The sequence below is a fragment of the Tenrec ecaudatus genome, chromosome X (assembly GCF_050624435.1).
Source record: "Tenrec ecaudatus isolate mTenEca1 chromosome X, mTenEca1.hap1, whole genome shotgun sequence".
Classification (NCBI taxonomy): Eukaryota; Metazoa; Chordata; class Mammalia; order Afrosoricida; family Tenrecidae; genus Tenrec; species Tenrec ecaudatus.
The window spans coordinates 993,801-1,062,873 of NC_134548.1; the positions used below are offsets into that span (position 1 = coordinate 993,801).

General features: G+C 58.0%; 3 protein-coding genes and 2 long non-coding RNA genes across 10 annotated transcripts in view; 1 reads left to right on the forward strand and 4 right to left on the reverse strand.

Moving 5' to 3' along the window:
• Window positions 1-16,770: 16,770 nt before the first annotated feature.
• Window positions 16,771-28,133, reverse strand: LOC142433057 (uncharacterized). Of its 2 annotated transcripts, XR_012781075.1 has the most exons (6): window positions 27,521-28,133; window positions 23,434-23,678; window positions 22,297-22,420; window positions 21,270-21,420; window positions 17,954-20,880; window positions 16,771-17,587 (listed from the first exon to the last, which is right to left on the reverse strand). XR_012781075.1 is itself a non-coding variant. In XM_075538175.1 (5 exons), exons 2-5 carry the CDS (start codon window positions 23,434-23,436, stop codon window positions 19,044-19,046), a joined length of 2,115 nt encoding a protein of 704 aa, XP_075394290.1. In that variant the 5' UTR covers window positions 23,437-23,678; window positions 27,521-28,133; the 3' UTR covers window positions 16,771-19,043. The 2 variants fall into 2 exon arrangements, 1 of the variants encoding a protein (XP_075394290.1); XM_075538175.1 differs by having other exon boundaries at window positions 16,771-20,880.
• Window positions 27,535-36,329, forward strand: LOC142433059 (uncharacterized). Of its 4 annotated transcripts, none has more exons than XR_012781079.1 (4): window positions 27,535-29,209; window positions 29,663-29,773; window positions 30,078-31,619; window positions 32,410-36,329. It is a non-coding gene; the product is annotated as an uncharacterized LOC142433059 (long non-coding RNA). The 4 variants fall into 4 exon arrangements; XR_012781077.1 differs by having other exon boundaries at window positions 27,535-28,169; window positions 28,606-29,209; window positions 30,078-36,325; XR_012781076.1 differs by having other exon boundaries at window positions 30,078-36,326.
• On the reverse strand, window positions 29,509-30,803 carry LOC142433060 (uncharacterized). Its single transcript, XR_012781080.1, has 3 exons — window positions 30,604-30,803; window positions 30,149-30,340; window positions 29,509-29,751 (listed from the first exon to the last, which is right to left on the reverse strand). It is a non-coding gene; the product is annotated as an uncharacterized LOC142433060 (long non-coding RNA).
• LOC142433058 (zinc finger protein 324B-like) lies at window positions 35,519-47,855 on the reverse strand. Of its 2 annotated transcripts, none has more exons than XM_075538177.1 (5): window positions 47,486-47,855; window positions 47,027-47,253; window positions 44,097-44,223; window positions 41,349-41,475; window positions 35,519-40,364 (listed from the first exon to the last, which is right to left on the reverse strand). In XM_075538177.1, exons 2-5 carry the CDS (start codon window positions 47,030-47,032, stop codon window positions 39,491-39,493), a joined length of 1,134 nt encoding a protein of 377 aa, XP_075394292.1. In that variant the 5' UTR covers window positions 47,033-47,253; window positions 47,486-47,855; the 3' UTR covers window positions 35,519-39,490. The 2 variants fall into 2 exon arrangements, with proteins under 2 accessions (XP_075394292.1, XP_075394291.1); XM_075538176.1 differs by having other exon boundaries at window positions 41,349-41,547.
• A 5,313-nt stretch (window positions 47,856-53,168) lies between these two features.
• Window positions 53,169-69,073, reverse strand: part of LOC142434226 (arylsulfatase D-like) — a 17,554-nt gene continuing 1,649 nt past the window's right edge. The window contains exons 3-10 of the mRNA XM_075538928.1: window positions 66,654-66,775; window positions 63,362-63,484; window positions 59,997-60,420; window positions 56,304-56,440; window positions 55,134-55,268; window positions 54,545-54,707; window positions 54,044-54,165; window positions 53,169-53,759 (exon numbers count right to left, since the gene is read on the reverse strand). Coding sequence (XP_075395043.1) covers window positions 53,377-53,759; window positions 54,044-54,165; window positions 54,545-54,707; window positions 55,134-55,268; window positions 56,304-56,440; window positions 59,997-60,420; window positions 63,362-63,484; window positions 66,654-66,775 — 1,609 coding nt within the window. The 3' untranslated portion in view covers window positions 53,169-53,376. The remainder of the gene's footprint in view (window positions 53,760-54,043; window positions 54,166-54,544; window positions 54,708-55,133; window positions 55,269-56,303; window positions 56,441-59,996; window positions 60,421-63,361; window positions 63,485-66,653; window positions 66,776-69,073) is intronic.

Consider the following 69,073-nt stretch of genomic DNA (forward strand, 5'->3'; position numbering starts at 1 on the left):
TGAATGTTCTGTGTGTAAAGGGCACTGGCATTCCTTCTGCCTGCTCCTAGAACAGACAATGGGTCTGGATATCAGAAGCCTGGCAAACGTCACAGCACGACGTCAGGCCTGGATGCCTGTCCTGAGACGTCTTTCCCGGATGTACAGCCTGAGGTAACAGCGAGGACACGCTGGGACGAAAGTGTCGCCTGAGATAAATTAGAAATATGTCTGAGACCCCAGGATGAGCTTCGTCAGTAATTAGGACGGGGCTTGCGTATCTGTGTAGCTGCCGCCTCCTCCCCTTTGCAAAGAAGGAATGATCCCCGGGACCAGGGGTCTGCACACTTTCTCTACCAATGTGCGCTATATCACTGTACTGTATTGAATGAAAACCATGTTGTGTGTTATGTTATGTAATTAAACCTATGAAAAGGGAGTGTGCTGTACAGCACAAAGGTGTTGAAGTTATGGTCATTCTGCAGATTACTCTAGGTGTGATGTTAATGCATCTGATACACGAAATATATAGTGTTAGAAAACAGCATAAATATTTGATTACATAAGAGATGTGTTCTTCGGAAATTTGACTCAAATGAAAATCTCAAGTGTGTGTGTGTGTGTGTGTGTGTGTGTGTGATGTTTGAGCCAAGCTTCTCTCTGCCCTTTACAAGTCACATGGGTGAGGCTCTCTCCCTCCTCTTCCTCCTCCTCCTCTCTGTGAGGATCTGGCTGCTGAGTTCATGGCCGTCCCGGAGGTGAGCTTGCCTCCAGAAAATGTACCTGACTCCCTTATTTTATCTTCTCTTCCATCGCTCCTATTCTCTAGGCTTTACTGTGATCTTTATACACGATCGCCGTGTAATTGCTCCTACAAACCCAGGTGCTGGAGGCTGGTTGCTCTGACACCCTGAGGACTGGGTGCATCTCCTCTTGAAACAGCCTCCTGCCTGGGGACTGGACTAAGCAGAAGTGAAGGACATTTGGTAGAGAATCTGTGCTTCCGTGAGCTCATTCAAGGTCCTGGTCAAAGTGCTGAAGGTGCTGGTGACCTTGAAGTCTCCATGGGAAGCTGTGTGACCTTGGAGTGGGGGTGACTTCATCTAGTGGAGCCTCGGGCTCCTCTTTACCACTGGCTTGTTTTGAGGAATAAATGGGACAAAGACTGGAGATGTGCTGAAAGATGGCATGTGTTGAAATAGATAAGCTCATGCCACCCCATCCAAGCAGCACTGCAGGAAAGCACTGCCTCCTCCAGGCGTCCCCCCACCCCCACCCCCGCCCTCTGACCCCCCTCTGCTGGGCTGGAGTCTTCCGTTTGAGCATCACAATGGAATGCAGGTCTGTAAGTGCCCTTAGGGGGCTGCTTGCTTAAACTGCTCTCTTCTTATCAGGAGAAGCAGCAAGTCTTTCTCTGGGGACAGGCCTGTTTCTTTCCCCTCAAGGGGGTGGGGTGGGGGGGTGCGGCATGGGGGGGATGGGGTCAGTGGGGGGGGGGTGGCAAGCTGAAGAAGAAATCCAGGAATCAGATAATAAAACAAGGCGCCTGCAACTTTACCGAAATGTACTTTTGTTTTACTTCTGTCAATACTGCTTCCTTAGTGATATGTGAATTTTAAGTTGCTATTTCTTCTGCTCTCTGTATTCCGCCCTCCCTGAATAATACAGAAAGGCTTGGCCGGAGAAGATGGAGACTGCAGTGCAGTAGACAGTTCCTTTGACCGTCTCTCTGCAGATGGGCTAGCCCGATAAAAATTAAAACTTCACATAATTAGAAATAAATAAACAAACAAGTCTCTTCACATAATTAAAAACAAACAAACAAACTAATCTCCTGGGCAGAGCTTGCTCTTCCCCCGTGGACGACACACAACCTGGCGTGGAAAGCAGGACTGTCATCCGTCTGCAGGACAGAACGCCGCAGACCTGTGCTAACTTTCCCTTTGCTGAAGGACACACGCTTCGCGTGAACAGAGCTCAGACGCCCCCGGGCACCGTGCCTGCAGCCACCACGCTTCAGAAGACCCAGGATACAGACCCCCAGAGCTCAGGATGATCCCCATCCCCTGAGGACGTGAAGCGTGTTGGCCGCTCCCTCCACCACCCGCAGCCTCAGGTGGCTCTGACAGGAAGCAGAAGCTCTCAGTACATCCTTCATAGTGTGAGAGATTGTATCCATGTTTTCTGGGTGCTGTCTTCCCCTCCTCTTCTTGTTGATCTTTGAGCTGTGATCCCCCTGATTCTGCTGCCCGAAGAGCAGGGACACTCCCCCGCGTGCCCTTATCTTGCGGAGACTGACCGGTCCAGGGACAGACTCCTGATACAGAAGAGCTGAGAAAGGTCACACTGAAACCAAACTACAGACTCACGCATTTCTAAAGATGGGGAGCTAGTTCTTAGGAGCAAAGAAATTTTATTTCTTGAAGGGAAAAATAAACGTTCTTTATGGAGTAGAAAGCCTCCCCTTTGTCTCCGGGAGCAGCTGGTGGTTTCTAACTGCTGATCCTGGAGTTAGCTGCCCACAGTGGGCTCTAAGTAGTAACTGTAAGACTTGCTTCCCTTGTGTTTCTTTGTCTGGCTGAAGCTGCTTTTATTCCCACTATGGAGAAAACTGTTAGCTTTCCAACAAGGGCTGGAGAGGGTGGAGAGATTGGACCCTCGGGTACTGCTGGTGGGGCTGTGAAGCAGGACTTGTAGAAAGTGGCATGGGGCATCGTCAGACCACTGGGTACTGAAATACCTCATGACCCAGCCACTGCTCTCTGGGGTCCAGACCCTAGAGAAATAAGGACCAGAGCCAAGCAGATATGAGCGCACCTGTTTTTGCATCACAATTCCCGATACTGAGCAGATGGAGGCAAACTAAGCAGGGCCCATCAGTGGAAGAAGGGGAGGCTTTGGAGCATGCACGCCACAGAAGGAGTACACACTGTTGGACGCAATTAGAAGCTAGCAAGGGACCTCATGATGCGGCTGGATTTGGAGGACCTTGGACCAAGTCACATTAGTCAACCACAAAAGGACAAGTAGCATATGAAGTCTCCGTGTCGGGTCGGGGAGGGTCAAGGGAAACCGTATTCCCAAACAGACTTGGTGGATACCAGGGCTCGGAGAACAGGGGAAGCTTCATTAGGAAGTGAGAACACAGGTTCCCTGACGTGTTTAGTCCACTACCTCCTTTACAGGGAACAAATAAACAAACTCAGCACCGCCAGTCAATGAAAGACTTGCAATCGGCTTTTTCGGCCTCCCTGGGTCGTGTCACCCCCACCGCCCCGCCAAGGAGCATCCCCCACCTTGGGACGTGGGCTAGAGGGCAGACAGATGTGGTTCACTCCAGTGAAGCAGGAGATAATATACTGTAAGGGGCAGATGGGGGGATGCGAGGGAAACAGGGCAAGCCATTTGGAGGTCTGATGCGCTGTTTTTGTTGAATGGAAAAATGACGATGTGGAATGTAAATAGACAATTCATTAAAATGTTCTTTAAATAATAATATAACCGAGCAAGTCTCGGCAATTATACTCCATGCAATTCACAAATTAGGGGCATCTTAATAACATCATTAGGGAAGTGGAGTAAACACTATTTATCTTGGTAACTTTGCTTTATGATAAAATCATAGTAACAAAATTTTTTTTTCTGCACCTAGTGTTCGCCAATGAGCGCAGGAATCAAAAGGTGCAAACAGCTCGGCAGAGAATGAAGCAGGTACAGGCTCTCTGGGTCTCTCGGGCAACTTCATGGACATTCCACGCAATGGGAATTCTTCTCCCTGGCTGCCTCTCCTCCCAGCTCTGGGGGCTGCAGCTGCTTTCGGGAAGGAAACAAGCGTGGTGGGAAAGCCTTAGTTTTTCAGCCGGCTTACCGGGACCCGTAGTTTTCCAGGAAACAAGGCAGAAAGGTGCCTGTCTTTGTGTGTGTGTGGGCAATAAGGGAAATATGCACACACACAAAGTACAGAACTAGCCTTTCTCGGATCAGATACGATGCAATCACAGCTCAAATCCCAAACAAATTCTTTGTTTACCAACGACACGTTGGAGAAAGGGCTCATTACCAAATATATACACCTCTGCAGCAGCTCGGTAAGAAGGTAGCAGGACCTCGCTGAACATGGCCCCATGAGGGACAACGCTGGCCTGGTCTGACTCCGCGACACCGAGGCAAAACACGAAAGGCGTGCGGCAGAGCAACGGGGGGAGCAGAGCAGGGAGCTCCCCGGGGAGGACAAAGGATGGACTCTGGGGCCAGAGCGCGGCACCCATGAGACTTGACTGGAGGACACGTCTACAGGTCAAAAATCAGACCTTGAGTTATTAACAGGCTTTTCTTTCTTTCTTAAATGTTTTTTATTTATTGATTATTTTCTGGGTCATTGGTTTTCTTTGTTGTCATCCTTGTGTTCTCTTTTGTTGCTTTGTTTGGCTACGCCTTGATTTTGGTGCATATTATTATCTCTGCATGTCTGTCTAGATAAGATAGGCTGGATGAACAGTCTGGATGAGAAAACAACAGGACAGATGGCTCCAGGGAGACACAGAAGGGGAGGGCGGGTAAGGAGGTGTTGCTGACCAACTCAGGGACAGGGGAGCAACAAGTGATCCAAAATCAGTGGCAAGGAGTGTGTGAGAGGCCTGGCAGGGCGTGATCAAGGACAATGTAACCGAGAGAAATTACTGAAACCCAAATGAAGGTTGAGCATGATAGTGGGACAAGAAGAAAGTCAAAGGAAATAGAGGAAAGAACTAGATGACAAAGGGTATTTATAGAGGTCAAAATAAAGGCATGTACATATGTAAATATGTTTATATTGAGTGTGGGAAAACAGATCTATGTGCATATATTTAGAGGTTTAGTATTAAGGCAGCAGATGGATATTGGGCCTCCAGTCAAGCACTTACTCAATGCAAGAACATGTTGTTCTATTAAATTGGCATTCCAGGATTCACACCTTCCCGACACGATTGCTGAAGACACACAGGTGCATAAGCAAATGGGGTGAAGAAAGCTGATGGTGCCCGGCTATCAAAAGAGATAGTGTCTGGGGTCTTAAAGGCTTGAAGGTGAACTAGCGGCCATCTAGCTCAGAGGCAACAAAGCCCACCTGGAAGAACACAGCAGCCTGTGTGATCACGTGGTGTTGAAGGGATCAGGTATCAGGCATCAAGGAACAAAAAATCACATCATTGTAAATGAGGGGGAGTGCAGAGTGGGGACCCACAGCCCATCTTTAGGCAACTGGACATCCCCTGTGGCAGTCACCTAATTTGGTGTCAATTTAAGGATTAAGAGTGTAGGGGTGGAGTCTAGGCTGTCCATCTGCAGATAGCCAATGAGACTTCTGTGTGGACATGGCCTTCTCCTGACAATTCTGGGAAATCTGGGACTTCCTCCTTGGAGGCAGAAGACACTTCTCTCTCTGCTACGTCCTAGGAGACATTACAGAAGACAAGCCACATGGACGCAGCCAGACCTCTGAAGCCGGAGAAGCCACAGAGAGACCCCTGCCAGCGCTGAGATGCTTACAACGCCAGTGGACCCAAAGACTTTCTACCCACGGGCTTGTGATTGTCCTGCATTTGGCGTCATTGCATGTGTTTTGTGAGTCTGAAGAGGACTTTATAGATTGATAATGAGCATACGGGCTAATATTGGACTTATGGACTTGATCTGGACTGGGCTGGGATGTTTTCTCAATGTTCATTTGTTCTTGTATATAAACCTCTCCCTTATACATATATGTGTGTTTATGAATTTGTTTCTCTAGTCCACCCAGACTAGCACACCCCCTTACAAGAGGGTCACAGGGAGGAGACAAGCCAGTCAGGGTGCAATGTAGCAACGATGAAACATACAACTTTCCTCTAGTTCTTAATTGCTTCCTTCCCCCCTCCCCCACTATCTTAATACCAATTCTACCTTATAAATCTGGCTAGACCAGAGGATGTACACTGGTACAGATAGGAACTGGAAACACAGGGAATCCAGGGCTGATGATCCCTTCAGGACCAGTGGTGAGAGCGGTGATACCGGGAGGGTGGAGGGAAGGTGGGGTAGAAAAGGGGGAACCGATTACAAGGATCTGCATATAACCTTCTCTCTGGGAGCTGGACAATAGAAAGTGGGTGAAGGGAGACGTTGGACAGTGTAAGATGTGACAAAATAATAATAATCTATAAGTTATCAAGTGTTCATGAGAGAGGGGGAATAAATGGGACAAAGACTGGAGATGTGCTGAAAGATGGCATGTGTTGAAATAGATAAGCTCATGCCACCCCATCCAAGCAGCACTGCAGGAAAGCACTGCCTCCTCCAGGCGTCCCCCCACCCCCACCCCCGCCCTCTGACCCCCCTCTGCTGGGCTGGAGTCTTCCGTTTGAGCATCACAATGGAATGCAGGTCTGTAAGTGCCCTTAGGGGGCTGCTTGCTTAAACTGCTCTCTTCTTATCAGGAGAAGCAGCAAGTCTTTCTCTGGGGACAGGCCTGTTTCTTTCCCCTCAAGGGGGTGGGGTGGGGGGTGCAGCATGGGGGGCACGGGTTGGGGGGGGAGGGGGGGGAAGCTGAAGAAGAAATCCAGGAATCGGATCATAAAACAAGGCGCCTGCAACTTCACCGAAATGTACTTTTGTTTTACTTCTGTCAATACTGCTTCCTTAGTGATATGTGAATTTTACGTTGCTTTTTCTCCTGCTCTCTGTATTCCGCCCTCCCTGAATAACACAGTAAGGCTTGGCCGGAGAAGGCGGAGACTGCAGTGCAGTAGACAGTTCCTTTGACAGTCCCTCTGCAGATGGGCTAGCCGATAAAAATTAAAACTTCACATAATCAGAAACAAACAAACAAACTAATCTCCTGGGCGGAGCTTGCTCTTCCCCCGTGGACGACACACAACCTGGCGTGGAAAGCAGGACTGTCATCCGTCTGCAGGACAGAACGCCGCAGACCTGTGCTAACTTTCCCTTTGCTGAAGGACACATGCTTCTTGTGAACAGAGCTCAGACGCCCCCGGGCACCGTGTCTGCAGCCACCGCGCTTCAGAAGACCCAGGATACAGACCCCCAGAGCTCAGGCTGATCCCCATCCCCTGAGGAGGATGCGAAGCGTGTTGGCCTCTCCCTCCACCCCCTCAGCCTCAGGTGGCTCTGACAGGAAGCAGAAGCTCTCAGTACATCCTTCATAGTGTGAGAGATTGTATCCATGTTTTCTGGGTGCTGTCGTCCCCTCCGCTTCCTGTTGATCATGGAGCTGTGATCCCCCTGATCTTGCTGCCCGAGGAGCAGGGACACCCCCGCGTGCCCTTATCTTCCAGGGGTGATGGCTACAAGGGCCTTGCTTGCAGACCACGTCCCACGTGGCACTCCTGAAATATAAAGAAAATAAAACATTCCTCCCCTGTGGGAAGACGCCGGCCACACTCACCCCGCGGTGTGGTCCTGGGGGCTCCCTGGAGAATTTATTTGTGTCCTTAGTCTGCAGCCAGGACCAGGGGTGGCATCGCAGCAATCCGTGGGGCTGGATCAGCAGGGTCCAAAGTTGGGAAGCACCGGCTCTTCCACGGGAGAGAGATGGACCTTCTGCTTCCGAAAAGAGCTACCTTCGTGGAAACTCAGGGTTTTTAGCCTTCCCTTCAAGGGTCATTACGAGTCAGTATTAAGTCAAAGACAATAAAGTTGGTTCAGACTGAACTCACAGACATCCTAGGCCAATCAGGGAGCCCCAAGAACAGCCTGACCTCGCATGGAGCCCCTCAATGCTGAGAGGCGCACAGTGAGAAAGGATTGGACAAGCTCCCCTCTGAGTCTGGACCCCGTGTGGTTATCTGCCGCCTCCTGGCAATGGATTTTGTCTCCCCCCAAACCCCCACCCCCCAAACCAGGTGCTCTCGGTGGCTTGGCTTATTTGGGGATTCAGCTGGTGAAGCCCAAAGACTTGTTCAGGGCAGGTGGTTGGCGATGCGAGCAAAATCCGGCCGTCACCCACGTGCCGTTCAGAATGGATCTCTTTGAAGCGGCCGCTGCCAACGGATGGGAGAGCCGGCCTCTCCAATGGACCCCTTGGGGCCACTGGGCATGAAACCTTCACCTGGCCTCGTCCCCTGCTGGTTTTGCTCCAAGACCCCCTCATGGGGTGCTGGCTGGCACTCGGCTTGCCTATGACCACAGCTCCACCTTTGCCCCTGGTGTGCTTGGCCATCTGCTCCCAGTGGCCTCTACGTCCCTCTCCTGAAGCCGAATCCCTACTGGCCTTGACCGGAACACCTGCAGACACTGCTGCAGACGAGGCAGCGCCCTTTGCGGGCGACCAGTCATCCCCTGAACCTCCCCAAATGCTCCTACGTCCCCAGGAAAGACTGGTTACAGCCCGTGAGGTGCACTCACGCCTGGGGTTTGCTTGATGGGTGCGGGTCTGAAAAAGCAACAACAGCAAAACAAACAAATAAGTCTCGCTTGAAAAAACAAACAAACCAAGATCCGATTCGCTATTTGCAAAATGTGGTGAAAGAATGTGGATGGCGCCCAGCTAGGAGAAAGCATCGTGTCCGGGGTCTGAGATGAGTCGCAAAACAGGCTGCCATGCAGGGGATGTCAGCCAAGGTCAAAGGGAGGATGCACACAGCAGGTGTGCCCCCCCGAGGGTAAGTCTCTCCATTCCAACCTGGACAAGGCAATGGGACCAGAGCATGGATCCGGCACCCTCAGGTTGGCAGAAGCCCCAAAGCTCATCGGCAAGGAGCGCCGAGCAGAGGGAGCCTCCGGCAAATCCCGTCTGAGGATGGACCACAGGTTGGAGACAGAGGCCTTGCCGCCGGACAGCACCGTAGATCAGCGTCGGACATACAGGCGTGACTGCACTGGGTTGGGATGCTTTCTTAACGGGCACTTGCCTTTCGTATAAACCTCTCTCTCGCACACACACGCGTTTCTGTGCATTGGTTTCTCTAGTCTACCCAGACGGGCGCAACCCAGAAAGCCCCGCTCGAGTTTTCTGATAGAGACAAGCAGAGGCCTTGGGAATATTCCCGGGAACGGTTGCTAGGCGTGTGGGACTCCGGTGTAAGGACTGAATGGGGCCCGAGTTCCTTGATATGGGGCCCTAAGCACAGTGTCTCAGCAAGACCAGTTCAGAGGGGACCTGATGATGGGGTTGGTTCACGGAAGCATGGACAGCCAGACGGCCTGGATTAGACCAGCTTGAAGGACCTGACCTGCCTTGGTGCACTGGACAGGAAGGCATCCAGAAGCTTAGAGAAATTGGTATGTTAGAATGGATCAAGATATTCCCATAGATCCGAAAAGGGGGAGTCCTGAGGACATACCCTTTACCACAACCATAAGGAACAAGTTTGTGAAGTGGCCCCAGCATCTCTTAAGACTCCTGTAATTGCTATTCTCTGTGCACCAGGATTAACAGTGGGCACTGCCCTAAGCGAACTCCGACGTTTGCCTACAATGGGGCTGATTGGTTCCCGTGATGGTAGAGGGCAGGTGACAGCACTGAATCAACAGAGACAGGGTGGGCGTGGTTATAATAGACAACAAGTTTTCAATAATAATCAAAGCAACCTGTCTCGTGTGGAATTATGGCATTGGCTACTTAGCCACGGTGTCCCTAGGAATGAAATAGATGGGAAGCCTACTAAATATTTACGTGATCTGTACAGGCGAAAGAATGGTAGATCAGGTGAACAACAAAATAGACGGTCACGATCGCTCAATCAATTCCCAGACCTGAGCCAGTTTACAGACCCACAACCCCTTGAATGAAGGGGAGGCCGGGTCCCTTGTAAGGAGGACCCTGCGACATCACTGAAGGTCTACACTGTTAGTCTGTCTTCTCGCCTTCCCCAGAGGGACCTGCTGCCTTTCACAAGAGCGACTGTTCACTGGGCGAAATGAAATGATCCAACTTTTGGCTGTGAACTAACACTAATTGCAGGAGACCCAGCCCTGTGGGCAGGGAGCTGGGTCTGGGCAGCTGATCGGAGACGGATTAGGATGGGGTAGCGGCACGGACCAGGGAAAGCTGGACAGGAGGCAGAGCCCACTGCAGACACGGCTCAGCGATCAACCTGCGATACGGAGATGGCGCAGCCCCACCTGCTGCGCAGCGCTTGCCGATGGAGGTGGAGGATGGCAGTCTTTCGGGCGGATTACAGCCCCATCTCAGGAAAGTAAATCCTCGCAGCCGGGCCAGTCGGCAACCTCACGATACCAGGAGGAGAGGGGGAACTTGCCAGATTTTTGTCCCGCTTGGATCCACAATGCGTTTCCATGGAGGCAGGTGTGCAGAGGTCCCAGGGGAGCATCTGCTGCGCAAGGCCTCCCTCTGCATCGTGCTGAGCCGCAAGGGTGTAACGTCCTATCCAGGACCGAGGCGTTTTCAATGGTCTCGAATGCACCAGGCAGCAGGCACTGAGCAAGTGAGGCTGTTAGTTTATTGTGCAGCCTGGCCGAGAAGCAAGTGGGATTAACTGAAGGGCGGAGAGATAAATGGCTGGGCGAGCCTCGCCTTGCACGTCTCTCGCTCTTTGATTATCGGATCAGTGGGCGGCTGCCTGGCTTGTTCTGTGCCTCAGTTTGCAAGCTGCACTGCCCGAGGGACACCCAACCCGTGGACTGTGCCGCTGTAATTTGAGGCTCCTTCAAGACCTGTAAAGTCCACACCATTGGGACTTACATCTCTTGAGCTGGGGACTGTCGGACCCCCCTGTCATCTGGCTGATTGTTGGTGACCTGCCTTGCTGTTTGCCGCCTGTGCCCGGAGAGTCTGAATCTCTCTACAGAGGACTGACCTGTGCCCTCAAGACTTGAAGGACGGCCAGTGTCTCACGGGAGTGAGTTGCACTGAGCCCTTGGTACTGCTTTATAATTTAATTAACTGCCTATTTCTCATGTTATCTATCTATCTATCTATCTACATATCTATCTATCTATCTATCATCTATCTATCTATCTATCTATCCATCATCTATCTACATATCTATCTATCTATCATCTATCTATCTATCTATCTATCCATCATCTATCTACATATCTATCTATCATCTATCTATACATATCAATCAATCTATCTATCTACCTATGTATCTATCTATCTATTTATCCATCATCTATCTATCTATCTGTCTATCTACATATCTATCTATCTATCTATCTATCCATCCATCTATCTATCTATCTATCTATCTATCTATCTATCCATCTATCTACATATCTATATACCTATCCATCTATCTATCTATCTATCTATCCGTCTGTCTATCTATCTATCTATCTATCTATCTATCTATCTATCTATCTATCTATCTATCTATCTACATATCTATCTATCTACATATCTGTCTACATATCTGTCTATCTATCTGTCTATCCATCTATCTATCTATCTACATATCTATCTACATATCTATCCATCCATCCATCCGTCCGTCCGTCCGTCCGTCCGTCCGTCCGTCCGTCCGTCCGTCCATCCATCCATCCATCCATCCATCCATCTATCTATCTATCTATCTATCTATCTATCTATCTATCTATCTATCCATCCACATATCTATCTATCTTAGCATTCTGGTCCTGTTTCTCTAGAGAACCGCGTCTAACACAACAAGGAAGAATGAAGAAGAATCGATGCATTTGAAGAACGGTTCTGGCCAAGAATCTTGAGAGAGCCACGGACTTCTAAGAGAACCCACAGATCATGTGGAAGACGTCCACCCGGAATGGTCCTTAGCCAGACGTGGCGACAGCACACGCCATGTCCCTTGCCCATGTGATCAGGAGAGACCCATTCTCGGGGACGACCATCGTGCTTGGTAGAGTCGAGGGCCGGCAAGACACGAGGACAGCTCTCGGCAAGGTGGCTGGACACCGGGGCGGCAACCTTGGCGTGGATCTAAGGGCCATGGTGGGAAGGAAACGGGGTGAGCAGAAGTGTTGTGAGGCTGCCACGGTCTCCGTCTTGCTCGAGGCCACAACGAGCCCTCAGTCAGGAAGCCGAATGGCGTCGTACACGGTGCTGTGTTTGCGCTTTAAAGTAATGAAGCGCAAGGGGGTCACTTGGAAGAACGAGGCGCGCCTGCCCCCGACGGCGGGGTCTCACTCACCTCGCGTGAACGTGAGCGTTGGACGCGGAACCAGGAGGCTGAAGGAGAATCGACGTGATGGCGAGGATCCTCGTCGCAAACACAAGGAATCCCCATTAGACGCGAGGACGGCGACACTTCATTCCGCATCCTTTGCACACGTTGTCAGGAGAGACCCCGTTCTGGAACATGCATCGTCCGTGGTCAAGGGCCTGCAAACATATCCAGAGTCGAGCACGGTTCCTCCTGACCGCCGGCACCATGTGCTTCCCTCGCTGCACTTTGCTACCCACGCAGCGCGTTAGTTCGTGGCTGTTTTTTTTTAAGGAAAGATGCACACTTTTTATTTTCTTATTTTAAAGAATCGCATCCATCAAGGTGGCCAGGAACACATGCGATCTCTGTGTTTTCTGTAACCCTAAAACTGCCCTAAAATCTAAAGTCTGCTTTATGAGTCGAGTGGACAGTGGGCCAGGACTAACTCACACGCAAACACACAGAACGATCCAAACAACAGCTGTTTGCTCGTTCCGTTGCAAGAACCATACAGGTGAGAGCGCCTGGCCACTTCCTGCTCCTGGGGAACTACGGGGGCCGTGGGGACGGGCTCTGCATGCTGGGGTCAGAATCCACCCCCATGGCATCAAGCAGACTGCAACTCAGAGGGGCTCCCCAGCACAAGGAAGAATGGTCCGGCGGCATTCCCAAGGCTGCTGTCTCCATGGAAGAGGAGCCCTGGTGGTGGTGCTGGAGTTATTCCTGTGGGCTGTGACCCACGTGGTTGGCAGTTCAAAACCACTGGCAGCTCCAAGGGAGAAAGAGTGGGCTTTCTACTCCTTTAAACAGTGACGGTCTCAGAACCCCACAGACGGTCCTGGACGTCAGCACTGAGTCAGAGCCCGGTGTTGAGAGTGTCAGAAGCGGAGTGATCAATAATTACTTAACGCTCTTAGACATTTTCACAAGCTCGGTTTATTCACTGCAAACACACATCAAACCATCTAAAAATCACTCAAACTACTGAGGATAAAAGTATGGGAGGAAGTGTGGGCATAATAACAGCACTCTGCACACGCATCATGCTAGCATCACGGTCCCAGCAAGCGTTGCCTTCATCCGTGTGCTGCCCCCGGGGGGAGTTGGAGAGAGAAGAGCAGGGGTCGATGTCTCCTTGGTTCCTAGCTCTCTGAAAAGTCAGTGTCTGTCTCTACCCGGAGTTAAATGGACAACTTGGCCAATGTCCAAGTTCAGCCAGGTCTTATCAGGGTTCCCCACTGTGTTAGTCTGGGTGCTTTAGAGAAACAAATCCACAGAAGCTCATGTGTAAGAGAGAGTGTTATATAAAGGGTAAGTGCACATCAAGAAAACATCCCAACCCAGTGCTGCCCAAGCCCACAAGTCCAACATTAACCCATATGTCCAACACCAATCCACAAATTCCTCGTCCATCTCACAAAACACACACAATGATGCCGACTGCACGAGGAAAGCCGAGTCAGTGAGCGTGTAAGCATCTCAGCACTGACAGGGGTCTCCACGTGGCTGCTCCAGCACCCAGGGCTGCATCAGGGTAGGTCCATGTGGCTTATCCTCAGGGATGTCTTGCAGGAAGTGAGCCTTGCCAGCTACAGCAGGGAACTGGCTAAGGCAGCTGCACCCTGGTCCGACCATCACAAAGCAAGAGACCTGAGAACTAGAAAGTCCAGACTCACTGAGCCATTTATCTCTCTGCCCTTCAATGAACCCCACACGTGTTTATCAGCCAGGTTGGCACCATACACTTTAACTACCTCACCCTCACTCTTGGGGGTGGCCGTCTGTTGGATCTTGGTGACGGTCCATACTTGGGTTAGGCCTGAGTGTCACTTTCTTCTTGCAAATGGAGTTTCTCATGTTGCTTTTTGTAATGTGGCTCGACGTCTGGCAAGGAAGTCCCATCATGCGCTCCTCAGAAAGGGAGTGTCAGAAATGACAAGGGACAGCTCCGCCCTTGTCCCCGAGAGGCCCTGTGAGCAGACCTGGACTCAGTGGCAGTAATCTCTTAAGGACACATAAGGCCCACGATTCTCCCAAGCAGACAATGGTGGGGTAACCTCTAGCAATCGGTCAGCGGCCAAGTACGTACTTAGCCTCATCCTGAAGTTACCCCAGCCCCAGAGGACATGCTGATGGTCAACGAGTGACTCTTTGTTCCCCTCAATAGAATTGTGGAGCCGATCCGAACAAACCGCCCGTGGAGTGAGCGGGGCCGCAATCATGGATCATATTTCCCGGTGGGCTCCAGGCACGGGGTTCCTTAAGCAGGTAGCTCCAGGCACTTGGGCAGCAGAGGCTGTGCACCACGGATTATTACGTGTAGTTAGAGAGCCCTCTGTCCACTTAAGGATGAAGAGTGAAGGGGTGGTGTCCAGTCTGTCAATCAGATCATAGCCCATGGCCTTCTCCTGAGGATTCTGGGGAATCCGGCATTTCCTCCTTGGAGGCGGGAGACTCCTTCACTCTGCTGAGTCCCTTGGAGCGTTTGACTCCCTGGGAGGCATCCCTAAGGAGTAACCGCATGGGCCAACCCTGATGCAGCCGTGGGAGCCGGAGAAGCCGCCTGGAGACCCCCCGCCAGCGCTGAGATGCTGACAACGCCACTGGATCCACAGACTCCCCACCCACTGGTCCGTGATCGTCCTGCATTCGGTGTCACTGCATGTGTTTTGCGAGTCTGAAGATTTTACAGACTGGTATCGGACTTTTGGGCTAATATTGGATTAGGGGCTTGATCTGGGCTGGGCTGCCTTCTCAATATTCAACTGCTCCTGTCTACACACCTGTTTCTTGCACACACAGTGTCTCATTAGACTTGCTCCTCTAACCCACCCAGACATGCCCATCTCCTGCTGTGAGAATTGAGGAGCAGCCGGACAGACTACACTGTCTAGTGGAGGGGGGGGGGGCTGTGGGCAGCGCAGTTGAACAAAGTAGGGATTCTGTCCGTGAGTCTGGAGAATGTCGTGGGTGACAGCAAGGCAAACACGGAAACGCAGAATGCTCGCGTGCTCAGCTTTACACATCTAGGGTTACCATCCACCTGTCAAAGATGGGGGTCAAGCCCCTGGGAAATTGGCGGCACGGATCAGTCAGCCGACCCATGAAGGATGTGTGTTGTTGCTGATAAGCTAGTGTTGATGGGAAGGACTGCGTGGGCCACACCGATTGTTTCAGTCTGTTGTGCACAGGGGCGCTTTGGGCCACTAGACTCAGGGGCACCTCACACAGCCCGGCTTTACCAAGTTCAGAATTCCATCTGAAGCATCCTCTTGGTCAAGCACTCAACGCCAGAGCCTCCATGGTGGGGGATTTGAGAACAGTAGGCTTGGGGTAACACCAGTGCGCACAGCAAGGACCAGGCACTAACAGGGTGCACCTCTCCTCCGCGTCTTCTCCTCCCAACTGCACATCCAAAGCTCTGAGGGACGTCACGCAGCGAGGGGCATGTAAGGGTCAGCAGTGAGGGTGGAGAGAGGCCAGGACCGGGTATCTGGGGATGTGTGGGGCTCCCTGCATGCCCAGGACCTGCAAAGTTTATCAAGAGCGAATGCAGCCAGAACCAAAATAGATGTGGACCTCTTAGATTCTCACCCCTTCGGGACAAGATCTCATGACATGTTTGATTGGCAGGAAGTCCCAACCTTGCCAACAGGTGTGTCCCCAATGGCATCTCCTAAGCGGACAGGGCACACACCCCGCCCCTGGGATTTCCCAGCTGGGCTGTGATCACAATGGGCGACGGACAGACCTCCGTCTCCATGGCGTTGCAGGAGGGGGGGAGCTAAGGTCTGAAATGCACCCCGAACTTCCCGTTGCCATCCGGGCGCTGAACTGTCGCTTCATGAAGGCATCCGGAGAACCCAACGCAACGGATGATAAAAACAGAGAGGTTTGGGACTCTGCTCTGGGGAAGGGACACGCTTTACGAAAGATTGAAAAAGCAAGAGGGTAGGGAGTCTCGTTTACATGAGCCTGGGCCGTGGGGCCACATCCATATTTGTGGGAAACTGAGGGCCGGAAGAGAGTTTAATTCTTTCTTCTCTTAAATAAGACGGCTGGGAGGCCAGGGTTCTGGGTGGAGGGAGGGCTTTATCTTCTTATTAGTGAGTTGGATATGCGTCCCAGTCACGCTCTGATTAAAAATCTCCACAATATGCATATAAACGCTGAAGACAAATGGGTGCATAAGCAAGTGTGGTGAAGAAGGGTGTCGAAGGGATCAGGTATTAGGCACCAAAGGGAAAGAAATTATATCATCGTGAATGAGTGGGGTGCATGATGGGGATCAATGCCCATCTGTAGACAACTGGACATCCCTTGCAGACGGGTAGAAGGGAGGAGATGGGTCGCTCAGGATGCAGCGTAGCATCGATGAATCTCACAACTTTCCTCTAGTTCCTAAATGCTCCCCCCCCAGCCCCCACGATCATGATCCCAATTCTGCCTTACAAACCCGGCTGGACCAGAGGATGCACAGCGCTGCAGATGGGAACTGGAAACACAGGGCATCCAAGACAGATGATTCCTTCAGGACCAGGGGTGATACTGGGAGGGAGGAGGGAAGGGGGGGGGTTAGAAAGGGGGAACTGATTACAAGGATCCACACAAGCTTCCTCCCTGGGGGACGGACAACAGACAAGTGGGTGAAGGAAGACGTCGGGCAGTGTAAGATATGACAAAATAGTAATTTATAAATTAGCCAAGGTTCATGAGGGAGGGGGGATAAAAATGAGGAGCTGATTCCAGGAGCCCAAGTGGAAAGCGAGTGGTTTGAGAAGGACGAAGGCAACGAATGTGTAAGTGTGCTTTACACACGGATGCATGTGTGGATTGTGATGCGTTGTGTGAGCCACGAATAAAATGATTTTAACAACATCTCCACAGCAACCTCCCGTAAGTGCTACCTGCTTATCTACAGTGTCCACTGCTCCTGGTCGCGGCTGCACCCGCACAAGGCGGCATGTTGCTACTGCTCTGTGTGCTCGAGGGGCAGTGACTCCCTCTTACCTGCCACAAACACGGGTGCTAGTGACCCCCCCCCCCCAGTGGATGCAGAGACACAACAGAGTCCAGACACTGCCCACCCTGTGAAGCACGTGGTGGCCTGGGATTAGGGGCGTGGATCCTTGCGGCTATGTAAGTTGGCGCGAGACTACAATCTCTCTCTCCGCTGCCTGGTGCCTGACACTGAGGAGGGAGCCCCGCAAAGCTTCTGCCGCCTCTTCATTTCTCCCCTTGAGATACAGAGCCGCTCGTTAGGACCCTCCCGGGTCTGGGCTAGAGCAAACAGCAGGGCCGTTTCACTGTGTGCATCTTCTCTACGGCGAGCGACTTAACTTGGAACCGTCAGAGGGTCCCTATGGCTGGAAATCTTGACCCAAGCAGTGTTTCCGTCGAGGATGGCGAAGGTGAAACTGGAACTCCGGGTGAGTAGGTCGCTGCCGAATCCACTGTGCAAACCAGGGGTGCCTTTCGGGGATCACCTGTCAGGGGAAACGAGCCTCTAACCACCGAGGGGTCGGCAGGCGCGACTGGAGGGCGAGACTACACAGAGGTCACAGTGAAGCCATCGGAGAGGGGAGAGAGGATAAAATAAGCACACTCACGGCTGCATCGCTCTCAGCAGCCAGGTCCGCGCAGAGCGAATATATTTCTAACCAACGCAGATAGACATTTAAGGGGTGTGCAAGCCCCCCCCCCTGATTCCGGGTATCCACATATGTAACAGGAAGGGGCTGCAGGACAGGCATACGCGGGACAGCCAGGGACGAGCAACAGGAAGAGGAGGGGCTAGGGGTACACACGGGACAGGATGGGCGCGGATCTGAGACGCAAGTTGGCAGCCAAACCTTGGTCCTCCTTGCGTTGGCTGGACTCTGTGTCTGGGCTTTCCTTCGGGGAAACAAGCCGCTCCCCTTATCCGCAGGGAGTGGGCCTCCCCTAAGGTGGGACGGACGGTAGAGTCTGTGGCTCCAGACGGCTGGTACCCCAGATGGCTCAGCGAGCGGAGCTCCATGAAGCTGAACTCCGTAGTTGCCCAGCAAGCAGCCTCCTGGCCGGGCATGCAGTACGAGGGGCAACCTGCAGAAAAACCTGTTTCGCGCCCCGTAAATACCATCCTACTGCCATGTTAACGACGCGTCAGCGTGTCCTGACACGTTCCTGCGTTTGTTCTGCGTTAGACATTACGAGGAACATTTCATTGACCTCCGCGCTCTGACTTGTGAGGCAGCTTAACTTTAGCGAAGAAACATTCGCCAATCGACTACCCCCCACGCGGGGCCAGAGTGAAGAGCTGTTCTTTATGGTCATCGGATGCTTACGTCAAAACAGAACCCGATTCAAACACACGTACAGCCTGGTAAATACAAGATCGCACAGCATAGTCAACGGACATTAAAACGCACAGGGAAACGGATGAAAGAACAATATTGGAACAGTGTTAAAAACATGGCCCTTTGAGAAACATAGGTGGTAAAATACTTCGCAATGTGAAGAATGGACACTCGTCACGTAAGAAAATACAAACTCGAGTCGACGATTCCGGACGGTGAAAGCGACAGCGGTTGAAATGTGAGGAACACACACCCCGTGTGCGTCCTTGTTTGCCAGCGCGCAGGGCTTTGACGGGAGCTGTAGGGAACCGAGTCCCACGAAAGCCGCACGACCCAGGAACTCCTCGGTCCCAACCACGAAAGAGGGGCAGTGAAGTGGCCTATCGTGTACGAAGGCACTCCTTCCGCAAACACTTCTGTGGAGAACTGTCCTCTGATCCCAGAATTAGAACGTGCCACTTGGAACTTTGGGAATAAGAGTGAAGCATCCCTGTTCTGACCGTGTCTCCAGGAGGAGCCAGCATGTGCCAGTGAGGCTTCAGAAACAGGTGAAGGAATTCCAGTCGTCTCCCACCTGCAAGCAGTCTCTTGGGCTGAGTTTTCCTCACGTGCCCGGAGCCTCTTCCGCAGAGTGGATTTTTCGATGCTGAGAGAGGTTCGAAGTGTGCTTAAAGGTTTTCCCACATTCCGTACATGCAAACGGCCTTTCCTGGCTGTGAACCCTCTTGTGCGTGCTGAGGTGAGAGGACTGGGCAAAGGCCTTCCCGCAGTCCTGGCATCCGTACGGGCGCTCCCCGGTGTGAGTTCTTCTGTGTATGTTAAGGGCCGAGAGGGACACGAAGGCTTTCCCACAGTCCGCACACACATAGGGCCTTTCCGCGCTGTGGGTTTTCCTGTGGTCCGTGAGGTTTCCGCTCCGCCTGAACCGTTTCCCACACTCGGGGCACTCGTAGGGCATCTCCCCGGTGTGAACCCTCCTGTGCACGTGGAGCGCCGAGGAAAACTTGAAGGCTTTCTCGCACTGCGGACAGCGGTAGGGCCTGTCCCCGCTGTGAGTCTGCAGATGCACGCCGAGGTGCGGGGCATCGGCAAACGCTTTCCCGCATTCCTGGCACTTGTACGGCTTCTCCGAGCTGTGGGTCCCCTCGTGCCTCACGAGGGCGGAGAAGTGAGTGAAGCGTTTCCCGCACCGCTCACATTCGAAGGGGTTCCCTCCGTGGTGAGCTCTCCGGTGGGACATGAACTGCTTCCCGGAAGGGAAGGCTTTCCCACACTCCTTACACGGGTACGGCCTCGCGCCAGCGTGGGTCTGCCCGTGCTTAGCCAGGTAAAAGGGGGTCTTGAAGGCCTTCCCGCATTCGGTGCACGCGTACGGCCGCTCCTCGCTGTGGGTTCTGCGGTGGCCGGTGAGGGTTGAGGCGTCGCTGAAGGCTTTCCCACACTCCTCGCACGCGTACGGCCTCTCTGCGCTGTGGGTCTTCTTGTGCCGGTGCAAGTGGCAGGCCCGGATGAAGGCTTTCCCACACTCCTCGCAGGCGAACGGCCGCTCCCCGCGGTGCGCGCGCGTGTGGTTGGTTAGCGAGAACCGCGAGGTGAAGGCCCTCCCGCACTGGGCGCACTGGAACGGGAGCTCTCCGTGATGGGTCCTCGTGTGGAGCGTGAGGTTGGAGGACTCCTTGAAGGCCTTCGCGCATTCTCGGCACGCGTACGGCCGGTCCCCCGTGTGAGTGCGTACGTGCTTGGTGAGGTTCGAGGAAGACGCGAAGCCTTTGCCGCAGCGCCGGCACGCGTAGGGCTTCTCCCCGGTGTGCACGCGCCCGTGCACGCGGAGCGAGGAGGCCTTCTTAAAGGCTTTCCCACATTCCTTACACGGGTGGGGCCGGTCGGCACGGTGGGATCGCGAATGCGCGGCGAGGTAGGAGCGACGGCAGAAGGCTTTCCCACACTGCGGACATCCGTACGGCTGAGCGCTGGCTTCCCCGCACGGCGGGCTTCCCTGAGCGCTCTCCCCGCCGCGACTTAGTCCGCGGGGCTTCTCGGGGAGGGCTGGGCAACGCCGAAGGCCTTCTTCTCTGCATCCATTGCCCTCACGGCACTCGATACCCGTGAGTGCGATCGCAGGCCTCTGAAGCGCGGGCCCAGGAAGGGGGTCCTCTCCAGGCTCCGTGGCACGAAGGGGTCTCCGAGGAGGGGCCAGGGGACAGGAGCGGCTGTGGGCGCCCGCGCAGTTCTGGCACGGACAGGCTGAGCACCCTCGCCGAGGGGAGGCAGGGCTCTTCCGCGATAAGGGACCCGTGAGAGGTTCTCCCGACGGACGGCGCTCAGAGACACTTCCTTCTGGAGGACTTCTTCGGGATGAAGTGGGATCTGGGATCCGGCTGGAGGTCTTTGCACATGGATCTCCTTCGTGACGGTCACAGGTGACCTCCGCTGTTTGGCTTCTGCAACGAGCGAGCAACGGGTTGTGAGACATGAACCTGGACACGCATGACCTTCTACTGTCACGCTGCATGGACGAAGTCACACGGCAGGCAGACTCTCTATCGTGGCTGTGTCATGTTTAATCTCACAATACAGCCTCCTGGTTTCAGGGGCATCTGTGCAAGGGGCGGGTGTCTTTGTGGGGCTGTGGACAGCGACGCCGAAGGAAAGAGGCCACCCGTGAGCGAGACACCCCGTCGGGTCACGTCCAATGGACCAAACACACCGGGCCGGTTTCTGTTGGCAACGGCTGGACCATTACAAGCCGGAATCAGTGTGCGTTTTCATGCCAGGTAACTTCACGGCTATCTCCTGAGCCCCTGCTGCCGTCCGTGTAAAGCACACTCACCTCCCACAGCTCCCCCGGCTTCTAGGTCGACCTTCAGGCACATGGGATTCAGGGTTTTCTCCGAGCAGGAAGGACCAGGTGTGGTTGTTCCCCGACGGCAGCGCTGAGTGCTTGCAGGGCAACGTTTTCCCGCCCGTGAGACTTGCAGACACTGACCGAGTAACGGACGTTCGCGAGCGGAAATGCAAAGCAAGAAGGGAAAACGTGTTAGGCAGGAAAAAGGAGACGGTCTTAAACAGAAAAAGACAAGGTCGTCTATTTGCCGGCAAATGGCTTGTACGGGAACGGTCAGTGAGGGTGCTGGAAAGAGGTGAAGAAAGGTGCTGGGCGCCACTCACACGGGACCCGAGGAGAGAATCGGACGCCTGCCTGACAATCGGTGGATAACCGAGCTTCTGGCAAGCGTGCAGGCGTGACGATGTCGTCTGCAACCCGAGAGAAGCAAGTCACACTCGATGCAGATTGAGTTGCTTCCCGAGTTGATTCTCAGAAACAAACAAAAACTCACTGCCATTGAGTCGGTGCAGACTCGCTGCCCGCACGTATCTCCGTGTGGAAGTACAAAGCCCCCTGGAGCGGCGGCTGGTGCCTCGGAACTGCCGACCTTGCAGTGAGCAGCCCAATGCTTTACCCACGATGCTATTGGGGCTCCCCTCCCCCCAGGGCTGGGTCACTGGAGAAGAGCAACCCCAAACTCCTTTCCGTTGTTCCTGGATGAACCCCATCCGTGCTGCGAGCACATCGTCCCTCTGCGCTTCCGGGGGAACAAACGAGAGCCCCTGACCCTGCCCGTCGGGAGAAAGTGGGGTGTCGATCTCCTGGGTGCGGATCTGTTGCTCCAAGCACTTTATCCATCAAGGAACTGCCCACTGAAAGGTCCGGGACGGCGGCAGGAGATGGCAGGGGGACCACGCGCTTCACGTCGCGAGATGGCCGCCTGCTCAGCCCACGTCACGGAGCAACGTCCACACGAAAGGGACCAGGGAGAAGAGACAGACAGACAGACAGACAGACCGACGAGTCTTACCGGAGGTGAGGTTCCTGAGGGTCTCCATCATCACCTCCTGGTAGAGCTTCATCTGGGCACAATCCAGCAGAGCCCACTCCTCCCGGCTGAAGTGGATGACCACGTCCTCCGCGGCCACGGAGCCCTAGAGACACCCACACGGGCGCGGTCAGCACGCGGCCACGTGCTCGTCTGCACGCAAACAGCCCTGAGGCCCCGAGACTCCGGGGGGTTCCCCACAGGTTCTGCGTTTAACCAAGGTCGGCTCTAGGGTACAGCACCCCCCTTTGCACCTTCGAACTACATTCACGGCCTCACTCGTTATTCACGTCTCACTGAGAACCCCAATTTACTGAGACGATCTCTGCACAGGGTGACGGCAAGCTTTTGTATCCCGAGTCCTGTCTGTGTGGGTCCCTAAGACAAAGGAATTCCCTACGGGAGAGAACAATGGACCTGGAGATCCCACACGGGATCCACCAGGCCCTGCTTCAATCCTTTGGGGCCCTCAGGAGCTCAGGACCCTATAACCTGCCAGGACCTTCTCGCCTGAGCCCTGTAGCTAGAGAAAGAGGGGCACAGACACGGCCCCGTCTTCCAGCCTCTGTCTGTCCCTCCCTGCCAGCCGGCTCATGCCCACGACCCGGGACGGAGCGGACCTGCGTCTCGGGGTTTGCAAGGCCGTCAACCTCACAGAAGGTAGAAAGAAGCCTTGTCGTTCTGGGAGCAGCTGGTGGCTTCCAACTGCCGCTGCCGGGAGGTGCCATCGAACGCACCCCGATTCACGGAGCCCCTAAGACGCTGCCTGGTCCTGCGCCAGCCTCACGACGGTGAGCCCAGGGCAGCACCCGCGTCCATCCATCTCGCTGAGGCCCTTGCTCTCTCGTGCTGCCCGTCTGCTTTACCAAGCATGACGTCCTGCAGGGACGTCAACATGTTCCAACGGCTGACGTCTTTCCAGCACACGCATGAGGGCAGCTCAGAGAACCACAGAGGAAGCCCCACGTGCAAACCTGACAAGGACGTCTCCTGGGGTTCTGTCGCTTGGATTTCTCCGGACCTTTTCTTCTCCCACCGAGGAACCACACCTGGTCCCCAAACCCTGGGAATGGGCCCCACCCCTCGCCCAAAGGACCACCCATTGTCTGCGGCGCTCACCATCGTCCTGCTCCGCGTCCCGGGGTCTGGGGAATGCGGTCCCTAAACAGAAGCAGCCCCTTGGGGACGCGGGGTGGGAGGGGGCGTGGAGCACAAGGCAGTCTGCAGACGGATGGACAGCGTCCAGTGCACGCACGAGTCAGCCAATGGAAATGCTCCCCCGGGATTTACGGATGTGCGAGAGGGGCGCCCCGGGTCTCCAGCAGCCTGGCCTGGGCTGCCTCTCGCTGCAGCACCCCTGGGACCTGCAACAGAGAGGGGCGGGGAGGAGACGGTGTGGGCGATGCAGAGTGAGTGACAGGTGTGTTGCTTCCTCCCAGGCTCAGGGCACCGCTCCACTCAGAGGACACTGACAGCGACGTCAGAACAGCCTCCCGCATCCTGACCCCACCACAGTCACCCAGAAATGGAGGAAACCCCGTATTCCAGAGCAGGAGAAGCAACCAGGCCTGGCCGCGCTGAGACATTTCCGATCAGGGACCCGGGGTTTGCAGCCATCGGCTCACCAACGTGACGCGGTCCCGCACGGGCCACAGGCTCGCGGTGCATGACGTGACCACGCTGTGTTTTCAGTGCAACATACCCAGCGGGGCCGTTACATCATCGGTTGTCAATGTGAGACTTTAAGAGGGAAGGGGCGGAGTCTCGCCTGTCAATCAGGTTGCAGCTCGATGACCTCGTTGGGAGGCACCGAGGACAGACATTGCTCACTGGGGACGGGACACAGCTCCCTCCCTGCGAGACTTTCCCGCGGACAAGACACACGGAGCTGCGCTGATGGAGCCCTGGAGCTGAGGAGCCACGTGGAGGCCACGCCGGCGCTGAGATGCTTCCACGGCCACTGGATACAGACTCTGCACCTGCCGAGTCTGCTTTGTGTCTTAAGAACACTCTTCTTGGGCGACAGCATCTTAACAGGCGACTGGTTTCTCCCTGTCGCATTCCCAACCCACATTTCCTGCTCCGTCTTTCTTCCCCCCTTACTTCATTCTCAACCAGGTCCCGTGAGTTCCTAAACATTTGAGAAATGTGGGAGAATTTCCAAGCATTGTGTCCTTCACCCCGATCCCACGTCGTTCAACAAGTCAGAGACTCGTCCGAGTTTTCGCAGCCACGTCTCTCCCTCCTGCTCCTCCTCCGCGTGGACAACGTCCTCCCTCTCTCTCTCTCTCTGTCTCTCTCTCTCTCTGTCTCTCTCTCTCTGTCTCTCTCTCTCTCGTGACCTGGACACGCTGCCTCCGAGGAAGCAAGACCTCTCTGACTCTGTCAGTTTCACCTCCCTGCCCCCCCACGTGCTGCCTCCGGGTACAAAAGGGGCCCCGGTTTTAAATATAACCCCCCTCCCCCAAATATAACGTCAGGAGGACATTTATTAAGTCTTCACACGGACAGAGGAGGGAGGGGGGCCATCAGCACAAGGTCTGAAAGCAAGATGCAGTCGGGGGACAAAGACGCAGTCACCAATCCGTGACTGATGGCAGAACACGTCGCGCTCACAGGCCCACAGGAGGGGCGCACGCAGGAAGTCAGACAGTAAGATAACGCGGCTTCCAAGGCTGGTCCAGGGCCTTCCCAGCAAGCCCATGGGACCACCTGTAGTATGTCCATGCAGGACACGTCCAGGCAGCCCCCCCCACTAAGAAAACCTCCCCTCCTGGGCACGCTGGAGCCGGGTGGAGGGAATCCCCTCTCCAAATGCACCCTCCCTGGTGGGGGGACCATCCACCTCCCCGATGAATGAGCAGAAGGGATTCCAGGTAGGAATTCCGCCGACGTGGAGACTCTGCAAACTCTTCGGGATTTCACGGCCATCCGTAGCCGCCCAGCCAACGGGAGGGCCAGAGTGAGAGCGCTCACACCCAGGTCAGAGCAACACAGCCGGGCACCCTGGGGAACTCGAGCGCTGCCCAGTGCACCGCAGACTTCCGCTTAGCGGCCGAGTGCACAGCGTCACTCTGCACTTGGGCCAAAAGGAAACGAGGACTGGGGCGCACAGGCCACCTGTGCATCCCGCACGCCCTGCACAGGTCTGCACGTCCCCCTGTGCGGTTTCTGCACCAAGCAGCGGGAGAGCAGGGATTCCCGGGACTGCGGCAAGGCCCAATCACACTCCCCTGCAGGACACGCTCCTTAGAGACATTTGGCCCCGCGACAGCGTGTAGCTCCAGGGGCATCAGGCTGTTCCGGGCAACGGCTGCTGCTAGTGAGGCTCCCGGGGCTCTTCCCAGGGCCGTGGGTGGGCAGCCTGCAGGTGCCCCGTCCACCTCTTCTCCGCCTCCTGGCTCCACAGCCTCCCCGAGGGGTCTGAAGCCCCCGTAACTCCTGCGCTGTCCATCAGGAAGGTGTGCACAGGCCTCCCTGTTTTCTAGGAGGCTCATCTCTCCTGAAGTACTGAGAGGACCGAGGTGAGAACCCACGGTCTTGGAAGCACCTGGGACGGTAACGGAGGCGCTGCCGGGACACAGGATTGCTTGTTAGCAGAACTGCACACAGAGGGGAGCCTGTGAACAGCCGCCCGGATCGGACACAGCCCGGGAAAAGCGGTCTCTTGTAAAATCACCGCTTCTTCCCCAAGGCGGAAGAAGGCCACAGTCACGAGCCCATAAACTTTCTTCTTTTTTTGCACGCTTTCTTTCTATAAAGTTTTATTGGCACTTCCAGCCCGAGCCACCCAACCAAGTATTCAATCCGATCCAGAAGCGTTGGTGCAATCCATTTAGAACGTGTCCTTCTTCCTGGGCCCCTTAGTCGCCCGATTATCCTGTTACTTGTGGGAACAACGGACGCCACGCCGTGAATTGTGCAGAAGCTGAAGCTCCCGGGCAACCCGCATCGTTGCACCCGTGCAATCCAGCGCCGCTGCTTCACACCCATTTATTCAAAAGATGCACTTGACATCCTGCTGTTCAGCAGGGATAACCCAGCGCCACTGAGTCCCGCCCGTGTTTTATGATCCTTATGCAGCATTGCCCACAAGCGGTAACATGCGCCCGGCGCTCCCTAAACCGCGCGTCTTCCCCCTGCACGCGCGGCCTCCGCGCCGGGTTTAACGATCCCGACCGATTATGCACTCGCAGGCTTCCACGCTTGCAATGCTTATTTAAGTTTGCAAGATGCGCGCGTCGCAATCAGCTCCCCCTGAAGCGGTCCATCTCCACGGGGGTCCCGGGCGAGCCTCCTCTTCCTCCTCCTGGGGAGCTGACTTCCATCCTGTTTCCCGGAAAAACCCTGCATCCTCCCGCCGCCTGCAGCCCCGGGGACTGACGCTCAGCGCTCCCACGGCAGGCGCGCCCCACCCCCACGCACGTACGTACGCACGTACGTACGCACTCACGCACCCACGTACGTACGTAGACACGCACTCAGCGCTCCCACGGCAGGCGCGCCCCACCCCCACGCAGTACGCACGCACGCACGTACGCACTCACGCACCCACGTACGTACGTACACACGCACTCAGCGCTCCCACGTACGTACGTACACACGCACTCAGCGCTCCCACGGCAGGCGCGCCCCACCCCCACGCAGTGCGCACGCACGTACGCACTCACGCACCCACGTACGTACGTACACACGCACTCAGCGCTCCCACGTACGTACGTACACACGCACTCAGCGCTCCCACGGCAGGCGCGCCCCACCCCCACGCAGTACGCACGCACGTACGTACGCACTCACGCACCCACGTACGTACGTACACACGCACTCAGCGCTCCCACGTACGTACGTACACACGCACTCAGCGCTCCCACGGCAGGCGCGCCCCACCCCCACGCAGTGCGCACGCACGTACGCACTCACGCACCCACGTACGTACGTACACACGCACTCAGCGCTCCCACGTACGTACGTACACACGCACTCAGCGCTCCCACGGCAGGCGCGCCCCACCCCCACGCAGTACGCACGCACGTACGTACGCACTCACGCACCCACGTACGTACGTACACACGCACTCAGCGCTCCCACGGCAGGCGCGCCCCACCCCCATGCACGTACGTACGCACGCACCCACGTACGTATGCACGCACCCACCCACGTACGTTTGCTCGCACCCACCCACGCACGTACGCACGCACGTACTCACCCACGCAACGTGGTTCCGGCCTGCGCAGCCACGCGAGCAGATGACCGAACTCGCGATCGGACGTCCACGCAGATCCCCGCGCTGGTCGAGCAGGCTCCCCGCGCCGCGTGAGGCCTACTTCCGGGGCAGCGCTGTCTGCACGGGACGCGCGACCGCCGGGGCAGCTCCGCTCGCGACCATCCCGCCCGGACACACAGCCGCCGCGCCCCGACTCCGCACGCGGGCCCCGATCCGGAGTTCCCCGGCGGGGTCGCCGCGGCCCGAGACCGACCGCCCGGAGACGCGCAGGCGCAGTTCGGCTCCTCAGCGTCCGCGGCCCCGGGGCCCGGGTGGCGGTGGGGCGGCGCCCGCAGATCCAACCGGCACCGCGGACACGAGAAAAAAAACAGAAAAAAAGTAACAAACGCGAAAAGCAACAGACACGGCGGCTACTCAACGGGGACACACGCCACACTTCCGCTCTGGGCGCTTCCGGAAACGGCGTGGTGCCTCCGGAAAATGTGTCCGGGTGGGAAACGCAGAGCACTGTAACTCGCGACCGTGCAGCACAATGGTTCCGCCTGTTGCCGGCCGCCCTTCGGTGCTGGAAGGGAGGGAGAAATGCCTGCAAGAGCCGCAAAGCGAAATTCCGTGATCAGGGATCCTCTGGGTCAGCGGAGAAAGCCCGTCTTTTCACATGTGTGCATTTAAAAATATTGCAACGCGGGGTGGCGGTGGGGGGGTGCGGAGAGGAAGGCGGGAGAGGGGATCAATGTCATTGATGTTTGCATAGCCCCATCCCGATGGGATAGGTGACCGGAGATCCCGATTTTTAACCATTTTTCCCGCCTTTTAAACAAGTCCCGATTTTTGGAAAGGATGCACGACAAGCCAGGGTAGACGGCTGTCGGCTGCCATGCGGCTATTTCGCCAGGATATGAGTGTTGTCAATGGCGTCCCGCTTTCCAGTGTTAAGAATCCGGCGAGCTTTCGGGAAAGGGAGATACTGGAATAAGCACAACATGGGAATAAGATATTGTCCAAAAAGAAATGGCAGCGCGTACTTTGGATACTTGTCTCACGTATCCATATTTCTCCATCCTTAGAGTCGTGTGCGTCTACACTTTGCTGCCTGGTCTTGGCAACAGGGACTCCCCATTTTGAATCCGGTGCCTTCAGCTTGGCGCTCAGAATTCACCTCCCATCGACCTCCCCGTCCCCGGCTCAACCTGCAAATTCCCGGAGCCGGAATGTTTTCTGAAGATATGCACGCTCCACTCTAGCCGTCCTTGGCATATAGACAAGGTCAAAGACCTTCTCCCTTCTGAAGCACCTGTGTGCACAGATCCTCCCAGCCTGCACCCTTCCCAGCTGTGCCTGCAGCAGGGGCATAAAAACGCAGCCTAAATTCCCCAAGGCGCGGTTTCAATAGCTCAGTTCCCTGAGTTGCTGAATCCGCCCGCAAGCCTCTCACTAAAGCCTGCTTCTAAACTTTGCAGATTGGATCTCTGGTTCTGTTTCGCGCCCCAACTTCCTTACGTTTGGCTTCTGTTTCGTGGCTTGTTCCTTGTCCCATTTCTTTCCCTAAGAGCAACGTGCAGACTGCGGTCCCGTTCTGACCTCTCCACGAGATGGAGACGCGGAGGAGAATATTTTGTTCCCAGCGTGAGAGTCTGGATGATGAGTTATTCTGAGCGCCAGGAGGCCGAGGTGAAGTTAACTTTGAAACGACAGTTTTAAAGAGGTTTAAACGTTCACCTCTACTATGAGGCTTCAAACCGTTTATGGGAAAATACTTTTCATCTCTTAGTTCCATTTCCTCCAAAAAAACGTTTTAAAATCATTTTATTGGGGCTCGTACAGCTCTTATCACGATCCATCCATCCATCCATCGTGTGTCGAGCACGTTTGCACATTTGTTGCCAGCATCCTTCTCCAAACATGTGCTTTCTACCTGAGCCCTTGGTATCAGCTCATCACTTCCCCCTCCCTGCACGCTCCCCTCCCTCATGAACCCTTGATAATTTATAAATCATTATTATTTTGTCCTGTCTCACACTGTCCAACGTCTCCCTTCACCCACTTTTCTGTTGTCCGTCCCCCAGGGAGGAGGATATATGTAGATTCTTGTAATCAGTTTCCCCTTTCCACCCCACCCTCCAGGTATCATCACTCTCACCACTGGTCCTGAAGGGATCACCTGTCCTGGATTCCCTGTGTTTCCAGTTCCTGTCTGCACCAGTGTCCATCCTCTGGTCCAGCCGGATTTGCAAGGTAGAATTGGGATCAGGATATTAGGGAGGAAGCATTTAAGAAACAGAGGACAGTTGTATGTTTCACCGTTGCTGCCCTGCACCTGACTGGCTCCTCTCCCCCCCGCGACCCTCCAGTTGCCCACAGATGGGCTTTGGGTCCCCACTCCGCACTCCCCCTCCTTGACAATGATAATGATATTTTGTTCTTTGATGCCTGATCCCTTCGACACTCCTACAAAAATGTAAAGCCCCACCCCACCCCATACACCTTATTAACGCTGATAAACTGTCACGATGGATGGATTCCTTCTGTCTTCATACAGATTCCTACCACCTCCTCGGCGATCACATTATGGACAGTTTCCCACACGGAGGACCCCCTTCTGCATTTTACCAGTTGCTTCAACGGGAAGGGCTTCCTCTGGGGACACTTCCTGGCGTCAAGGCAACCGAGCAGCCAGCGGGCACCGCCGGCGGCGATTCCAAGGCTGTCGGTCTTGATGGGAAGAGCAAGCCTCGCCTTGCTTTCTGGGACCCGCTGGCGGTTTCCACCTGTGGTGCCCGGAGTTGGCTCTGCGGTGTGTCCCTCGGGAGGCAGAGGGCTCTTAGGAATCAGTGGAAGGATTTGGGTTTCCCCCTTTGTGTCTCTGGCTAAAGCCTTTCTTATTTCCGCTAGGGAGACCATGTTAGCTGACTGCGTGGGGTGGGGGCGGCTGTGCAACAGAGCCACTGTGGAAGGTGCCACGGGGCACCTTCAATTGGGAACAGCACCTGACCCAGCCATTGCTCCACTAGCTACAGACCCCGAAGAAGTAAAGCCCGGAGCCGGAGCAGAGATAACAAGCTCACCTGTTCTCCAGCACGACGTGCAACAGTGAGAAGATGGAGGAAACCGAGTGCCCGTCGCTGGAAAGGGGGAGATGTTGGTGCGAACACACCGTGGATGATTCCCAGCTCTTGAAAGAGACAATGAAACACCGAGACCTCACGACGCGGCTGGATTTGCAGCCCATTGGGCCACCTGACATGCGTCAATCACAAAAGGACAAATGTCGTATGGGGATCCCTGCTGGGGGGGCGGGAGGGGGGCTGTCAAGAAACGCTTTTCATGCCAGAAGCAGAGAAAAATCTATCAAGGTTGAGATCCACTGGCTTGAAAGGGAAACCTAGGACCATCCGAGCAGGAGCCGGAAGCTACGTGACTTCGCTTACCTGTGGGCGGATCCAGAGCCAGGTACTGGGCACGGTAGGATTGACGGCCCTCTGGACGCCTGCAGGAGCCTCGCCTCTCTCCCTTGGAGCGGCTACTGGCTTCGAACTGCCGGTGCTGAATTGGCAGCCCAACTGCAACCAAGCCTGGTAGAAATTAAGACGGGTCCCTCCACCCGTGTGGCATGCCTGGTACCCAGCCCTCGCCTGCGCTGCTTGGCGCCCGGCAGAGACAGGTGAGGTGAGCTGCAGGTGCCCTCATTCACATGGTGAAGGCGGTGACCGGGGTTTCCCTGCGCCCTCACCTCCCACCCAGGCCTCATACAGGTGCCCTCCTGACCTCGCCAACTCAGGGGTGACGGGGAGTTGGGTCTGAGTCCCAGCAGCCCGATGGACAAGAGGACAATGCACAACGCACAGCAGGGCAGAGGGCTCAACCGAAAGCCGTGTGCTATGTGCAACAGAACAATGCACGGCAGGAAACAACGTGCAAGCAACGCACGACAGAACGATGTGCGATAAGGAGGCGGAACGGAGCCTGGGTCTGAATTAATGTCGACCTTCCTGCGAAACAGTCCGCTTTTGTGCGTCGGAGCTTTTAGGAAAATCACAGGCTGGTACAAGCGGCTGTTTGGGGAGAAATCGGCGAGCTAAAGGTAAGGCAGGTTCCCCTTTGTGAAACACGGCCCCCGTGTGTGTGATGCAACGAAAGCTTGTCCCAGGGGAAGCTCGGGGTCCACACTCCGTACCCGACAGTCTGGCGCGGTCGCTCAGCGCTGAGTCAGGATTTTGATCCCAATAAACCTCTTTGAGCTGCACCGTGTCGGTGCTCCTTGTGTGTGTGTTTCACAACACAATGCACGAGAGAAAACCATGCACAACATGCAACAGAGAAACGCACAACACAACGCACAACGTGCAGCAGAACAAAGCGATACAGAGACAGGTAGACCGCATGCAAGCATGCACAAAGCAGGGAAACCAAAAAGAAGGCACTGACACAGAATCGCACGTCTCCTCATTAGACAAACAAGTCCGATGTAAAAGCACGGGCAGGGGGTGGCCTCTATCGAGGCCTCCGTCCTTCCCGAAGGCAGCACCCCTACACCCTCTGACCGTCACTCAAAGAACCCTGCACTCTTGGCTGCTGCAGGCTCTACGTGAAAATGCTCGCTCGATGTCCCGAGAGACTCAGTCATGCTCCGTGGAAATGTTCCCTGATTTGGGGGCAGGGGCGCTAAGGGGGCAGAAGGAAGTGTGAGGGGGCGATGCTTGCTCTGCGGGTGTACGTTCCCAGACGCCATGCTCCGATGGCGGCCCCTGCGGTCCTCCAGCAGCCGGTGCACCGTCACGAGGACAAGTTCTTCAGCCTCAACCGCCCCGAGCTTTCCCTCCCCAAGGCAGCTTTGAGCTCTCGCTGCATTTCTTTACCATCAGCTCCTGCAGTTAGCTCGGATCCTCTGAGACTAATCCATCAGGATGGCCGATGCCTGTGGAATCTCCAGAAACAGACAAGAGGACCTTCTGAGCTGATTTCTCTGCCCGGCACATGCCCTCAGCAGCCGTGGCTTGGAATGGATTTGTTTTTTAAGCACCCGGATGAGCCTGAGAAGACTGGATTTATCTGCAGACATTGGTCCCAGAGACGTGTTTCAACACGGATGGAGCAACCCTGGGTAGAAAGGAACTGTGTGAGACAGTTAAGGTTTATTGTGCGAACGTGGCCAGTGAACCATGTGGGGGTCATTGAAGGGCGGAGAGATCACTGGCTCGGCGAGCCTCGCCTTGCTTGTCTCTCGCTCTTTGATGGGCGGCTGCCTGGCTCGTTCTGTGCCTCAGTTTACAAGCTGCACTGCCCGAGGGACACCCAACCCGTGGACTGTGTCGCTGTAATTTGAGGCTCCTTCAAGACCTGTAAAGTCCACACCATTGGGACTTACAGCTCTTGAGCTGGGGACTGTGGGACCCCCCTGTCATCTGTCTGATTGTTGGTGACCTGCCTTGCTGTTTGCCGCCTGTGCCCGGAGAGCCTGAATCTCTCTGCAGAGGACTGACCTGTGCCCTCAAGACTCGAAGGACTGCCAGTGTCTCACGGGAGTGAGTTGCACTGAGCCATTTGTACTGCTTTATAATTTAATTAAGTTTATTGCATATGTTATCCATCTGTATAAATATCTACATATAAGTATTATCGATCTGATTTTGTTTCTATCGAGAACCCTAAGAGAGTATTTTTAGCTGTGCTCTTAGATGCACTGGGGCTTCACAAAGATTATAGGAAAAACTCAGGGATAATTTCACCCCATTTTCCCTCTAACATTTTGAGGTCCCTGCGACAGGTACGTTTATGGGGTCGACCTGGCCGGTAGGACCACGCGGGATCAATCAGGTCGCGGTTCGATTGGAGGGAAAGAGATCGATGGCTCTGCACGGCCCGCCCCCGTCTCCCTCGCTCTCCGGTGGTTGGACCGGGTGCTGCAGCTTTAGCCAGTTCTCTGCCTCCGCCTGTGAGCTGCACCACCTGAGGGCCAAGCAAACACAACGTGCACCGTGTGTCTAAGAGACGGAGGCTTCTTCACCTCGATGCCTGGCCGCGAGGCTGGTGGGTCCCTTGCCGTCCAGGGTCTGCCTCGCTGAGGTCCGGACTGCGGGTGACCCGCCCTGGCTGCTGCCTGTGGGCGACTCTGCCCGCCTGGCGATTTCTCACCAACCTTTTGCAGTCCCTCTGCAAATAAAAGGGGAGACCGCTTTCTGCATGATTCCCAGTGAAGAGACACGGAAAACATTCTTGGAGCAGCAAACGCCACTGGGCAAACACGGGGCGACAACAGACACGGGTCAAAAATACACGGGTCCCAACAGGACAAACATAGTCCGAGACCAGGATTAAAAACGGAATCACGTCCCGGCTTTCATGCCCACATACATGTGACTGGTCATGGGGATGGGAGGGGAAGGAAGAGGGGGCTCCTGGTTGGACGTACGTCAACATGGGCGAAGGGGGAGAGCCTGCCTGCAAGAGGGACGTGGGAGGACAGCAGGTGGGAGGCAGCAGTGGTTTCTATGGAGCTCCAGCCCCATCCTGACTCGAGGATCCGCCCTCTTGTCACCCGGATACCCCCAATCCCCCCTCTTCCTATTAGTTTGTCCCTAGACTGTGCCCCTCTCGTTCCTGCACAACCTATACTGCAACCCCTTCCTGCGACGTGGCTTCACCTGTGATTAGGGGGCTTGCACGTCCCCCAAAGATATACAAGCCTGGGTTAGCAATGAAGCAGCTCTGCCCAAAGGCAGGACGTCAGGGAAGGTGGCGTGAAACCAGCAAAGCCCAACAAGCTGGGGTTGAGCAACGGTGGATCGAAGGGACAGGCGACTGGAAGCAAGATGAGGGCGGACTGCTGAACGGAAAGCCGCTGCTCTGCTCTGGAAATCTTCATGTGTGGGAAACTTGTTTTTAATTTTAAATGATCGTAGGCGACCGTGGCGAGTGGACAGCAATCTCACGAGGCGCAAGCGTAACGGAAAGCGGCGTCTGGAGCCTGCCCAGCGCTGAAGGTAAGGTCACGGCCCCGAGAAATGAGCGACCTGTGCTCGGCAGGTTTAGCTTCACGGCAGCGAGGACACGCACCAACCCCGGACAGACGGGAGACTCTCACACCAAAGCCGAGTGTTTAATTGCACATAAAACAGCATCGAGGGAAGCACTAGAAACTTTAAAAGCACATTTAGCTGGAATAAAGCACAACCCACACCCAGGAGAGAAGCCTTTCCGAGGCAACGACTCTCTTCCAGAGACACAACCTTGTTCCACCTGCTTCCGACTCACCGAGAGCCGCTGTGCGTTTGCTGCCTGACACGGCAGCAGAAAGGACACTTCCCACTTCAGAGCCAGCGCTGTGTCCTCACGGGTTTGCTTTCTTCTTCTCCAGCCGAGCGTCCAGGGCTGCAGCTGTTCTGGGAAACTGGTCGAAAGCCCGGCCGTAAACCAGCATTCCCCCCATTTTGAACCAGTCTCCTCCCATCTCTGCCGGGTTTGGGCGCTTGTTGCCCCGACTGGCTGAAAGCTGACCTCTGGGGGGAGCTTCAATTTAACGGTACAAGGCTGCCTCAGTTTCCCCGATTCTCTCCCAGAGTGTCACGCGTGGTGATTGGATTCTGGATTTTGTTCTGCGCTTTTTTATCCATTCGGATCGGGACTTTCTACTGCGGTGCAGCTGCCACCGGGCACCGTCCAGCTCCTCGGATCTCAGGGGCGAGCGGAGCGTGGTTCTTGGCTCCATCCGTCTTCCGGGGACACGGCGTCCTTGAATGTCCAGCTCGATTCCTTCGCATTGGCTCCCGGTGGGAAGAGGCCAACGGTTGCTCCGTAAGGGACAAAGGCAAGCTTCGAAGACGTGCACTTGCAAACAGGCAGACGTCTTCGTCGTAAAACTGTGCATGAGCCCGTGGGCGCAGCCTTGTAGGAGGACCTGGCTCCTTTATTCAGGGCCAGTGTCTTCCCACGTGTCCTGGAAATTAGTGAGTCTGCCCTCCGGCGTGTGACGTCTTCACCCCGGCACGTCCTCCGTGCTGATCCAGGTTGTGAGGTGGTTTGCAGCGTCGTCATCCTGCACCCGTGGGCGTTTCCGCCGCAGGTGAACGCCGTGAATCCTGTCTATTCATCCACGGACGGGACAGTGGGGTGTGTCGCTTTTCCTGCTCCCAGGAGTCGGGATGCAACCAGCTGGGTGTGCAGACGCCGCACTGAGTCCCGGCTCTCGTCTCTGTAGGGAGATCTCCCCCGAGTGCAGAGAGCAGGATTGTTTGCTCTGGTTCTGCCTGTGAGGCACTTCATGTTGTCTGCAGCCGGCCTTTCCCTTTACGCGCCTCTCTAGCAGCCGTGCCTGGGAGCCTAAGGCACCCACAGCCCTGCAGGCACCCGGCGCGCCCTCTAATAAAGCAATGTCACGGCCGCTGCGGTGGGACCGCATCTCGCGCTGGATCTTGCCTCTCCCGTGACGGAGGCTCCCAGGCATGTTTCATGGGCTTATGGACACCCTGGTCCTGTGTCCATCTCTAAGTTAGGAAGTGATTTGACGATGGAGAAGGTGGGCACTTTAAATTTTAGAGCGAGGACCCTCGTCAGAAATGTCACAGCGACACGACTATTTTCCCTCAAGTTTCTTTTCTTTAACCTTTCCGTGGAATCGTTCAACGATCATAAATGTGCAGATTTTGGGATATCTCAGTTATTTACCTTCCGGTTTGCACGCCGCTATGCTCAGTATCTAGTTTATGCTATTTGGTAATATTCAATTCATGCTACGTGGCAATCAATTTATGCTACGTGGTAATCAATTATGCTACATGGTAATATTCAATTCATGCTACGTGGTGATCAATTTATGCTACGTGGTAATCAATTTATGCTTCGTGGTAATCAATTATGCAACATGGTAATCAATTTATGCTACGTGGTGATCAATTTATGCTACGTGGTAATCAATTTATGCTACGTGGTAATCAATTTATGCTTCGTGGTAATCCATTATGCTACATGGTAATCAATTTATGCTACGTGGTAATCAATTATGCTACATGGTAATATTCAATTCATGCTACGTGGCAATCAATTTATGCTACGTGGTAATCAATTATGCTACATGGTAATATTCAATTCATGCTACGTGGTGATCAATTTATGCTACGTGGTAATCAATTTATGCTTCGTGGTAATCAATTATGCAACATGGTAATCAATTTATGCTACGTGGTGATCAATTTATGCTACGTGGTAATCAATTTATGCTACGTGGTAATCAATTTATGCTTCGTGGTAATCCATTATGCTACATGGTAATCAATTTATGCTACGTGGTAATCAATTATGCTACATGGTAATATTCAATTCATGCTACGTGGCAATCAATTTATGCTACGTGGTAATCAATTATGCTACATGGTAATATTCAATTCATGCTACGTGGTGATCAATTTATGCTACGTGGTAATCAATTCATGCTACGTGGCAATCAATTTACGCCTCTGTCCGTGCTGGGGGCCTGCACATTTCCCCCCTTCATAGTCTTAGGTTGTACACTGAGGTCGTTGCATCTCTTTATTCGCTTTTTGCCGTACGGTGTGAGGTGAGGACCCTGTGTTTCACGTGCCCGGTCGTGTTCCGCGTCTGTGTCTGCCAGCTGCCGTGAGCGAGTCGGCCTGACCGCTGCGTCACCGAGGGGGGTTGTGAAATCAGGGACGGCGAGGCCTCCCCCGTATCCTCCTCTAGCAACAGAGCTTTGCCCACTTTCTCCCTAAAATGCAGCAGCGACGGAGGGGGCCACTTACTGCGCTGCCAACTGCAAGGTCGGTAGTTCAAACCCACCGGCTGCTCCGCAGGAGAAAAACAGCGCTTCCGACTCCGAGCAAGACCCACAGCCTTGGAAACCCAGAGTCACGCGGTCCATGCGCCACTGGGGTGCTGTGCTGGGTGCCGAGCCCGATCCGACCTCCAGGGCGCCTCTGTACAGAAGGACAGACGCTCCCGATCCTGCACGGGCCCCACCAGCGCCCCCTCTGAAACCATCGTTGCAGCTGTGCCGATTCGTCTTGCCCAAGGCTTGCTCCTGCAGGACACTCGCCTTTCTCCAGCATGTTGCCCGAGAGCAGGTGCCGATGTCTCCCAAACGCCCGTCCAAAGCACACGCGGTCTCCCCACGCCTGTGTCTGCAGAGCATGCCGGCAGTCGGTGGCGCGTCCGAGCGTCTTTCCTTCCACCGGAATTCCAATGCACGGATTCTTCACCGGGACCCATGACACGGCAGTCAGTCTTTCTTCCCGTAGGAGGTTAGGGATGCACTTCCCAACAAGAAACGCCGTTAAAATCTGGGCTGGGAGGCATCGCACTTGCAGGCTGGCGGATCCCCCAGGTTAGCTCTCCCTCTCCGACCAGCATGCTTCCGACTTCTCTTGGGATAAAATCCTTTCGGTTGCTCGTTGCGGTGGCTCCTTTTCCATCTTCTCGCGGCGACTGCAAGCAGCGCTGTTTCCGCGACGGAGGGCGGCCTTTCAGGGGTGCGCTTTTAATTGCGGGGATGCAGCAAACGACTTCACGCCGTTGATTGCACGCTGGCACTCTGCAGAGCGTCACTGCCGGCTGCCTTCTTGCAGAGGCTCCGAGGCTTTATGCGATCGGGGAAATGTGAATGCACGTTGCTTGCTTTGAGGTTTGCACCGTCTTGCCAATCTGGATGCTCTCGACTGTCTTCTGCGTTACGTCCTTGGCAGGGCTTCCAGTGTAATATTGCGCGGGCGAGGCGACGGGGACACCCCAGTCGTGTTTCTTTTTAATCTCGCTCCAGGGAGGATCTGCAGGCGGCTGGCGTTGCACGATGTGCCCGCGAGGAGGAGGGCTTTCACGTCTGCTCCCATTGCGCTGCGTCCCTGTCACGCATGGAGGTCGGGCTTCGTTAGATGACGTTTCTGCAGACGAGGAGGCGATAGCCCTGCTGTGTGTGTGCGGCGTGAGGCGCATTGGCTCCGTAACGCGGAACCGACCGTTTGGTAGCGACGGATTCTCTGTTTGCCGCTGATGTTGAGCTCTGAGGTCCGGGATCTGAGCGGGGATCTTGGCAAACGCTTTAGTGATGTCTCTCCCTGGCGGTGGGATCCGGGTTAAGCTTGCTCCCGGAATGGAATTCCAGAGAATTCTTCCTTGTTCCATCTGCTGGAGCTGGTTGAATAGCTGTCGTTTCAGCTCCTCTGTGGATGGTTGGCAGAAGCCTCCATGGAAACTCTCTACAGAAATATGTTGTTCTCCCTAGAATTCCCCCCAGAGGAGCCCTGGTGCTGCTGTGCACACGCCTTGGGCTGTGATCTGCATGGTCGGCGGTTTGCATCCACCTGCAGCTCCCAGGGAGAAAGGCGGAAAAAAGGATCAAAAATATATATATATAATCTCCCCCCATGAGCCCATCAGTCTATTTTGCTTGGCTGTGTTTCTGCCCCCGTTTGTGTTAATTGCGTAGATTGTGTGACTCCAGGAACGCGTCCCTTTCTTCAAGGCTTTCGAATTCGTCAGTGCTCGTTACGCCGTCATTTTAAATGAACATTTTAGATCATTTGTCCTGAGCATCTTCACTAAGTCGCTGCTGGTGGAACGACTCTCCCCGCGTTCCTGACCTGTGACGCTTGGCGGCTTCGGAGCCTGGGTCAGCTCGGCGATGGCGGGCGACCTCGCTGCTCCCTCGCAAACCTACGCTCCGACCTGGCGACCGCTTCCAGCGCTCCTGTTTTGTGCCTCGTTGCCTTTGCGCCCAAACGCGCCCTGTCCCGAAGGCTCTGCTCCTCCTCGCAGGGGCTTCTCCAGTTCCTAGCGGCAGCGCCGCGCTCTCGGTTCAGAGCCTCTGCCCGTCGTCCGCCGTGTTTCCTGCCACCGACGGACTGACGGCCACGTGGTTGACGTTGTCGATACCAAGACACATGCCTTTGCTTCGGACGCCGTTAACTCTCTCTGTTTCCCACCGTTTCCCGGAAAGCGAGGCGTCGCTCAGGGCCCCGCTTTCGCCGCCGTCTCTGCGCCGTGAGTCCGTGCGTGGGAAGCGAGGTGCGAGGACTGGCAGAAGGCCTTGCCGCACTCTCTGCACTCGTACGGCCGCTCCCCGTTGTGGGTGCGCACGTGCTTGGTCAGGGCCGAGGAGTCGCCGAAGGCTTTCCCACACTGCGTGCAGCCGTACGGCCGCTCCCCGCTGTGGGTCCGCCGGTGCGACGTGAGGTGCGAGGACCGGCTGAAGGCTTTCCCACACTCCCGGCAGGCGTAGGGCCGCTCCCCCGTGTGGGTGCGCCGGTGCGTGGCGAGGGCCGAGGAGCAGCTGAAGACCTTGCCGCACTCGGCGCACCCGTACGGCCGCTCTCCGTTGTGGGTTTTCAGGTGCGTGCTCAGGTGGGACGACTGCCGGAAGGCTTTCCCACACTCCCGGCACGCGTAGGGCCGCTCCCCGCGGTGAGACTTTAGATGCCGGCTGAGGGAGGAGGCCATGCCGAAGGCCTTCCCGCACTCCTTGCACGCGTAAGGCTTCGCTCGGCGGTGCAGCGCCTTGAGCAGGAGAGGCGCGGGGACGCCGCACACGGCACACGGACGGGGCTGCTGTGCATGGAGCGTTCTCATGGGGGCGGCGAGCTGGCACGCAGCACGGCGGGCGCCGCCACCTTCCGTCGTCGGGCAGGGCCGGGGCGCAGCTCGGAACCCGCTGCAGCGGGGGAGCGACGGAGTCACGGAGGCTCTTCCGGGCCCGAGCTGCCCAAACGGACGCTCCGTCGGAGGAGGGCTCCTTCGTGGATCAGGAAGGACTGGGCTCCGGCCGGACGTGTCCACCAACGGGCTGCGGTCGTCCCCGTCCGAGCAGCCGTCTATTGTCCGAACCCTGAGAAACACAGGCAACGTGAGATCGCAACTCGGTCGGCGCCCATTTCGCTAAACTCTGCAAAATACGCGGATTTCTGATCATTTTACCCAAGTGTCCGACTCGTGCGTATCTGATACGCTGACGGATGTTCCTTAAAAGACAAGGACTCGATCCTATTTCTTTTCACTTTCAAAATATAAACCACTGAACAAAGACGCAGCGAGTTAAAGTAAGAATAAAGAGAGAAGGTGACACTGTGAGGATTCTGCGCATCGTTCACGGGGACGGGGTTCCATGTAAAGGGACTTAAAACGATTCACGGAAAGATTAAACTGGACGCCAAGTGGAATTTTCCCACGAAACTTTTGCAGATGGGTCCACGGGCACCGGCTGAGCACAAGGTCACCGGGTCTAAGCTCCGCGGGATCCTCTCTGCGCCTGTGAAGCCTCAGTCCTGGGCGCCCAGGGGCGGCTCTGCACCGTCCGGCCGGGTCGCACTGAACGGACTCAGTTGCCGAGTTTGGTCCTGGTTTTTCGCAGACGGGTTTCTCTCTCTCTGTGCACAGACGCTTGCAGATTAGTCGGAAAGGGGGGCGTGAAGAGTCGACGGCAAGAAGGGTTCACGGAATCCGTTCTCAAATGCAAAGCCCGCTCACACCAGGGACTCAGCGGGCAGCGCTGGGTTGAGAACCAGGACGGCACGCGGGTTACACGGCTACACAACCCGTCGCCCGTTGGGTTCTGGCCCCGGGAGCACCGAGCCGGGCGCTTAGTGCACAAAGCGGGTGGATCCGCACCCTCCGCGAAGGCGCGCAGCCTCCCACCACCCTGCCCGCCCACGGTCCAGCCTCGTCCACGCGTCCCTGTCGTTTTCGGGGCCAAAGGCGGGTCCGGCAATGGGGGGGCATTCCGGGCACCGCCACGGATGGATGCGCGTGTCACCGTGCCAAGCCCTCAGCCATCCTCCCGGGCACCGTGTTCGGTTGCTGGAGGGATACCCACCTCACGTCGCTGCAGCGGACGGCAAGCGGATCGACGTGCCATGCGGAGAACGAGGCGTCCCTCTTCATGAACTGCAGCACGAGGTGTTGGAGGAACAGCTGCTCTCCGCGGTTAAAGTCTTGCGACACTGAGTGGAAGTCCAGCACAGGGAACAAAGATGGGTTGCGGTGGATTAATAACGGGGTGCTGGCGGAGAAGGCTGCTGAGAAACAGGTGAGACAGACAGAGCTGCTGTCTCGGCGCCTTGGCAACGGTTAAAACCCTATTTCTAAGGGTAAATCCTTGAGGCGCCAATCGGACGCATTTCCCCGAAGGCGCTCGGCACAGCACACGCCTGAATAAGGACAGAGAACACGGGTCTCCAGGACCACACGTGTGCAGTACGGCTAAGGTCAAAAAACTTTAAAAGCTGCAGACACAGTGTGGAAATTGCACCCAATCTGATCCCACCACCGAGGAAAATCACTGAGGGCGTGGAGCAGAGGAGCGAGGGGAGCAGAGCATGGACGTGGGACAAGAGGAAAGTCAAGGAAATAGAGAAAGGAGCTGGGAGGCAAAGGGCATTTATAGAGGTCTTGATACAGGCATGTGCATGTGCAAATAAATTTATATATGACGATGTAGAAATAGATCTATGTGCATATATTTGTATATTTAGAATTGGGGCAGTACATGGACATTGGGCCTCCACTCAAGGACTCCCTCAATGCAAGGACACTTTGTTCTATTAAACTGACATCCCACGGTGCTCACCTTCCCGACACAAACACAGCAGGTGCACAAGCAAATGTGGTGCAGAAAGCTGGGGGGTCCCGGCTATCAAAAGACACAGCGTCTGGGGTTTTAAAGACTTAGAGACAAGCGGCCATTCAGCTCAGAAGCAATAAAACCCACATGGAAGAAGCACAGCAGCCTGTGCGACCACGAGGTGCCTAAAGGATCGAGTATCAGACAGCCAAGAACAAAAAATCATCATCGTGAATGAGGGGGGGTGCAGAGTGGGGACCAAAGCCCATCTGTCGGCCACTGGACATCCCTTTACAGGAGGGTCTCAGAGAGGAGACGAGACAGTCGGGGTGCAGGGTAGCAACGATGAAGAACACAGCTTTCCCCCGGATCCTGGATGCTTCCTCCCCCCAACTACCATGATCCAAATTCTACCTTGCAGGGCTGGATAGGGCAGAGGTTGTACACTGGTACATATGAGGGTTGGAGGTACAGGGAATCCAGGGTGGATGATACCTTCAGGACCAAGGGTGTGAGGGGCGATGCTGGGAGAGTGGAGGGTGAGTGGGTTGGAAAGGGGGAACTGATTACAAGGATCCACATGTGACCTCCTCCCTGGGAGAGGGACAGCAGAGAAGGGGGGAAGGGAGACTCCGGATAGGGCAAGATATGACAAAATAACGATGTATAAATTACCAAGGGCACATGAGGGAGGGGGAAGCAGGGAGGGGAAATGCGCTGACGGCAGGGGCTTAGGTGCAGAGCAGATGTTTGGAGAACGATGAGGTACAGACGTGCTGGACACAATGAAAAGAAACGAGTTTTTAAAATGATCAAGAATCTGAGAAGTTGGCTGAAGACCCCGAAAAATACTTTCCCACTGCGTCTGTCCGACATGTCGGTCTGTCCACGCAGGGCGCGTCCTTGGACAGACTCGTTCTTGTCTCTGCTCCTGCATAGTTGTGCCCGGTGAGACCCCCCGACCCCGCGCCCGGCTCAGACCTTCCCGTTTCTCTGGGAAAACACCCGGGAAGGGCCGACCGGGCGCTGACGGAGGGTGTGAAGCGGAGGGAGCATTTTGACGACGCGCCAGTACTTTGCCCGCGGGGGGAAGACAGGTGCGTGCAGCTGCGGCCGTTACAGATCCTGTCAACTCGCGAAGGGGCGGGGCCTGGCCTGCCAATCAGGTCGCAGCCTGATGACGCCTCTGTGTGGGCGGGGCCTCCCCTGAGCATTCTGGGAACTCCCGTCTTCCTCCCTGGAGGCGGGACACACTCTCTCTCCCTGCAAGACCTTCCTGCTGATGAGACACGTGGAGACACGACGATGCAGCCCTGGAGCTGGAGGAGCCACGTGGAGGCCACGCCGGCGCTGAGCTGCGTCCACGGCCACTGGATCCACAAGACTCTGCACCCGCCGGCCTGTGACCCTCCTGCATTCCGTGTTATTGCATGAAGTGCATGTGTCTGAAGAGGGATTCATGGTCATTGCATGACTGCATGCGTCTGCAGAGGGATTCATGGGCTGGTATCGGACAGACGGGCTCGTGTGGGACTGAGGACTGGATCTGCACTGGGCTGGGACGCCTCTGTCTACACAACAGCTCTTTGATCCAAAGGTCTCCCTTCTCTGGACTTGCATCTCTCGTCCACGCGGACACACACACAAGCACGTCAAACTCGTCCAGGGCAGAAGGATGCTTGCTCTCTACAGAGTCCCAGGTTGGAAGCCTCCGGCAGGGCTCCCCGTGTGCCCACGGCCGCGCCGACAACACGGAGAGGGCGTCTTCATCACGAGACGCAGGGAAGGGAAGGGGCTCACTTTAATCCACGCCAGCGAGCACGGCGGTCGCCGGGGAAGCCAAAACCCCTGCGCTGGACACGCCACGCTCCCACACCCGTTCCGTTCCGCTCCACGTCCCCGCGTCTCAGGCTGGACCGCAGGAGCGAAGTGATCAATTATTGCATAAAGATGCAAAGGGGAAATTTGGGGAGTGGGGGGAGAAAGGGACGTCATTCTCACCGACGGAGGCCAGGTGGGTCAGCGTCTCCACCATCACGTCCCTGTAGAGTGTCCTCTGCGCGAGGTCCAGCAGAGCCCACTCCTCCCGGCTGAAGACCACGGCCACGTCCTCCACGGCCACGGAGCCCTGAAACACGCACACGCTCTGGGTCAGAGGAGGGATGGGCGAGGCCGGCGGCCCCGGGGAAGGCAGAATCCAAAGTCCTCTGACAGTGGGTGTCCTTGTTCTCCAAGGTCGGCCTTCCGCGGCCGGTGGCCGTTACGTAATCTGTCAACTTGCAACAGGGGCGGGGGGCGGGGATTGACCTGTCCGTCAGGCAGAAGCTGGAGGACGGACACACGTTCGCTCCCTGCGAGACCTTCCCGCTGGCGGGACACATGGAGCTGCGCCCGACCTGGGCGCTGGAGGGGCCGCGTGTCCAGGGCTGAGGCAACTGGACGCAGCTGATCGGCGCTCGCCCCCCTCAGAGAGAAAGGGCAAGTCTGGGGCCCTAAGCAGGCCGCCCCCTGGGCCCTGTTTTTTAAATAATCATTTTATTGGGGGGCTTGTACAACGCACCACAGTCCAGCCCTCCACACACGCACACACACATGCACACACACATGCACAAATACACACACATGCACGCACACACACATGCACACACATGCACGCACACACATACACACACATGCACACACATACACACACATGCACACACATACACACATGCACACACGCGCGCACGCACACACGCACACACATATGCACGCACACACACATACACATATACACACACCACACACACGCACACACACATGCACACACACAAACATACACACACGCACACACATGCGCACACACACATACATGCACACACATGCTCACATACACGCACATACATGCACACACATGCACACACGCACACATGCACACGCACACGCAGAGTCCTAGGTGTCCTGCTCTCTAGAGAAACCCGCCCAACGCCGGCCGACGGGTGTGCAGGCTGCAAGGCCTCCCGGCTCCGTCCTGACAGACGCCCTCGGCGTCCGTGTGTCGCTGGGACACGGGGGAGACGGACACACGATCACGTGAGGCTTGGCCTCTCCCAGGAGGGAGACGGACGGCCCGACAGGATGTGCCGCGAGTCACCGTGCCGAGGGGGCCCGGCAGCGCGGCCCCCGAGGCGCGTGGGTGGCGGGAGATTTAAAAATATTCCCTTTCCAAGCCCCGTGACTTACGCGTTCCTCATATGTTCTCACGGAATTCTAACACCAATCTCCCGAGACAGCTACTCTTGCCCAGCCTGAGAAAGAAGCTACACTTTCCTTATCGGCTTGTGTAACGATTCATAATTAATAATCAATAATAACGACATTTACCACCAAAAAAAACCAGCCCTGGGAACAACGCATCCTGCAGCCTGGCATCTGGCCGACCTCTGCGTGACCTTGGTGCTGAATGCGTGGGACAGCGCCTCAACCTTCCGTGGTTCTGGGGGGCTCAGTGGTATTTGGGGGGTGCTCTCGAGGGGGGAGATGGAGCAGACGACCCTTTCCCAAGAACCAGGCTTCCGTCTGTTTTTATGAAACAGGACAGGGAACCCCAAGGAGACAACTAGGGGCCGACGGTTCTGGGGGTCACGGGGCAGGAGGCGTCGGGGGGCAGGGGAAGAAAAGGGGCATCTAAGGCAACGGCAAGGAGGGCGCAGTGTCCCCGACGGTGTCTGGTCACGTGCAGGGTGTCCCGGAGGAAGGACGGAGCGGAGGACAGGCGGTGGGGCTGGCGCCGCGGCTGAACTCTGACCTCAGTGCCGACAGGACGGCCGCGCAAGCAAATGGGGTGGAGGAAGCTGATGGTGCCCGGCTATCAGAAGATGCAGGGATATTGGGGTCCTAACGGCTTGACGTTAAACAGGCAGCCGGCCCGGAGGGAGGCAGCAAAGCCCACGGGGAGCAGCCCGTGTGATGGCACCAGTCGCTCAAGAGGAAGCCATCGGGCCGAGGCGGAGAGCCGGCAACGGGGTGCAAGGCAAGGAAGAGGGCAGAGCGCCAGGGACCCGCCGGACATCATCCCGCCCAGAGAAGGGGCGAAGGGAGACGTCGGCCCGAGCAAAAGAGTTGTGTGAGCCCCTGATGAAATGATTTACTAAAGAAAAGATAAAGTATCGTTTCATTCACGGCATCAGTAACGGTGAGTCGGCAACGCCTGAAACGTCCGTCCTTCCTGAAAACCCACTTGGATCGCACGCCGGGCTCCGGCGTGAATTCTTTCTCGTGCGAAGCCGAGGCCCCAGGTTAGTTCCCACCCGGGAAATCGGGGCGGCGAACGTTCAGGCCTCCAGGGTGCTGTGCGGTGTCAATGTGAGAGGATTCAGCGCGAAGGGGCGGAGCCTCGCCTGCCAATCGGGTCGTAGCCAATGAGCCTCTGTGTGGGCGTGGCCTTCAACTGAGGATTCTGGGACATCGCGAGTCTCCTCCTTGGAAGCATAACTCTGCTGACTCCCTGGGAGTTATTGCAGCGGACAAGACGCATGGACCTGCCCTGATGCAAGACCTCTGAAGCCGGGGGAGCCGCGTGGAGACCCTGCCAGCGCTGAGATGCTTCCGGCGCCACTGGATCCACGGACTTGCGACCCCCCGGCCTGTGCTCCTCCTGCATTCGGCGTCATTGCACGTGTCTCGTGCGTCTGAAGAGCGATTTATAGCCTGGTCTTGGACATACGGGCTAATATCAGACTTAGGGGCTCGGACTGGATTGCACTGACATGCTTTCTTAAGGCACAATTACCCGTTAGATACAACTCTCTCTTACACACTCGGGGGTCCCGATGAGCTTGCTTCTCTAGTCCACCCCGACGCACACCAAGGGGTGCAGTCGCAGGAGGAAGCTGAACGCAGCCCCCCGGCCCTTCAGAAGCCGAGCAGGAATGCGTTGCACAAACACTCACCATCATCTCCGCGCTGCGGGCTCCGGAAGCCTCCGGGGTGCGTGCTCCACGCCCAAGGAGCCACACCAGGAGGGATGGGGGGCGCAGGCGGGAGGCAGACGGACAGGGTTGGGTCCACACCCGAGAGCGTGGAAATCCTTCCTCTGTGGCTTGTGATGCGCAAAACGGGCTCTGCAGCCCCCTCGCCGCCTGGGCCGGACCAGCTCTGTGTGCATCACACGTGCGACCTGCAATGCAGCCGGGACGGGCAGCAGGGGCTGAAACAGGCCCCGGGGCAGGCGTCCTGCTTCCTCCCGGGGTTCAGAGGCCGCTGCACCCTGAGAGCGTGCACAGATTGGCTGCAGCCTCGTGCACAGACCCCCCTTCTTCGTGCAGCTGCAGGGGCTCCTTGCTGTCAAAAGACCCCGGATGGAGGAAGGGGCCTCCTTCTCCCAGAAGCAACCCGTGCAGGGAGCTCACCTGTGCTCACTTCGTCCCCGGCCCATGGCCGCCCAGCCGTCAGTGGAAATGCAAATTTGGGGGTGCTTGCAGCACGAACGGACCGGCCCCCCTACACGCCCCCCCCCCCCCGGTTGTGCCGGTGGAAACGCTTGCATGCATTTTGCTCAACATTGAAAAGACGGCCTCGGTGCCGAATGCACAACGCACCCCGGGGGGGTGGGGGGGCGGGGGGGCTGCAGCCCGCGGAGGGGGTGTCACCCGGCTGCACTGTCTGTCCGTCTGTCCGCGCGCGGGTCAGGCTGGATCTTAAAGTGCAAAGAAAGGGGTTGCCCGGCGCGGGGCGTGCAGAGCAGCCCCCCGATTCCGGGCGCCCCGACTTTGCAGGGCCCCCCCCGCGCAGCGCCCCCGCCCAGCGCCCCCCGCTCCCAGGGGCCCGGACCCGCGGGAGGACGGACGGCGGAGCGCGAGCCCGCGAACCCGGACGCCCAAGGGGACGCACACTTCCGCTTCCGGCCGCCAGCGCGCCCGGTGCTTCGGGAGGAGCTTCCGTGCGGGAAACACGGCGACTCGGGTCCGGAGGTTCCGGCTTCCGCGGCGCAGGCTTTGAAACCGGCGCTGCGACGCGCGAGGTCGTGAGTTGGAAACCGGCGGCCGCTGCGCGGGACGAAGACGAGGCTTTGGATTCCCCTGAACAGCGGCCGCCGCGGGAACTCGCGGGGAAGTTCTGCCCTGGTTTAGAGGGTCGCTGGGCGTCTGCACCACCTCGGTGGTTGGGGGAGAAAAAACTACATTTAATTCAATATTTTTACAAAAGCTGAGCTCTTGGGTTTCAGTAGCCGAATAACCCTCGGGGAGCAAAGAAAGCTGGTGCGTTGACATGTAGTCTCAACACATACATATAAATTCTCAACATATAATCTCAACATATAAATGTAATCTCAACATATATATAATCTCACACACATGTAATCTCAACATATATATAATATCACATATATAATCTCAACGTATATATAACCGCAACATATATATAATCTCAACATATATTCTCAACATATACATATTCTCAACACACATATAATCTCAACATATCTATAATCTCAACATATCTATAATCTCAACATATACATATATCTCAACATATAATCTCAACATACATATATTCTCAACATATAGATGTAATCTCAACATATATAAGCTCACACGTATATAACCTCAACATATATAATCTCAACATATATACTATATCACATATATAATCTCAACGTATATATAACCGCAACATATATAATCTCAACGTATATACATATTCTGAACATGTATGTATATTCTCAACACACATATATAATCGCAAAACAGATTGAAATATGTATATTTGAAAACCATTTTATCATCATTGTACATATAGATATAATGACACTCAGGCTTCTTGTATTGACAGTGTGGTCCTGTGACGTGCTTACTAATTACAGGGGTCATTTCACAACATGAAGGATTGGACAGAAATTTCCAAACATGAAATAGAATCATAAGCTACCTAACGGCTGCGTGTATTTAATTATGTGCAAAATAACATTGCTGAGAAATACAGTGATTCAAAGGCCGTGCCTCCCGCGACCCTTCGTAATCGTCTAAGACATTGAGAACACACGGTTTCAGCTTCGACTAAGAAGTTAACGCACAAGAACGGAACAGAAAGGAACACACTGGTGGCTGTAAAGTCCTTTCTCCCAAAGGCTCTAGGACGCGCACTCGCTCATCCTCCGACGTAGGTTTGCTGTCTTACTCTCCGTGTGTCGGCCTGGGTGGGCGAGCGAAACACATCCATAAACACTCATGACTGTGTAACAGAGAGTTTATCTCAAACTGTGATTTCTTATTAAGAAAACATCGCTGCCCAGTCCAGGTCAAGTCCATCAGTCCGACACTAGCCCCCATGGCCAATACCAGTCTATACAGTCCTCTCCACACGCACGCAGCTCATGCAATGACACGGATGCAGGAGGGTCACAGGCCGGCGGGTGCAGAGTCTTGTGGATCCAGTGGCCGTGGAAGCAGCTCAGCGCCAGCGTGGCCTCCACGTGGCTCCTCCTGCTCCAGAGCTCGGGCTGCATCAGCCTGTCTCCACGTGTCCTGACAGCAGGAATGTCTTGCAGGGAGAATGTGTGTCCCGCCTCCAGGGAGGAAGACAGGAGTTCCCAGAATGCTTAGGAAAGGCCCCGCCCACACAGAGGCGTTATTGGCTGAGACCTGATTGACAGGCAAGACTCTACCCCTTTGCTCAAGTTGGCAGATGATGATGTCACTGCCACGGCCACTTAGAAACCGGGTTCTTTAATGAATCAACTGGTCACCGATGAAACAGTGGTGAGTCAGCACTGACTGATGGAGGGAGGAGACCCACAGGGGGCGCCGTGAGTCAGCACTGACTGATGGAGGGAGCAGACCCACAGGGGGCGCCGTGAGTCAGCACTGACTCCATGGAGGGAGGAGACCCACAGGGGGCGCCATGAGTCAGCACTGACTCCATGGAGGGAGGAGACCCACAGGGGGCGCCGTGAGTCAGCACCGACTGATGAAGGGGGGAGACCCCCAGGGGGCGCCGTGAGCCAGCACTGACTGATGGAGGGAGGAGACCCACAGGGGGCGCCGTGAGTCAGCACTGACTGATGGAGGGAGGAGACCCCCAGGGGGCGCCGTGAGTCAGCACTGACTGATGGAGGGAGGAGACCCCCAGGGGGCGCCGTGAGTCAGCACTGACTGATGGAAGGAGGAGACCCACAGGGGGCGCCGTGAGTCAGCACTGACTCCATGGAGGGAGGAGACCCACAGGGGGCGCCGTGAGTCAGCACTGACTGATGGAGGGAGGAGACCCCCAGGGGGCGCCGTGAGTCAGCACTGACTGATGGAAGGAGGAGACCCACAGGGGGCGCCGTGAGTCAGCACTGACTCCATGGAGGGAGGAGACCCCCAGGGGGCGCCGTGAGTCAGCACTGACTGATGGAGGGAGGAGACCCCCAGGGGGCGCCGTGAGTCAGCACTGACTCCATGGAGGGAGGAGACCCACAGGGGGCGCCATGAGTCAGCACTGACTCCATGGAGGGAGGGGACCCACAGGGGGCGCCGAGAGTCAGCACTGACTGATGGAGGGAGGAGACCCTCAGGGGGCGCCGTGAGTCAGCACTGACTCCATGGAGGGAGGAGACCCACAGGGGGCGCCGTGAGTCAGCACTGACTGATGGAGGGAGGAGACCCACAGGGGGCGCCGTGAGTCAGCACTGACTCCATGGAGGGAGGAGACCCACAGGGGGCGCCGTGAGTCAGCACTGACTCCATGGAGGGAGGAGACCCACAGGGGGCGCCGTGAGTCAGCACTGACTGATGGAGGGAGGAGACCCACAGGGGGCGCCGTGAGTCAGCACTGACTCCATGGAGGGAGGAGACCCACAGGGGGCGCCGTGAGTCAGCACTGACTGATGGAGGGAGGAGACCCACAGGGGGCGCCGTGAGTCAGCACTGACTCCATGGAGGGAGGAGACCCACAGGGGGCGCCGTGAGTCAGCACTGACTCCATGGAGGGAGGAGACCCACAGGGGGCGCCGTGAGTCAGCACTGACTGATGGAGGGAGGAGACCCACAGGGGGCGCCGTGAGTCAGCACTGACTCCATGGAGGGAGAAGACCCACAGGGGGCGCCGTGAGTCAGCACTGACTGATGGAGGGAGGAGACCCACAGGGGGCGCCGTGAGTCAGCACTGACTCCATGGAGGGAGGAGACCCACAGGGGGCGCCGTGAGTCAGCACTGACTGCATGGAGGGAGGAGATCCACAGGGGGCGCCGTGAGTCAGCACTGACTGATGGAGGGAGGAGACCCACAGGGGGCGCCGTGAGTCAGCACTGACTGATGGAGGGAGGAGACCCACAGGGGGCGCCGTGAGTCAGCACTGACTGATGGAGGGTGGAGACCCACAGGGGGCGCCGTGAGTCAGCACTGACTCCATGGAGGGAGGAGACCCACAGGGGGCGCCGTGAGTCAGCACTGACTGATGGAGGGAGGAGACCCACAGGGGGCGCCGTGAGTCAGCACTGACTGATGGAGGGAGGAGACCCACAGGGGGCGCCGTGAGTCAGCACTGACTCCATGGAGGGAGGAGACCCACAGGGGGCGCCGTGAGTCAGCACTGACTGCATGGAGGGAGGAGATCCACAGGGGGCGCCGTGAGTCAGCACTGACTGATGGAGGGAGGAGACCCACAGGGGGCGCTGTGAGTCAGCAGTGACTCCATGGAGGGAGGAGACCCACAGGGGGCGCCGTGAGTCAGCACTGACTGATGGAGGGAGGAGACCCACAGGGGGCGCCGTGAGTCAGCACTGACTCCATGGAGGGAGGAGACCCACAGGGGGCGCCGTGAGTCAGCACTGACTGATGGAGGGAGGAGACCCACAGGGGGCGCCGTGAGTCAGCACTGACTGATGGAGGGAGGAGACCCACAGGGGGCGCCGTGAGTCAGCACTGACTGATGGAGGGAGGAGACCCACAGGGGGCGCCGTGAGTCAGCACTGACTCCATGGAGGGAGGAGACCCACAGGGGGCGCCGTGAGTCAGCACTGACTCCATGGAGGGAGGAGACCCACAGGGGGCGCCGTGAGTCAGCACTGACTCCATGGGGGGAGGAGACCCTCAGGGGGCGCCGTGAGTCAGCACTGACTGATGGAGGGAGGAGACCCACAGGGGGCGCCGTGAGTCAGCACTGACTCCATGGGGGGAGGAGACCCACAGGGGGCGCCGTGAGTCAGCACTGACTGATGGAGGGAGGAGACCCACAAGGGGGCGCCCTGAGTCAGCACTGACTCCATGGAGGGAGGAGACCCACAGGGGGCGCCGTGAGTCAGCACTGACTCCATGGAGGGAGGAGACCCACAGGGGGCGCTGTGAGTCAGCACTGACTGATGGAGGGAGGAGACCCACAGGGGGCGCTGTGAGTCAGCACTGACTGATGGAGGGAGGAGACCCACAGGGGGCGCCGTGAGTCAGCACTGACTCCATGGAGGGAGGAGACCCACAGGGGCGCCGTGAGTCAGCTCTGACTCCATGGAGGGAGGAGACCCACAGGGGGCGCCGTGAGTCAGCACTGACTGATGGAGGGAGGAGACCCACAGGGGGCGCCGTGAGTCAGCACTGACTGATGGAGGATGGAGACCCACAGGGGGCGCCGTGAGTCAGCACTGACTGAGTTAATTACCATGCACACGTGTGCAGCCCTTGGACAGTTAGGTACATGGTGGACTTCTCAGTGCAAGGTCAGTGGTTCAAATCCAGCATCTGCTCCCCAGGAGAAATATGAGACTGATACAGCTCTGAAGCCCTATGCAGGGATGGTGAGTTCCAATGGGCTGCATGGTGGTGGGGATGCGCGTACACACACATGCACACACGCACACACACGCGCGCACACACGCACACATATGCACACACGCACGCACACACGCGCGCACACACACATGCACATACACATGCACGCACGCACATGCACGCGCCCACACACATGCACGAACGCACGCACAGCCCGGGTCACACTGCACGACCGGCTGGGCTGCTCCCAGGTCAGCAGTTCGCGCTGGACCTGCTCCTGTAACAGGTGCCGCCTGCTCTGGGCGGGTCAGTCCTGCTCGCGGGCGGGGGCGGGAGTGGCTCGGACCGGACGGCAGTGCGCTTTTATTTCACGTTGGCGACGCGGCCCCGGGGCTTGGCTGCAAACAGGAGGTCAGTCTTTGGATGGGGACCTGTCCGCTCCCGCGCAGACTGACCGCCTGGGGGACCCGGGCTCTGCTCAGAGCGGTCAGGCGGCCTGCTTGATTCGGGTGGTGGGGGGCTCAGGGATGCTTTTGGGGGGGGCCCGCGCTCCCACTCATGGCCCCGGCTCCTGGGGGGCCCCGCCGCCTTCGTCGTCCTCCTGGCAGGCGCAGAAGGGGAAGGTCCCGCAGCAGGGCTGCAGCCAGGGCTTCCAGGCGATGTTGCCCACGGAGAGCTGCGCGGGCGCGGGCTGCAGGGACGCCCGCTGCTTGTCCACCGCCGCGCCCACGCGCGCCAGCACCTCGCCGTGCAGCGGCTCGGACTCGGGGGTCAGCGGGTGCGCCTCGGAGGGGTCCCTGGACAGCTCGAAGAGCAGGGGCGGGCTGTGGTGCGTGACGCCGGGCCCGGCGCATGGACAGACCCCTCGGCCGTAGCAGGCCCCGGCCCCCTCGGGGTGGAACTGCGGGGTCACGTAGTGCACCTTCCAGGTCCTGCCGCCTGCGTGGACACAGGAATGCCCAGTCCCACCTCCTCGCGTCTGCAGAGACCACCCCGCGCACGCCCCATCCTGCCTGCTAGGAGGCCGGACAGTGGGCCCTCGCATAAGGAGCCCCTGCAGGGTGGACATCCTGACCCGGGAATGCAGCGCTGACCCAGAGCGAGCCCCCGGGAAATGCCCAATCCCTGCACACCCCGTGGATGACACTGGTGCTTCCGGAGGACCGCGCTCATCACCCCCCAGGGGCGTCCCCGCAGCGAGGGGCAGAGTCGGAGCCACTTACTGTCCCTGTGATGCCAGCGGGCAGCGTGCAGGTGGACCCCGCAGTAGTGGAACAGGAACTCGTGGGGCGCGTGCGGGGCCGTCCCCCGCAGCAGGGGCAGCAGGTTGTGTCCGTCCAGCACCCTGACATGTGGGGGGGTCGGGGAGGGTCAGCGGGGGCATTCCCAACCCTCATTCCTAAGTCCCTCCATCCATCCGGTCAGCGCCGACCGCTGGACCATGTCGGACCGGGTACAGCACCCTGTTAGGGAGCCTCACGCTCTGACCCCACGCGGACAGAGCCCTGCCTTCCCCCAGGCGCGGCCGGCGGCTTCAGACCTGCCCTCTACGCTGTAAAGACCGCTCCCGTGCAGACTGACCGCCTGGGAGACCCCCGGGGGCAGCTCCGCCCTGTCCTGCAGGGTCCCCGAGAGCCGTGTCCACTCGAAAGCTGTCATTTTGTTTGATTTTCAGGAAGCTGTGGGTTGCGGGCCCACCCCCACCCCGACTGCCCCGCACGCACCTGTCCTGGGGCACCTGGCCGCCCCCCAGCTGGACCACCGTGGGGAAGATGTCCATCAGGCTGGTGGGCTCGTGGACCTCGCGGCCGGCGGGCAGCTCCCCGGGCCAGCGGAAGATGCCGGGGACGCGGATGCCCCCTTCCCAGCCGGCCATGCCTTTGCCTCCTGTGAGCAAACAGCACGCTGCGGTCAGGGGTCCCCGCAAGCCGGCAGAGTGAGCCACACGCGGGGTGCAAGAAAAATCTAAGCAGTTTGGGGGCTGAGCCTTCCAAGACTGGGGGGGCGAGGGACGGGGAGTGTGGGGGGCGGGCGGGCGGCAGGGAGAGGGAAGGCGAGAAAGGCCTGCGTTGGGGGGGCGATGTCCACTCAGGACGGCCCTGCAGGACGCCCTGCTTTTTGCACGCACGCAGCCTCGTTTTCATTCCAAGGGGCGGCCGGTGGGTTTGAACCGCTGACCTTGCGCTGCGCGGCCCGGAGCTTAATGCACCGCTTCCCGAATCTCGCTGGCCCATCGCGTGCGCCCCCGCCTCGCACGACCCCAGTTCCACCTGCTCAGGTGGGAGCTCACCTGTGCGGTCAGGTGGGACTCACCGCGGTACACTCCGTTCCAGCCGCCCAGCTGGCGCGGCCCGTCTCTGGCCTCCAGGTGGCCTCCGTGGTCGGAGGTGAAGTAGGTGAAGGTGTTGTTCTTCAGCCCGTGCTCCTCAAGGGCGCGCAGGATTTCACCTGGACGCGCGCGGGGTTGGCGGGAAGAGGGGAGAGGGAAGGCAGGAGGCCGGAGGGCTTTAGGACCCAGCGAGCAACACGGAACGCCGCTGACCCCGCCCACCTGCGACTGTGTGCGTCAGTGAGACGTATGTCCGTGATTACGTCAGTGCGTCAGCGCAAACGTATAAATAGCGGAGCGCAGAAGGAGGGCAGCACTGTCAGTCAGAGGCACCGCGGTGCTCAGGCTGCCGGGCGTAACCGCGGGCCCCACGGGCACGGCGGGTGCCAGGACTCGCGCCTTCGGCGGTTCACGCGGTGAGACCGGCCGACAGGGCTCCCTCCGAGGCGCCCAGTGAGGCGGGTCCCAGGAGGAACGCACCCCACGCCGGATGCGCGTGTGCACGTGCACGTGCGCGCGCACGGCTCCGTACCGGGTGCCTCTGGGGCAGCGGTTCTCAACCTGTGGGTCGCGACCCCCTTGGAGCCCCCCCCCCCCCAGCGACCCTCTCACAGGGGGCGCCCGACTCATCACAGTAGTGACGTGACAGTGATGACGTAGCAGCGACAATGACTTCACGGGGGGGGGGGCACCGCCCCAGGAGGAGCTGTAGGACAGGGTCAGGTTTCCGCAGTGCGCAGTCCCCTCCCCCCGCTGTCCTCACGGGCCGGTCCCGGGAGTCCACGGACGTGGACGGACAAGCGGCGACCCCACGGCCTCAGCCGCGAGTCGCCGTCTGCGCGCGCCCCTTCTTCCAGGGTCCACTGCCCGCATGGGGGCCTGTGTGCTGCCCGGAGGCTGGACTCCGTTGCACGTGTTTTTCCAACACGGGGGCATCGCCCGGGGTGCACAGGCCTCAGCAGAGCTTCCGGACTGAGAGAGACTAGGAAGCAAGGTCTGGAGACCTGCACCTGAAGCCCCGCGGGTCCCCACAGAACCCCGCCTGATGTGCAGCTGGAAGCTGAGCCCCTGGGTGGGGCGGCACTGGGGACCCACAGTGGCCACGCGAGGGGGGCGGGGGGAGGACGGGGGGGGCAGCTCTGCCCGGGACTCACCCACCATCCAGTCCATCTCCTCCACGTTGTCCCCGTACGCGCCGTGCCGGCTCTTCCCGAGGAACCTGGGCGTGCTGACCAGGGGCAGATGGACGTGCAGCAAGGAGACGAACAGCAGGAAGGGCCGGTGCTTGTTGCTGGAAGGGGAAGACGGGGGTCTCGCTCGGAGCTCACAGCTCCCTCGGCGGCGGACGGGGTGGGGACAGGGGGGTCGCTATGGGTCAGAGCCCCCTCACAGCGCCCAACGGCAACGTGGGGCGTCGGCAAGACGCTCAGGCAGGGCGGTGGGCTGTGCGTTCGCATGCTCATCGGCACGTCAGGGGTTCAAATCTCCCAGCCGCCCGGAAGCAGAGAGGTGAGGCTGCCTGCTCCCATAGGGCTTCACTTTATCCATTACACTGAACTCCACCATAGTGGGGTGTCGGGTGGGAGCCCCGGGAACCTTTCCCAGCCAGGGAATGTCGTGCAACATCCTCTCCCCCCCCCCCCCACCCCCGGGAGGCAGGACACACACTCTCTCTCTGCTTCACCTTCCCCTGCACAAGCCGCACGGAGCCCCAGAGATGCATCCTCCACCCCTGCATGCACTGGACTTTGCAGCCACCGGCCTGTGATCTCCCTGCATTTTTGCATCACTGTGTGGCTGCGTGAGTCCCAGGGAGGAGGAAGCCATGCACTAGTATCAGACTTGCGGGCTCATGTCGGACTTGTCGTGTGTGGGTTACTTGCCGGGCTGCTCACGGCAAGGTCGGTAGTTCAAAACCACCGGGCGGTCCAGGGGAGACAGATGAGGCTGTGGCCTCCCGGAAGGACAGTCCCGTTCTGTGAGGTCGCTAGGAGCCAGCATCGAATGGACGGCAGCGGGTTGGGGTTACTTTGGGGAATGTGATGGGGAACTCAAGGTCAACAACAGCCACAGATCCAGGGCTGGACATTCATGCCCCTCCCTGGTCTCGGGGACGATCAACTTCTGGAATCTTAACAGTCCAGTTTGGAGACAGGAAAAGAAGATGGTTGTAGGATATAGTGAAGGTCAGGAAGGGGACTGCACGGTGCACATGCAAAACGGGTCCTGACCTGCTATGTTAGTCAGTCCAGATTATCCACATACACTAACCAAACACGCTCACCTCACGGCGCCCCCTGTGGGTCTCCTCCCTCCATGGAGTCAGTGCTGACTCACGGCGCCCCCTGTGGGTCTCCTCCCTCCATGGAGTCAGCGCTGACTCACGGCGCCCTCTGTGGGTCTCCTCCCTCCATCGAGTCAGTGCTGACTCACGGCGCCCCCTGTGGGTCTCCTCCCTCCATCAGTCAGTGCTGACTCACGGCGCCCTGTGGGTCTCCTCCCTCCATCAGTCAGTGCTGACTCACGGCGCCCCCTGTGGGTCTCCTCCCTCCATGGAGTCAGTGCTGACTCACGGCGCCCCCTGTGGGTCTCCTCCCTCCATGGAGTCAGTGCTGACTCACGGCGCCCCCTGTGGGTCTCCTCCCTCCATCAGTCAGTGCTGACTCACGGCGCCCCCTGTGGGTCTCCTCCCTCCATGGAGTCAGTGCTGACTCACGGCGCCCCCTGTGGGTCTCCTCCCTCCATGGAGTCAGTGCTGACTCACGGCGCCCCCTGTGGGTCTCCTCCCTCCATCAGTCAGTGCTGACTCACGGCGCCCTGTGGGTCTCCTCCCTCCATCAGTCAGTGCTGACTCACGGCGCCCCCTGTGGGTCTCCTCCCTCCATGGAGTCAGTGCTGACTCACGGCGCCCCCTGTGGGTCTCCTCCCTCCATGGACTCAGTGCTGACTCACAGCACCCCCTGTGGGTCTCCTCCCTCCATGGAGTCAGTGCTGACTCACGGCGCCCCCTGTGGATCTCCTCCCTCCATCAGTCAGTGCTGACTCACGGCGCCCCCTGTGGGTCTCCTCCCTCCATGGAGTCAGTGCTGACTCACGGCGCCCCCTGTGGGTCTCCTCCCTCCATGGAGTCAGTGCTGACTCACGGCGCCCCCTGTGGGTCTCCTCCCTCCATGGAGTCAGTGCTGACTCACGGCGCCCCCTGTGGGTCTCCTCCCTCCATGGAGTCAGTGCTGACTCACGGCGCCCCCTGTGGGTCTCCTCCCTCCATCAGTCAGTGCTGACTCAGGGCGCCCCCTGTGGGTCTCCTCCCTCCATGGAGTCAGTGCTGACTCACGGCGCCCCCTGTGGGTCTCCTCCCTCCATCAGTCAGTGCTGACTCACGGCGCCCCCTGTGGGTCTCCTCCCTCCATCAGTCAGTGCTGACTCACGGCGCCCCCTGTGGGTCTCCTCCCTCCATCAGTCAGTGCTGACTCACGGCGCCCCCTGTGGGTCTCCTCCCTCCATCAGTCAGTGCTGACTCACGGCGCCCCCTGTGGGTCTCCTCCCTCCATCAGTCAGTGCTGACTCACAGCGCCCCCTGTGGGTCTCCTCCCTCCATGGAGTCAGTGCTGACTCACGGCGCCCCCTGTGGGTCTCCTCCCTCCATCAGTCAGTGCTGACTCACGGCGCCCCCTGTGGGTCTCCTCCCTCCATGGAGTGAGTGCTGACTCATGGCGCCCCCTGTGGGTCTCCTCCCTCCATCAGTCAGTGCTGACTCACGGCGCCCCCTGTGGGTCTCCTCCCTCCATCAGTCAGTGCTGACTCAGGGCGCCCCCTGTGGGTCTCCTCCCTCCATGGAGTCAGTGCTGACTCACGGCGCCCCCTGTGGGTCTCCTCCCTCCATGGAGTCAGTGCTGACTCACGGCGCCCCCTGTGGGTCTCCTCCCTCCATCAGTCAGTGCTGACTCACGGCGCCCTGTGGGTCTCCTCCCTCCATCAGTCAGTGCTGACTCACGGCGCCCCCTGTGGGTCTCCTCCCTCCATGGAGTCAGTGCTGACTCACTGCGCCCCCTGTGGGTCTCCTCCCTCCATGGAGTGAGTGCTGACTCACGGCGCCCCCTGTGGGTCTCCTCCCTCCATGGACTCAGTGCTGACTCAACGCGCCCCCTGTGGGTCTCCTCCCTCCATCAGTCAGTGCTGGCTCCCTGCACCACCGTGCCCGCTAGCCAACCCATGACCTGCCACCCACCCTCAACCGGGTGTCGTTCCTGCCGCGGGGACCCTGTGGGGCACAATGACTGTGGACATGCACAGGAGCAGAGAGCCTCATCTCGCTCCTCTCCAGCGGCTGCTGGATTCGAACCCCTAACCTGTGGGTTCCGCCCAGAGCGCTTCCCAGGGCCATTCCTGATTCCCAAAGACTTGAAAGCCAGGCAGGGGCTGCTCCGTGCAAGATCCCCACCTTTCCGGCAGGAGACCCGTGAAATCCGTACCGATCACCAGGACTGGCCGGTGGCTCTCAGCCGCTGACCTTGTCGTCTGCAGCCCGGTGCTTAACCCGCGGCGACACCCTAGCCCCTTAGCTTGCTTCCTGAGGCCGTGCTGTGCGAGCCGGCTCCCGGGGACCCTGCAGGACAGGGCGGGGCTGCCCCTGGGGGTCTCCCAGGTGGTCAGTCTGCACGGGAGCAGACGGTCTGGTCTCTCTCTGTCCGGGCGGCTGGTGGGTTTGAACCGCTGACCGTGGGGTGAGCAGCTCGAGGGGCGACTGCAGCTCCTGGCCGAGTGCACAGCGCCCGGGAGGAGCGCAGGTGGGCCGGGGAGGCAGGTGGTGGGCGCAGTCCCCCCGCCCGCCCCGGGCGCCCCAGCACCTGCGCAGGAAGGCCCGGGCCTCGCGCAGCATCCTGCCGGCCGCCCGCTCCAGCTGCATGGGCTGCTCGGTGACGCGGCCGTCGCGCATCAGGACGCAGTTCCAGCGGCGCACGAAGCCGAAGCTGCTGTACCAGGACGCGGAGAAGAGCGCGGCCAGGCCGGCCAGGCCCACGATGGCCCTCCAGGGCAGGGACAGCGAGCCCAGCGCCCGGCCGCCCGCCAGCGTGAGCACGGCCAGCGCCAGCGCCTGCGAGAAGGCCCCCAGCTTGGCGCGCAGGGCGGCGTCCACCTCGGGCGGGCGCCGGGGGTGGCAGTCGTTGACCAGCGAGAAGGGCATGCCGTAGAAGGAGTCAAACCCGTGCTGCAGCGGGTGGTGGCAGTGGTCGCCCCGCGCCCGGCAGCTCACGCCCTGGTGCCACTTTCCTGGGGACACACGCGCGTGCAAGGGCACACGCCCCAGTGAGCGAACGCGCACGGGCCCCGCGCACCTGCACACGCGCTAACACACGTGCCCACATGCACCTGCACACGCGCTAACACACGTGCCCACATGCACCTGCACACGCGCTAACACACGTGCACATACGCACCTGCACACGTGCTAACACACGTGCACATACGCACCTGCACACGTGCTAACACGCTCCTGCAAACGTGCCCACGAACACCTGCACACGTGCTCACACACACCTGCACATGCTAACACACGTGTCCACACACACCTGCACATGTGAACACACACACCTGCACGCGTGCTAACACACGTGCCCATGAACGCCTGCACACGTGCTCACACGCTCCTGCACACGTGCGCTAAAACATGTGGGCACTCAAGCACCCCACACACAAATGCACAAACGCTCACACACATGGGCACCCACACACACACATGCGGTAACACGTGAGAGCACACAAGTACCCCCCACACAAACCAACACGCACACGTGTTCTAACACATACGTGCACTCACACACGCGTGCTGACATGCGCTAGCACACACGTATGGACACCCACACGTGGACACAAATGGCTGCACATGTGCACACGCACACACACATTCACACACGCGCACACGCAGTCACTACAGACCCACAGGTGCGCACACACGTGGCTGCACACACGCGTGTACAACCATGCACACACATGCAGGAGTACACGGACGCAGACATGCTTCACACACACGTGCAAGCAAATGCACACATGCACACATGAACGTGTAGAGACACACATACACGGACACCCACATACACGGACACACACATGCAAGCACACCCACACATTTACCTACACACGTGCACTCAGCCGAGTACATACATGAACAGACACATGTGGACACCCCCGCACGTACATACATCCAACATGCACACAGGTGGAAGCACACACGTACACAGAGTTGCCCACGGACATATGCAAATGCACGCGCCCACACGGACAGACACATATGCACACGCAAACATGTGTATGGGCGCACGTGTGCATGAATGCACATGGACAGTACCCACTCAGGCCCACATGCACACACAGAGCACACACATGCACGAAACCTCTACACACAGACACACACATTCATGCACACACACGTGGAAGCACACGCAGAGACATGCAGAGACGTGTACTGACACACAATCACATGCATGCGTGTGCACACACACATGCACACACACGTGGAAGCACACACAGACATGCAGAGACATGTACTGACACACAATCACATGCATGCGTGTGCACACACCCATGCACACACGTGTGGAAGCACACGCAGAGATGTGTACTGACACACAATCACATGCGTGTGCACACACACATGCACACATGTGGAAGCACACGCACACGCACGGGCGCAGGCTCACCACAAGCAGCGGGCAGGCACACAGGCAGCGTGAGCAGCTAGTCACGGATCAGGGTTTCAGAATTACGGGCACGCAGCAGAAGCCGGGGTCCCTGAAGGGAGACTGACTCCCAAACAGCAAGGGGCAAACACACAAAGACCCGGCCGCTGAGTGGGTGCCGAGCCCAGCGGCCCCACGGGACAGGGAACAGGGGGGCCTGGGGTCCCCGAGGCAGGCAGCCTCGCCGTTCTCGGTCAGAGCGGCTGGTGGGTTCGCACTGCTGACCCTGTGCTTCATGGCTAGCCCACTGGGAACGCCACGCGCCCGGGGATCCTGGGAGCCCCATTTTCTGGGACTCCCCCAAACTGCCAGCCGGGGCAGCGCCACCCCCGTGGGTCTCCAGGTGGTGGGTCTTGGGGGCACCGCCAGCCTCATCAGGACGGTGGGCTCCAAGCACCGACCTGCAGGGCAGCAGCCCAGGGCGACTCAGCAGACGCAGTCGCGTTGTGTGGGAGTCTCGGGGGGCAGGTGGGCGTCAGGCTCAGCTGCTCACCGAGAGGTGGGAGGTTCTGATCCACCCAGAGGCGGTCTCGGGGGACAAGCCGGGCAGAAGGCTTCTCCAGGGTCGGCCGCAGACCAGCCGGGGGTGCAGGTCCACGCAGAGCCCCTGGGGCCCCCCCGTGGGAACAGGGTCCGTGGTGCGTGGTTTGGCTCGTGTGTCAGTCTGTGTGTGTTTGCACGTGTGTGTTTGCATGTGTGTCTGTTTGCACGTGTCGGTGTACCTGTGTCTGTCTGTGTGTGTTTGCACGTGTGTGTGTTTGCATGTGTGTGTTTGCATGTGTGTGTGTTTGCACGTGTCGGTGTACCTGTGTCTGTCTGTGTGTGTTTGCACGTGTGTGTGTTTGCATGTGTGTGTTTGCATGTGTGTCTGTTTGCACGTGTCGGTGTACCTGTGTCTGTCTGTGTGGGTCTCTGTGTGTCTGTTGTGTCTGTGTGTCCGTGTTTGCATGTGTCTGTCTCTGTGTTTGCATATGTGTGTCTGTCTGTCTGCCTGCTTTTTTGGGGGGGGTCTGTGTGTCTGTCTGTTTCTATGCATACTCCCTCTGGGACTGCGCCCCGGATTCTTTCATGTGAACTGACCACAGCCGGGAGCACAGCTGTGCAGGGAACCCCCGAGGCGCACCCCCCACCCCTTCCCTGTCGGTGGTGGGGTCCCCTAATGTCCTCTCACCCAGGGGTCTCAGGCCCTCCCTCACCTGCTGGGACGAGGCTGTGAATGGTGGGGGGTCCGGCCTTTCTGTGACACTCAGCCCGGGCTTAACCTGGGGCGGGGGCGCTGGCATGCTGAGGCAAAACTGGGTGCCCTGCCCCCCAAGTCTCCCGGTAAAGACAGCTCTCCCGTGACAATGGTGCAGTTGGGCATTGTGAGCCCTGCGGGCCAGGGAGCAACGCTGGGACGGGAGAGGGGGTGGGGCAAGTGGGGGCAGCGTCCTGCTGCTCTGAGATGCCCAACAGCCCCCCTGCCCCACCCGTACCTATGATCCCCGTCCTGTAGCCTTGCAGGTGCAGCAGCCGGGCGAAGGTGGTCTCGTTGGGAGGAAGCCCGCCTGAGCCTGCGTTCCACTGCAGCGCCCGGTACCCGCCACTGGCATCCATACCTGGGGGCAGGTCGTAGGAGGGGAGAGGTCAAGCCTGCCTGACCTTCCTGCCTCGGACCCCGGCCCGGGGAGGGGGCCCCTAGCGTCTCAGGGTCAGCGTGGGGGTGATCCTAGCATCCGGCAGGTGGGATTTCTGTGAGATGCTGCAACAGGTGGGGCCCCAGGAATATGGGGGGGAAAGGGAAGGAGGAGGGGTCAGCATCAGAGATCCAGCCCAAAGGCCAATGTCCACTCACGGGGACCCTGCAGGACAGGGCGGGGCTGCCCCTGGGGGTCTCCCAGGCGGTCAGTCTGCACGGGAGTGGACGGTCTGGTCTCTCTCCCTAGGAGCTAATGGATACATGGATATGTAGATAGATAGATAGATAGATAGATAGATAGATAGATAGATAGATAGATAGATAGATAGATATGTAGATAGACTGGATATAGATAGATATGCAGATAGATACATAGATAGATAGATAGATAGACTGGATATAGATAGATATGCAGATAGATACATAGATAGATAGATAGATAGATAGATAGATAGATAGATAGATAGATGGATGGATGGACGGATGGATAGATAAATGGATAGATGGATGGATGGATAGATAGATAGATGGATGGAAAGATAGATAGATGGATAGACAGACAGACACACTGCCATTGAGTGGATGCAGACTCACAGCGACCCTGCAGGACAGAATAAAGCCTTATTTTCTCAGCCCCCCCCATCAGTTTTTCTGCCACATAATTTGCATATCGTGCAATTCAATCAGCCCCCCAATCAGTCTTACTGCCGCACAATTTGCATATCGTGCCATTCCACCCTGAGACTAGCTCTGGGCAGGAGTAGAAAGCCTCGTCTGCTCCCGTGCAGCGGTGGGTTTGAACTGCGGACCTTGGGGAGGGTCCCGTGCAAACCAGTGCAGCTCCAGGGCCCCCCTGGGTCAAGGAGACCCCTTGGGAGAGACAGGAGGGCAGAGGCTCCAGGCCAGCACGGATGGCAGACACGCCCAGGACCAAGGAGACCCCACGGCCAGGGGCTCCCCGGCACCTGAACCCAGAGGCGCGCGACCCCCCCATCCCTGGGGCTTCAAGGCTCCACCTGCAGGTCACACGTGGGCAGGAACTCGGGAGAAAGCGTCGCTGTCCCTCGCAGCTGAAAACTCAGGTGCAACTTTCTACTCCTGAACGCCCCGCCCACTCCCATCCCAAAAGTCCCGACCTCCTGCGGAGGGACAGACAGTAAGGAAGGAAGACGGAAGAAGGGATGCATTTGGACTGCCCAAAGGACAATCAAGTCTGTCTTGGAAGAAGCATGGCCAGAGCGCCCCCTAGAGGCGGGGACGGGGAGGTTCTGTGCCAGAGCGCCCCCTAGAGGCGGGGACGGGGAGGTTCTGTGCCAGAGCGCCCCCTAGAGGCGGGGACGGGGAGGTTCTGTGTCAGAGCGCCCTCTAGAGGCGGGGACGGGGAGGTTCTGTGTCAGAGCGCCCCCTAGAGGCGGGGGCGGGGAGGTTCTGTGTCAGAGCGCCCCCTAGAGGCGGGGACGGGGAGGTTCTGTCCCAGAGCGCACCTTAGAGGCGGGGACAGGGAGGTTCTGTCCCAGAGTGCCCCCTAGAGGCGGGGACGGGGAGGGTCTGTGTCAGAGCGACCCCTAGAGGCTGGAACAAGGAGGCTATGTCCCAGAGCGCCCCCTGGAGGCGGGGACGGGGAGGTTCTGTCCCAGAGCGCCCCCTAGAGGCAGGGACGGGGAGGGTCTGTGTCAGAGCGCCCCCTAGAGGTGGGGACGGGGAGGTTCTGTGTCAGAGCGCCCCCTAGAGGCAGCGACGGGGAGGTTCTGTGTCAGAGCGCCCCCTAGAGGCAGGGACGGGGAGGGTCTGTGTCAGAGCGCCCCCTAGAGGCAGGGACGGGGAGGGTCTGTGTCAGAGCGCCCCCTAGAGGCGGGGGTTAGGGGAGATTTTTGTCTCCTGCATGTTGGACATGTTGTTAGAAGAGACCAGGGCCTGGAGAAGGGGACATCCTGCTTGGTCAATCGGAGGGGTAGCGACAGAGGAAGGCCCTAGATCAGTGGTTCTCAACCTGTGGGTCGCGACCCCATGGGGGGTGCTGTTGAGGGATCCTTTTGCAGGGGTCGCCCAATTCATAAGAGTTGCAAATGACAGTGATGAGGAACTGTATTCAAGGGTCGTGGCAACAGGAAGGTTGAGAACCACTGCCCTAGGTGAGGTGGAGGCACACGGTGGCTGCAGCCCCGTGCACAGGTGAGGATGGTGCAGGGCAGGGCAGTGGTTCCTCTGGTTGTGCATGGGGTCGCTGGGGTCAGATCCAGGTGGAAGCTCGTGACTACGACGAACTGTCAGGGGCCCGTGTGGAAACGGCATTTCCAACCCGAGACAGAAAAGAAATCCCGCAGAGAGAACCAGGCTCTCACGCCTGCTGGAGGAGCCGAACTTGTTTCTTTCCGTGCTCTGAGTCCAAACCCGTCTGTGATGCCCCTCTTATTGATCTGCTGAGGGCAGCCTTGGGGGCCGAACGAGTTTCAGTCCTGAATCCCGGAAAACTGCACTTCTCTGCAGGGCTCGCTAAGACAGACAGGACCCTGGTGGCTTGGTGGTTGCACATTGGGGCTGCTAACTGCAAGGTCAGCAGTTCAGAACCACCAGCCGCTCCCAGGGAGAAAGAAGAGACCGTCTGCTCCTGTAAAGAGTCAGTTCTGGAGACCCCCAGGGGCAGCTCCGCCCTGTCCTGCAGGGTCGCCATGAGTCGGCGTCCTCGATGGCAGTGTGTCTGTCTGTCTATCAATCATCTATCTGCAAATCTCTCTATCCATTAGCTCCTGGGGAGAAAGACCTGACCGTCTGCTCCCGTGCAGACTGACCGCCTGGGAGACCCCCAGGGGCAGCTCCGCCCTGTCCTGCAGGGTTGTTGTGAGTCGGCGTCCACTCGAGGGCAGTGTGTCTGTCTGTCTATCAATCGTCTATCTGCATATCTCTCTATCCATTAGCTCCTGGGGAGACAGACCAGACTGACATCCTGGGAGACCCACAGGGGCAGCTCCGCCCTGTCCTGGGGATTTTCCTCTGCGCCCCCCCCACTAGGCGATGGGGATGGACAACCAGAAAGGGCAGATGTGACCCCCCACCCCCACCCCACGCCACCCCTCTCCGAAGGCACCCACCTGAGCGGAAGGCGTGCCTCCCGGTGAGGAAAGCAGCTCGGCTCGGGGTGCACAGGGGCGCAGCGGCCAGGTGCTGCGTCAGCTTCACGCCTTCCTGGGCCAGCCGGTCAATATTGGGGGTCCTGGGGAAACCACGCCCACGTCAGCATCAGGTGGGTGGAGCCCGAGCCCGCCAATCCCGTGCCTGCTGGGTCCAGGGGGTGCTGAGTCACAGCAGCGCCCCCGTGTGGGCGGCCCGGGAACCGCGCTCCGCCCGGCTCCCATTGGCTGGCGACCCACTTCCGGCTCTGGGATTCCTCGCTGAGCACGTTCCCTTAGCGTCAGTCAAGCGCACGCCCAGTTCGCGGTGCTGCGTGCGTGCGTGCGTGCGTGCGCGTGATCGGGAACTGGACCAGCTCCTGGTGCTCCGTGCGTGCGTGCGTGCGCGTGATCGGGAACTGGACCAGCTCCTGGTGCTCCGTGCGTGCGTGCGTGCGCGTGATCGGGAACTGGACCAGCTCCTGGTGCTCCGTGCGTGCGTGCGTGCGCGTGATCGGGAACTGGACCAGCTCCCGGTGCTCCGTGCGTGCGTGCGTGCGCGTGATCGGGAACTGGACCAGCTCCTGGTGCTCCGTGCGTGCGTGCGTGCGCGTGATCGGGAACTGGACCAGCTCCTGGTGCTCCGTGCGTGCGTGCGTGCGCGTGATGGAGAACTGGACCAGCTCCTGATGCTCCGTGCGTGCGTGCGTGCGCGTGATCGGGAACTGGACCAGCTCCTGATGCTCCGTGCGTGCGTGCGTGCGCGTGATCGGGAACTGGACCAGCTCCTGATGCTCCCTGCGTGCGTGCGTGCGTGCGTGCGCGTGATCGGGAACTGGACCAGCTCCTGATGCTCCAGTGCGTGCGTGCGTGCGTGCGTGCGTGCGTGCGTGCGCGTGATCGAGAAGTGCACCAGCTCCCGGTGCTCCAGGGCATGCCTGCGTCTGTGTGTCCCTGTGTCCGTGTGTGCGCGCGTGCATGCGCGTGATCGAGAAGTGCACCAGCTCCCGGTGCTCCAGGGCATGCCTGCGTCTGTGTGTCCCTGTGTCCGTGTGTGCGCGCGTGCATGCGCGTGATCGAGAAGTGCACCAGCTCCCGGTGCTCCAGTGCACGCGTGCATGCGCGTGATCGAGAACTGCACCAGCTCCCGGTGCTCCAGGGCATGCCTGCGTCTGTGTGTCCCTGTGTCCGTGTGTGCGCGCGTGCATGCGCGTGATCGAGAAGTGCACCAGCTCCCGGTGCTCCAGTGCACGCGTGCATGCGCGTGATCGAGAAGTGCACCAGCTCCCGGTGCTCCAGGGCATGCCTGCGTCTGTGTGTCCCTGTGTCCGTGTGTGCGCGCGTGCATGCGCGTGATCGAGAAGTGCACCAGCTCCCGGTGCTCCAGTGCACGCGTGCATGCGCGTGATCGAGAACTGCACCAGCTCCCGGTGCTCCAGGGCATGCCTGCGTCTGTGTGTCCCTGTGTCCGTGCGTGTGCGCGTGTGTGGGATCGAGAACTGGACCAGCTCCCGGTGCTTTAGTGCGCGCGTGCATGTGCGTGATCGAGAAGTGCACCAGCTCCCGGTGCTCCAGTGCGTGCGTGCGTGCATGTGATCGAGAACTGGACCAGCTCCCGGTGCTCCAGGGCATGCCTGCGTCTGTGTGTCCCTGTGTCCGTGCGTGTGCGCGTGTGTGGGATCGAGAACTGGACCAGCTCCCGGTGCTCCAGGGCATGCCTGCGTCCGTGTGTCCCTGTGTCCGTGCGTGCGTCCATGTGTGCGCGTGCGTGTGTGGGACCGAGAAGTGCACCAGCTCCCGGTGCTCCAGTGCGCGCGTGCGTGCCAGAGCAGAACTGCGCCCTGTGGGGTGTTCCGTGGCTGGTTCTCCAGGTGTGGGTGGGCAGGTCTGTCTTTCTAGGTGCGTCTGGATAGACCAGAGTCTCCAGCCTTTGGCTTAAGTGTCTCAACTGCATCTAAAGGCACGTCCAAGTCCTAAGCCCTGGAATCTGAGAAGGGCGCCTTGTTTGGAAACGGGAGCTCCGTGAAGTTAAGAAGGCTAAGAATCTTGACAGGCTAGCTTATTAGGGGGACCCTCGTCCTATAGGAGTGGCGCCCTTGGGACACAAAGGGACACGGGGGGAGGGGGTGTGGGGGGTGTTGGACGGCCACCTGGAGACGGAGGGGAGGCCGGAGAGATTCGGCCACAAGCCCAGGGATGTCTGGGGTCCCCAGGGAGTGACCCTGAGGAAAGACCTTTCCCTGGAGCCTCCTGAGGGAGCCCGGCCCTGCCCACCCCTGGACCTCCCATGGGTGTCTGTGCAGACGTTAATCAGCATGAGGTCACCCTGGGGCAGGGGGTCCCTCACCCTACAGGAGTGGTGCCCTGACCACAGAGGAGGAGGGACAGAGGGACACAGAGGG

Bases quoted from the DNA above. Each gene is read 5' to 3' on its own strand.
- LOC142433057 (XM_075538175.1), bottom strand. The intron at 21,421-22,296 runs GTAAGACTCGTC...TTACTCGGTCAG, and splicing joins CCTCAGGAACCTCACCTCCG to TGTCTGCAAGTCTCACGGGC. The intron at 20,881-21,269 runs GTGAGTGTGCTT...CGCTCGTTGCAG, and splicing joins AGCCGGGGGAGCTGTGGGAG to AAGCCAAACAGCGGAGGTCA.
- LOC142433058 (XM_075538176.1), bottom strand. The intron at 41,548-44,096 runs GTGAGAATGACG...GTTTCTCAGCAG, and splicing joins GACCCACCTGGCCTCCGTCG to CCTTCTCCGCCAGCACCCCG. The intron at 40,365-41,348 runs GTGGGTATCCCT...TGTGTTTCTCAG, and splicing joins GTCCGCTGCAGCGACGTGAG to GGTTCGGACAATAGACGGCT.